Source organism: Tinamus guttatus, unplaced genomic scaffold (assembly GCF_059628265.1).
Source record: "Tinamus guttatus ecotype Peru unplaced genomic scaffold, ASM5962826v1 Tinamus_guttatus_pri_ptg000222l, whole genome shotgun sequence".
In the NCBI taxonomy this organism is placed as follows: Eukaryota; Metazoa; Chordata; class Aves; order Tinamiformes; family Tinamidae; genus Tinamus; species Tinamus guttatus.
Window position 1 is genome coordinate 13,816 of NW_028288756.1, and position 67,100 is coordinate 80,915.

Here is a 67,100-nt window from a genome sequence, read left to right on the forward strand (position 1 = left end):
TGCTCCCTTGGAAAAGAAATACGGATTGGGGCAGGAATCGTTGTCTGTGTCATTATTTCTTATGTGCCGTGAAGGGTCTGCTTGCAGCCTGGGGGTTGTTCAAACCTCTTGCTCAATGGCAAGGCCCTAAGGAGCAGAGAGGACACCCTGTTCTTCCCCAGAAGGCCTGAGTGTCCACACGGAAGAGGCCTGAGGCTCACGGTGTGCCTTTATGCACCTTGTGCTCCCTCTGAGCCCCTTGCAGGACAAGGGAGTTGAAGAAAAGCCAAGGGGCTCTGGAACTCCAGAGCTCTGCTTTTCTCCTCCATATGGGCCTGAGCTGCAATCCAGAGCCCAAAGATTTGTCCTGGGCTCAGAGGCTTGTGGCTGGCTCAGGTCCCGTCCTCTCCAGGCTGCCTACCTCAGGGTGCTGGCCAAGCACCACACTGCCCGCCAAACAGCCCAGGAAATATTGTCAAGGGAACACCAGCCTCCTGGTGAGGATGGCATGAATGAGGAGGCAGCGGGCACATGCTCTTCCCATTTGTCCTGAAGAATGGCAGAATGGCAGTAGTTTTCCACTCTGCAGGATATGACGTGATTCAGGGAGGATTTGGGCCGTGACATGCCCGTGCTGTGATCTTCCCTAGCTGGGAAGAATGCTACGTTGCGGAAGGTAGCGGCAAGCAGTGCCGCTGTGCCCAGGTCACCTCCAGAACATGTGTCTTGGAGACCTTTCCAATGCAGTCACTACATGCACGGCCCAAAGCAAAGGAGTTCATGGATAGCAGCTAGACGCTCTCTCACGGGGCCCATTCCAGCCCCTCCGCTAGTGCCCTGTGTCCCTTGCAGTCTCAGTCCCACCAAGTACAGGCTCACACCAAGTCAGAGAGACCATTTATTTGCGCAGGAAGAGGCCGTTGGAGTTTTTCCTGATGGTCTTGCGCAGCTGGCGGTCCTGCAGCTCTTGGCTGCGGAGATTGCCCAGCACCAGCATCCTGTGGGGATCAGGAGAAAGATATTGAAGCACTTGGGAGGCACACGGGATAGTTAGGTGTTTTCCGGGAGTCCAACGGTGCATCCCGGCCCCCCACGCCATCTTGGTGGAAGGCTGTGTGAGCCCGAGGGCAAGCTGCAAAGCCACTTGAGTGCCCTGAGGCTGGGCTCTATTTACCGGCGAGCCTCTTCCTCCTCCTTCATCCTCTGGCGGTTCAGCTCCACCTTGTCCTTCCAGCCATCCCGGAGAACTTTGTAGGAGGCCGAGAGCTGCACGTTCTGCTTGGCTCTCGGCGACAGGTCCCTGCAAGGGGAGTGACCAAATCTCTCTGCCGCTCTGCTGGGAGCCTTGTGGCTTCTTCCCTCCCCAGGCGCTGTTCCCCCCCACAGCAGAGGAAACCCGGGGCTTTGGCATGCCGTGTGCGGAGCGGAGGCGTTTTGGGAGCCAAGATCTGCCAGCCGTCCTCGTCCAGCATGGCCATTGGCTTGGAGCCCGCACCCCCTGCACACTCACGGTTTGTGTGGCTGGCCTGGGGCTGGGAAGCAGCGCTGGTCCAGGTGGAGCTGCTTCTTCAGCATGTGCATCTGTTTGGCAAGGGCGAGAAGAGCAGAAGGTTTGAGGAGCCCTGACACCCTCGCAGGGGAGGCGCCAGGTCCTCCCAGGCAGCATCTGCCTGGGCCCTGGCTGCCTGCGAGGCCCTGCCCCCCTGCGGGTGGGACATGGCCCTTTCTCCCAGGGCTGTCCAACGCATCCCGTACCTTTTTGTGCAGCCGGGCACGCCTGTCCGCCCTTGCCTGCAGCTCCTCCTGGGCTTCGCGCTGCGCCTTAGCCTTCTCTTCAAAGAGGGAGAGGCGGGCGGCTCTCGCAGGGCGCTGCGTTGGAGGGCGGGCTGTTTCCTGGGAGAGCACACGAAGGGACACCATTAGGTTTCTCCATCTGGGGAGGGACCTCTTGGCAGGGGGCCTGCTTGATTTGCGCTCTTCAGCTTCTCTCCTGCCCCAGCTCTTGAGCCTCCCTGGCAGCTGGGCCCCTGTCAGCGTGGTGGAAAGCTGCTCTTTTATGCCCTGAGTGAGCAGCATCCAGCAAAGCAGCCCCACATCTCCTAGCCCCTCCAAGACACCCAGGCCCCCGTCTTGTGAAGGGCAAAACCCCACAAGAGTCTCTGCAGGCATTTGGTGAGAAGCCGCCGGCAGAGCTGCCGTGCAAAAGCAGAGCCGTGCTTGCAGTCTCTGGGGAGGATTCCCAATGAGGCTGCTAAACGTCCTAGTGACCACATGCTGCAGGCCGGTGGCAGAGGCAGTCTCACCAAAGTGAGCTTGGCCACTGGTGGGAGAGATGCAAGCGTCACCTGGGGCCCCATCACGTACCTGCACTACAGCTCTGGGAGCAGCAACGGCAGGGCCAGTGCGAGGTGCAGTGGGTGGATGGGGCATGTGCTGCACCTTGGCCTCCTTCTCCCGGGAGGGCACAATGAGGCGGCCCGACCTGTCCGCGGAGGTCCTGAGAAGACACGGTGGGTTGCATAAGGAGGAGGGCAGGAGGCGTTTGCTCCCACAAGCCTCACCATGGGCTTCCCTGAAAGCTCCCGGGACTCGTTGCTGGGAAAGAAGCTCTGCCCTGAGCACTGTCATTCAGCTCCCGCAAAGCTCCCCCTGACGCTGGAGGAACAGGGAGGAGATGGGAGGCTCCTGGGCAAAGCGGTGCAAGCTGGTGGTCCAGCGAGTCAGTGGCCGTGGCTGAGAGCCCTGTGTCAGGAGGTGGTGGGAGGCCCTGGGACCAGCATGTCGCAAGGGGCCCTCTCTGTGGAACAGCTCCAAGGGTGGCCCTCAGCCCTCCCGCCCAGGCTCTCTCTCACCTGGCAGGAGGCAGCTTCTCTGCACTTTGCTCCCTGCCGCGTGTCCCCCAGCTTGGCAGCAAGGGGAGGCAAACCTGCCTGCCGTGCTGCAGGAGCTTGCCAGGACGCTGCTCTGTAAGCAAGAGACGCCGGAGCTCTTGAGTGCGCCTGCCGAGCAGCACCCTTGAACCTGGCTGGCGTCAGGCAGCGCGGCGGCAGAGGGCCCCAAAGTGGTGAGGAGGCAGCTTTGCTCTTACCCTTGGTGGACGCGATGCGCCCAAGCTCTTCCCCCTTTTTCTTGCCGCTGGGGAAGCCAGCGGGGGCAGCCCTGGCTTCTGGGCTGCCTTTGACCCTGACCTGAACCCTGAAAAGCAGAGAGAAGGCAGGTTGCAGGAGAAGACCCCCTCTGCCCCTGGCAGCTTGTGCACGCTACTGTTCCTGGCTGCCCACGGAGACCTCCTCGCTGGTCATGGCTTGGTGTCCCCGCCGCTTCCTTGGGGAGTTTTGGCAGCCTCCGTGCAAGGGCCCCACACCTGGCTTGGGTGGTGCTGATTTCTTGCCAGCTCTGTGCTGAGCACAGAGCCCCAGCAGTGCGTGCTCCCGAGCAGGAATGGGGAGGCCGTGCTCTGGGCGCACACTCACCTCGGGAAGACATAGAAGCGGCGCGACGGGATCACTGGGCACGTGGTGTCGGGAGTGGGGACCACCAGCTCCTTGAGCCACGGCGTCTGCAATGTGAACAGACAGGGTGGGAGAGGGGCAAGGCAGCTTGGTGCCTGCTGCCCAAGGCAGCAGCCCCTGCTCCTACTGCAAGGGGGGACTGCAGCTCCAGGCCTTTCTTGCCAGCCTTCTGCTGTGCTCCTTAGCCCCTGGTTGTGCTGTGCACAGGCTGCCCAGGAAGGATGGCAGAGCGCGCAATAGTTGTGCCAGGCGTGCTGCATGTAGAGAGAGGGCTCAGGGAGTTTGGGGCATCTCTCTTCCTGAGTGGAGAATGTGGCGGGGCCAAGCTCCGTGGCAGGTGCTGGATTAGCTCGCCAGCCTCTGGAGGGCGTGCTGAGAGAGGTAAGGTGGCCCCTTTCTTGACACGATCTGCACGGAAAGGGCGGTGTGCCTGGCAAGGTGAGCGGCTTACACTGCGCAGGGCCGCAATGAGGCTCGCCGTGGTCTCCAGCTGCTCGATGCAGCTGCCAAAAAACTGCATTTGCAGAACGCCTTCCTGGCGACCCAGCACCCCGACGTCCTTAAAAAGGAAGCAGATGTTCTCCATGTCCCGCAGGTGGGATGAGAACAGGACAACGCTCTCATCCACGCAATCTTCCACCACAGGGCGTGGCAGTGAGGTGGCCCGGGTCAAGTGCCCAAAGTTCAAGGGCTCGATCTTGATGTTCTCTGCAAGCAAGAGGAACGGTGTGAGTGCTGCAGCTGGCCAAGGTCCCGTCACGGGACCTTCAGGTAAAATGGGTGGCCGGAGGCAGATGTTAGGGCAGCTCCGGGAAGAGAGCCCGCCTCCCTGCCGACTTTGCAACCCCATCCCGCAGAGGAGCAACACCCACGCGCCACCCCCCATAGGTGTCAAGGGGAAGCGGAGGGTGGTCGCTGCCATCTCACCGGGGAGAGTCACTTTGGGGTGTTTGAGCCACTGTTGGCAGGCTGTGTTCATGGCCAGCTTGAAGACTGGTCTTCGGACCATGAGCACCTCTTCTGCCCCAAGGCGCAGTGGCTCTTGCACCACCGCAAAGATGCCCAGCCCCCTGATCAGCACACCCTGCAGAGGGAAAAGACAAGAAGGAGGAGGCGTAAGCCTACTGCACATGGCCCAAGTGAGGAGCGTCAGTGTGTGGGGCTGTGACTCTGCGCCCTCTCTCCTGTGGCTGCGGCCGCGGCTGCGGCTGCTGCTGAGGTACCATGGGGCAAGAGGGATCCCTTGGGAGAGCTGTGGAGAAGGGCCCCTCTCTAGTGATGTTGCCCTGTCCCTAGGCTTTCTCAACACCCCAGAGCGAGAGAACGTGTGAGGGCTTGCTGAGGGCACAGAAGCAGGGAAATGCCTCCATCTCCCTGCTTGTTCTCCTCCCTGTTCTCTCCTTTGGGCAAAGAGCAGGATCCCCAGGTCCCCAGCACTTTCCCCGAGGAGAGCTGCGCACGGCCTCTCCGCCAGCCTGCCGAGGAGCTGCTCTGCAGCCTGCGCCTGGTGGCAGGGTGCTGCTGTGGCGTGGCGGGGCAGGATTGCTCCCTGGGTGCCCAGACCCAGACCAACTGAGAGCGCTGGAAGGGGAGGGGAGCAGGACAGCAGCCCACCTTGTCCAGCATCATCTGCTGCAGGATGTAATGGGAGACGGCATCCCAAATGGTCACAATCTCTGCAGAGCGAGGGAAAGAGGCATCAATGAGGTCCTGGGCGAAGCCGCGCATGGCCAATCCGCAAGCTGCTCAGCCCAGGGGGACACAGGCAGGCGTACGCAAACCCTCCGAGGAGCCCCAGTGTCAGCTCTGCAGCGGACCCTAGCCCCCGTGTGAGGCTGCCAGGACTCCACTGAGCCCAGGCCTGGTGTGGAGCTGGAAGAGGGACAGGGGGAGGAGTAGGGACAAGGGCTGTGGGCGCCTGCCCACTGCGGAAGCAGCTCCCCAAGGCCTCACCCTCCATGGAGAGCTTGAGGAGAGTAGGATAGAGGAGCCTCAGCTCCGGCCTGAGGGTCTCAGTCCAGGAGCCCTGCATCTTGCTTGGCCCCTCGCTCTCGCCTCTCCTCTCCAGCAGGGCACACAGGTCGCTCTTGCGGCCTCTTGGCCCCACACTCCTCCGCACTGTGCTCGCGTCGCCTCCCGTTCACGCTCCTCGCCGCACAGAGGCCGCGCAGGGTCGCAGTGGGGAGCACCACGAGCAGTGACCAGCAACAGCCAGGTCTCGCAGAGAAGTGCCGTTGCTGCAGCACTGACGGCGACACCCCCTTGGACGCCTCCTTGTGATGCGTCAGGGCCCACTGTGAGTCCAGCGCGTGTCATGGGGCTCATGTGTCCCAACGGCACTGTGAGGCAGCGGCTTGGGCCAGGAAGGACAACGTGGGGCAGCTTTCCCCTTACCCAACAGATGGTCCTGTGTTCCCTACCCATGAGAAAGAAACGGTGCCTGTCTGTTAGAGCAGAGAGCGTCCCTGTGCTCGGCCATAGGTGCTCAACACGGAAGACATCCCTGCTCTCACTGTGTTGAGATCCTGTTGCAAGAACCATTCCTCCTTTGCCCAGCTAAAGAACCGGCTGTAGTTTTGCGTGGCTCGCAACTGATTTTGCAGCAGCTCTCTGGGCAGCTTCCCGATGCAACCCACTCGCCTTGACATCAGATGAGAGATTTGTGCCTCGAGAGACCTGGGGAAAGGAATGTCCCTGTTGCCTAGAGCCAGATGAAGGCCTTCATTGGAGGTTGTTTGCTGCTGAACCTGCGCTGCCAGCATCGTGGCGTAGCAGCGCGGTGAAAGGTCTTTAGGCCTTGTCTTCATTTCAGCCTTATGGGAAAGGCAGAGAAAGTCTCCTCCTGAAAGTGGCTGTGGTGCCCTGGCCCTGCCTGGAAGCAGGACCCGCAGCCTGAGGGAGAGACCTTCTCCTTGGCCATCAACCCCCGGGTGCCTTGGGTGGCCTTCTCCCCAAAGATCTGTGCCAGGAGCATTTAGCAGCGCACGCACCGCACAGGCTGCTGTAAGGTGGTTGTGGCTGGCCTGGAAGCCAGCTGTCCCCCAAGAAAACTCTCATGTCCCAGGACACGGCTATCCCCTCGCACACAGAGCATGCACAGCCTCTCAGCCCTGCATGCACGCGTCCACACGTGGACTGGACCGCTGCCAGAGACAGCCCAGGCAGCAGTCCCCTTCTGCCTGCCAAGTGGCAAGATGTGGTTAAGATGCTTGTCCTCATGCCATTTGGGAGCCTGTTAATCCTCTAGGGTTTTTAGGGTTTTTTCCTAACACTGAGAGCAATGGTCCATCTGCGAGTGAGTCTGTATCAGGCGTGGCGCTCCCTTGGAAAAGAAATACGGATTGGGGCAGGAATCGTTGTCTGTGTCATTATTTCTTATGTGCCGTGAAGGGTCTGCTTGCAGCCTGGGGGTTGTTCAAACCTCTTGCTCAATGGCAAGGCCCTAAGGAGCAGAGAGGACACCCTGTTCTTCCCCAGAAGGCCTGAGTGTCCACACGGAAGAGGCCTGAGGCTCACGGTGTGCCTTTATGCACCTTGTGCTCCCTCTGAGCCCCTTGCAGGACAAGGGAGTTGAAGAAAAGCCAAGGGGCTCTGGAACTCCAGAGCTCTGCTTTTCTCCTCCATATGGGCCTGAGCTGCAATCCAGAGCCCAAAGATTTGTCCTGGGCTCAGAGGCTTGTGGCTGGCTCAGGTCCCGTCCTCTCCAGGCTGCCTACCTCAGGGTGCTGGCCAAGCACCACACTGCCCGCCAAACAGCCCAGGAAATATTGTCAAGGGAACACCAGCCTCCTGGTGAGGATGGCATGAATGAGGAGGCAGCGGGCACATGCTCTTCCCATTTGTCCTGAAGAATGGCAGAATGGCAGTAGTTTTCCACTCTGCAGGATATGACGTGATTCAGGGAGGATTTGGGCCGTGACATGCCCGTGCTGTGATCTTCCCTAGCTGGGAAGAATGCTACGTTGCGGAAGGTAGCGGCAAGCAGTGCCGCTGTGCCCAGGTCACCTCCAGAACATGTGTCTTGGAGACCTTTCCAATGCAGTCACTACATGCACGGCCCAAAGCAAAGGAGTTCATGGATAGCAGCTAGACGCTCTCTCACGGGGCCCATTCCAGCCCCTCCGCTAGTGCCCTGTGTCCCTTGCAGTCTCAGTCCCACCAAGTACAGGCTCACACCAAGTCAGAGAGACCATTTATTTGCGCAGGAAGAGGCCGTTGGAGTTTTTCCTGATGGTCCTGCGCAGCTGGCGGTCCTGCAGCTCTTGGCTGCGGAGATTGCCCAGCACCAGCATCCTGTGGGGATCAGGAGAAAGATATTGAAGCACTTGGGAGGCACACGGGATAGTTAGGTGTTTTCCGGGAGTCCAACGGTGCATCCCGGCCCCCCACGCCATCTTGGTGGAAGGCTGTGTGAGCCCGAGGGCAAGCTGCAAAGCCACTTGAGTGCCCTGAGGCTGGGCTCTATTTACCGGCGAGCCTCTTCCTCCTCCTTCATCCTCTGGCGGTTCAGCTCCACCTTGTCCTTCCAGCCATCCCGGAGAACTTTGTAGGAGGCCGAGAGCTGCACGTTCTGCTTGGCTCTCGGCGACAGGTCCCTGCAAGGGGAGTGACCAAATCTCTCTGCCGCTCTGCTGGGAGCCTTGTGGCTTCTTCCCTCCCCAGGCGCTGTCCTCTCACAGCAGAGGAAACCCGGGGCTTTGGCATGCCGTGTGCGGAGCGGAGGCGTTTTGGGAGCCAAGATCTGCCAGCCGTCCTCGTCCAGCATGGCCATTGGCTTGGAGCCCGCACCCCCTGCACACTCACGGTTTGTGTGGCTGGCCTGGGGCTGGGAAGCAGCGCTGGTCCAGGTGGAGCTGCTTCTTCAGCATGTGCATCTGTTTGGCAAGGGCGAGAAGAGCAGAAGGTTTGAGGAGCCCTGACACCCTCGCAGGGGAGGCGCCAGGTCCTCCCAGGCAGCATCTGCCTGGGCCCTGGCTGCCTGCGAGGCCCTGCCCCCCTGCGGGTGGGACATGGCCCTTTCTCCCAGGGCTGTCCAACGCATCCCGTACCTTTTTGTGCAGCCGGGCACGCCTGTCCGCCCTTGCCTGCAGCTCCTCCTGGGCTTCGCGCTGCGCCTTAGCCTTCTCTTCAAAGAGGGAGAGGCGGGCGGCTCTCGCAGGGCGCTGCGTTGGAGGGCGGGCTGTTTCCTGGGGGAGCACACGAAGGGACACCATTAGGTTTCTCCATCTGGGGAGGGACCTCTTGGCAGGGGGCCTGCTTGATTTGCGCTCTTCAGCTTCTCTCCTGCCCCAGCTCTTGAGCCTCCCTGGCAGCTGGGCCCCTGTCAGCGTGGTGGAAAGCTGCTCTTTTATGCCCTGAGTGAGCAGCATCCAGCAAAGCAGCCCCACATCTCCTAGCCCCTCCAAGACACCCAGGCCCCCGTCTTGTGAAGGGCAAAACCCCACAAGAGTCTCTGCAGGCATTTGGTGAGAAGCCGCCGGCAGAGCTGCCGTGCAAAAGCAGAGCCGTGCTTGCAGTCTCTGGGGAGGATTCCCAATGAGGCTGCTAAACGTCCTAGTGACCACATGCTGCAGGCCGGTGGCAGAGGCAGTCTCACCAAAGCGAGCTTGGCCACTGGTGGGAGAGATGCAAGCGTCACCTGGGGCCCCATCACGTACCTGCACTACAGCTCTGGGAGCAGCAACGGCAGGGCCAGTGCGAGGTGCAGTGGGTGGATGGGGCATGTGCTGCACCTTGGCCTCCTTCTCCCGGGAGGGCACAATGAGGCGGCCCGACCTGTCCGCGGAGGTCCTGAGAAGACACGGTGGGTTGCATAAGGAGGAGGGCAGGAGGCGTTTGCTCCCACAAGCCTCACCATGGGCTTCCCTGAAAGCTCCCGGGACTCGTTGCTGGGAAAGAAGCTCTGCCCTGAGCACTGTCATTCAGCTCCCGCAAAGCTCCCCCTGACGCTGGAGGAACAGGGAGGAGATGGGAGGCTCCTGGGCAAAGCGGTGCAAGCTGGTGGTCCAGCGAGTCAGTGGCCGTGGCTGAGAGCCCTGTGTCAGGAGGTGGTGGGAGGCCCTGGGACCAGCATGTCGCAAGGGGCCCTCTCTGTGGAACAGCTCCAAGGGTGGCCCTCAGCCCTCCCGCCCAGGCTCTCTCTCACCTGGCAGGAGGCAGCTTCTCTGCACTTTGCTCCCTGCCGCGTGTCCCCCAGCTTGGCAGCAAGGGGAGGCAAACCTGCCTGCCGTGCTGCAGGAGCTTGCCAGGACGCTGCTCTGTAAGCAAGAGACGCCGGAGCTCTTGAGTGCGCCTGCCGAGCAGCACCCTTGAACCTGGCTGGCGTCAGGCAGCGCGGCGGCAGAGGGCCCCAAAGTGGTGAGGAGGCAGCTTTGCTCTTACCCTTGGTGGACGCGATGCGCCCAAGCTCTTCCCCCTTTTTCTTGCCGCTGGGGAAGCCAGCGGGGGCAGCCCTGGCTTCTGGGCTGCCTTTGACCCTGACCTGAACCCTGAAAAGCAGAGAGAAGGCAGGTTGCAGGAGAAGACCCCCTCTGCCCCTGGCAGCTTGTGCACGCTACTGTTCCTGGCTGCCCACGGAGACCTCCTCGCTGGTCATGGCTTGGTGTCCCCGCCGCTTCCTTGGGGAGTTTTGGCAGCCTCCGTGCAAGGGCCCCACACCTGGCTTGGGTGGTGCTGATTTCTTGCCAGCTCCGTGCTGAGCACAGAGCCCCAGCAGTGCGTGCTCCCGAGCAGGAATGGGGAGGCCATGCTCTGGGCGCACACTCACCTCGGGAAGACATAGAAGCGGCGCGACGGGATCACTGGGCACGTGGTGTCGGGAGTGGGGACCACCAGCTCCTTGAGCCACGGCGTCTGCAATGTGAACAGACAGGGTGGGAGAGGGGCAAGGCAGCTTGGTGCCTGCTGCCCAAGGCAGCAGCCCCTGCTCCTACTGCAAGGGGGGACTGCAGCTCCAGGCCTTTCTTGCCAGCCTTCTGCTGTGCTCCTTAGCCCCTGGTTGTGCTGTGCACAGGCTGCCCAGGAAGGATGGCAGAGCGCGCAATAGTTGTGCCAGGCGTGCTGCATGTAGAGAGAGGGCTCAGGGAGTTTGGGGCATCTCTCTTCCTGAGTGGAGAATGTGGCGGGGCCAAGCTCCGTGGCAGGTGCTGGATTAGCTCGCCAGCCTCTGGAGGGCGTGCTGAGAGAGGTAAGGTGGCCCCTTTCTTGACACGATCTGCACGGAAAGGGCGGTGTGCCTGGCAAGGCGAGCGGCTTACACTGCGCAGGGCCGCAATGAGGCTCGCCGTGGTCTCCAGCTGCTCGATGCAGCTGCCAAAAAACTGCATTTGCAGAACGCCTTCCTGGCGACCCAGCACCCCGACGTCCTTAAAAAGGAAGCAGATGTTCTCCATGTCCCGCAGGTGGGATGAGAACAGGACAACGCTCTCATCCACGCAATCTTCCACCACAGGGCGTGGCAGTGAGGTGGCCCGGGTCAAGTGCCCAAAGTTCAAGGGCTCGATCTTGATGTTCTCTGCAAGCAAGAGGAACGGCGTGAGTGCTGCAGCTGGCCAAGGTCCCGTCACGGGACCTTCAGGTAAAATGGGTGGCCGGAGGCAGATGTTAGGGCAGCTCCGGGAAGAGAGCCCGCCTCCCTGCCGACTTTGCAACCCCATCCCGCAGAGGAGCAACACCCACGCGCCACCCCCCATAGGTGTCAAGGGGAAGCGGAGGGTGGTCGCTGCCATCTCACCGGGGAGAGTCACTTTGGGGTGTTTGAGCCACTGTTGGCAGGCTGTGTTCATGGCCAGCTTGAAGACTGGTCTTCGGACCATGAGCACCTCTTCTGCCCCAAGGCGCAGTGGCTCTTGCACCACCGCAAAGATGCCCAGCCCCCTGATCAGCACACCCTGCAGAGGGAAAAGACAAGAAGGAGGAGGCGTAAGCCTACTGCACATGGCCCAAGTGAGGAGCGTCAGTGTGTGGGGCTGTGACTCTGCGCCCTCTCTCCTGTGGCTGCGGCCGCGGCTGCAGCTGCTGCTGAGGTACCATGGGGCAAGAGGGATCCCTTGGGAGAGCTGTGGAGAAGGGCCCCTCTCTAGTGATGTTGCCCTGTCCCTAGGCTTTCTCAACACCCCAGAGCGAGAGAACGTGTGAGGGCTTGCTGAGGGCACAGAAGCAGGGAAATGCCTCCATCTCCCTGCTTGTTCTCCTCCCTGTTCTCTCCTTTGGGCAAAGAGCAGGATCCCCAGGTCCCCAGCACTTTCCCCGAGGAGAGCTGCGCACGGCCTCTCCGCCAGCCTGCCGAGGAGCTGCTCTGCAGCCTGCGCCTGGTGGCAGGGTGCTGCTGTGGCGTGGCGGGGCAGGATTGCTCCCTGGGTGCCCAGACCCAGACCAACTGAGAGCGCTGGAAGGGGAGGGGAGCAGGACAGCAGCCCACCTTGTCCAGCATCATCTGCTGCAGGATGTAATGGGAGACGGCATCCCAAATGGTCACAATCTCTGCAGAGCGAGGGAAAGAGGCATCAATGAGGTCCTGGGCGAAGCCGCACATGGCCAATCCGCAAGCTGCTCAGCCCAGGGGGACACAGGCAGGCGTACGCAAACCCTCCGAGGAGCCCCAGTGTCAGCTCTGCAGCGGACCCTAGCCCCCGTGTGAGGCTGCCAGGACTCCACTGAGCCCAGGCCTGGTGTGAAGCTGGAAGAGGGACAGGGGGAGGAGTAGGGACAAGGGCTGTGGGCGCCTGCCCACTGCGGAAGCAGCTCCCCAAGGCCTCACCCTCCATGGAGAGCTTGAGGAGAGTAGGATAGAGGAGCCTCAGCTCCGGCCTGAGGGTCTCAGTCCAGGAGCCCTGCATCTTGCTTGGCCCCTCGCTCTCGCCTCTCCTCTCCAGCAGGGCACACAGGTCGCTCTTGCGGCCTCTTGGCCCCACACTCCTCCGCACTGTGCTCGCGTCGCCTCCCGTTCACGCTCCTCGCCGCACAGAGGCCGCGCAGGGTCGCAGTGGGGAGCACCACGAGCAGTGACCAGCAACAGCCAGGTCTCGCAGAGAAGTGCCGTTGCTGCAGCACTGACGGCGACACCCCCTTGGACGCCTCCTTGTGATGCGTCAGGGCCCACTGTGAGTCCAGCGCGTGTCATGGGGCTCATGTGTCCCAACGGCACTGTGAGGCAGCGGCTTGGGCCAGGAAGGACAACGTGGGGCAGCTTTCCCCTTACCCAACAGATGGTCCTGTGTTCCCTACCCATGAGAAAGAAACGGTGCCTGTCTGTTAGAGCAGAGAGCGTCCCTGTGCTCGGCCATAGGTGCTCAACACGGAAGACATCCCTGCTCTCACTGTGTTGAGATCCTGTTGCAAGAACCATTCCTCCTTTGCCCAGCTAAAGAACCGGCTGTAGTTTTGCGTGGCTCGCAACTGATTTTGCAGCAGCTCTCTGGGCAGCTTCCCGATGCAACCCACTCGCCTTGACATCAGATGAGAGATTTGTGCCTCGAGAGACCTGGGGAAAGGAATGTCCCTGTTGCCTAGAGCCAGATGAAGGCCTTCATTGGAGGTTGTTTGCTGCTGAACCTGCGCTGCCAGCATCGTGGCGTAGCAGCGCGGTGAAAGGTCTTTAGGCCTTGTCTTCATTTCAGCCTTATGGGAAAGGCAGAGAAAGTCTCCTCCTGAAAGTGGCTGTGGTGCCCTGGCCCTGCCTGGAAGCAGGACCCGCAGCCTGAGGGAGAGACCTTCTCCTTGGCCATCAACCCCCGGGTGCCTTGGGTGGCCTTCTCCCCAAAGATCTGTGCCAGGAGCATTTAGCAGCGCACGCACCGCACAGGCTGCTGTAAGGTGGTTGTGGCTGGCCTGGAAGCCAGCTGTCCCCCAAGAAAACTCTCATGTCCCAGGACACGGCTATCCCCTCGCACACAGAGCATGCACAGCCTCTCAGCCCTGCATGCACGCGTCCACACGTGGACTGGACCGCTGCCAGAGACAGCCCAGGCAGCAGTCCCCTTCTGCCTGCCAAGTGGCAAGATGTGGTTAAGATGCTTGTCCTCATGCCATTTGGGAGCCTGTTAATCCTCTAGGGTTTTTAGGGTTTTTTCCTAACACTGAGAGCAATGGTCCATCTGCGAGTGAGTCTGTATCAGGCGTGGCGCTCCCTTGGAAAAGAAATACGGATTGGGGCAGGAATCGTTGTCTGTGTCATTATTTCTTATGTGCCGTGAAGGGTCTGCTTGCAGCCTGGGGGTTGTTCAAACCTCTTGCTCAATGGCAAGGCCCTAAGGAGCAGAGAGGACACCCTGTTCTTCCCCAGAAGGCCTGAGTGTCCACACGGAAGAGGCCTGAGGCTCACGGTGTGCCTTTATGCACCTTGTGCTCCCTCTGAGCCCCTTGCAGGACAAGGGAGTTGAAGAAAAGCCAAGGGGCTCTGGAACTCCAGAGCTCTGCTTTTCTCCTCCATATGGGCCTGAGCTGCAATCCAGAGCCCAAAGATTTGTCCTGGGCTCAGAGGCTTGTGGCTGGCTCAGGTCCCGTCCTCTCCAGGCTGCCTACCTCAGGGTGCTGGCCAAGCACCACACTGCCCGCCAAACAGCCCAGGAAATATTGTCAAGGGAACACCAGCCTCCTGGTGAGGATGGCATGAATGAGGAGGCAGCGGGCACATGCTCTTCCCATTTGTCCTGAAGAATGGCAGAATGGCAGTAGTTTTCCACTCTGCAGGATATGACGTGATTCAGGGAGGATTTGGGCCGTGACATGCCCGTGCTGTGATCTTCCCTAGCTGGGAAGAATGCTACGTTGCGGAAGGTAGCGGCAAGCAGTGCCGCTGTGCCCAGGTCACCTCCAGAACATGTGTCTTGGAGACCTTTCCAATGCAGTCACTACATGCACGGCCCAAAGCAAAGGAGTTCATGGATAGCAGCTAGACGCTCTCTCACGGGGCCCATTCCAGCCCCTCCGCTAGTGCCCTGTGTCCCTTGCAGTCTCAGTCCCACCAAGTACAGGCTCACACCAAGTCAGAGAGACCATTTATTTGCGCAGGAAGAGGCCGTTGGAGTTTTTCCTGATGGTCCTGCGCAGCTGGCGGTCCTGCAGCTCTTGGCTGCGGAGATTGCCCAGCACCAGCATCCTGTGGGGATCAGGAGAAAGATATTGAAGCACTTGGGAGGCACACGGGATAGTTAGGTGTTTTCCGGGAGTCCAACGGTGCATCCCGGCCCCCCACGCCATCTTGGTGGAAGGCTGTGTGAGCCCGAGGGCAAGCTGCAAAGCCACTTGAGTGCCCTGAGGCTGGGCTCTATTTACCGGCGAGCCTCTTCCTCCTCCTTCATCCTCTGGCGGTTCAGCTCCACCTTGTCCTTCCAGCCATCCCGGAGAACTTTGTAGGAGGCCGAGAGCTGCACGTTCTGCTTGGCTCTCGGCGACAGGTCCCTGCAAGGGGAGTGACCAAATCTCTCTGCCGCTCTGCTGGGAGCCTTGTGGCTTCTTCCCTCCCCAGGCGCTGTCCCCTCACAGCAGAGGAAACCCGGGGCTTTGGCATGCCGTGTGCGGAGCGGAGGCGTTTTGGGAGCCAAGATCTGCCAGCCGTCCTCGTCCAGCATGGCCATTGGCTTGGAGCCCGCACCCCCTGCACACTCACGGTTTGTGTGGCTGGCCTGGGGCTGGGAAGCAGCGCTGGTCCAGGTGGAGCTGCTTCTTCAGCATGTGCATCTGTTTGGCAAGGGCGAGAAGAGCAGAAGGTTTGAGGAGCCCTGACACCCTCGCAGGGGAGGCGCCAGGTCCTCCCAGGCAGCATCTGCCTGGGCCCTGGCTGCCTGCGAGGCCCTGCCCCCCTGCGGGTGGGACATGGCCCTTTCTCCCAGGGCTGTCCAACGCATCCCGTACCTTTTTGTGCAGCCGGGCACGCCTGTCCGCCCTTGCCTGCAGCTCCTCCTGGGCTTCGCGCTGCGCCTTAGCCTTCTCTTCAAAGAGGGAGAGGCGGGCGGCTCTCGCAGGGCGCTGCGTTGGAGGGCGGGCTGTTTCCTGGGGGAGCACACGAAGGGACACCATTAGGTTTCTCCATCTGGGGAGGGACCTCTTGGCAGGGGGCCTGCTTGATTTGCGCTCTTCAGCTTCTCTCCTGCCCCAGCTCTTGAGCCTCCCTGGCAGCTGGGCCCCTGTCAGCGTGGTGGAAAGCTGCTCTTTTATGCCCTGAGTGAGCAGCATCCAGCAAAGCAGCCCCACATCTCCTAGCCCCTCCAAGACACCCAGGCCCCCGTCTTGTGAAGGGCAAAACCCCACAAGAGTCTCTGCAGGCATTTGGTGAGAAGCCGCCAGCAGAGCTGCCGTGCAAAAGCAGAGCCGTGCTTGCAGTCTCTGGGGAGGATTCCCAATGAGGCTGCTAAACGTCCTAGTGACCACATGCTGCAGGCCGGTGGCAGAGGCAGTCTCACCAAAGCGAGCTTGGCCACTGGTGGGAGAGATGCAAGCGTCACCTGGGGCCCCATCACGTACCTGCACTACAGCTCTGGGAGCAGCAACGGCAGGGCCAGTGCGAGGTGCAGTGGGTGGATGGGGCATGTGCTGCACCTTGGCCTCCTTCTCCCGGGAGGGCACAATGAGGCGGCCCGACCTGTCCGCGGAGGTCCTGAGAAGACACGGTGGGTTGCATAAGGAGGAGGGCAGGAGGCGTTTGCTCCCACAAGCCTCACCATGGGCTTCCCTGAAAGCTCCCGGGACTCGTTGCTGGGAAAGAAGCTCTGCCCTGAGCACTGTCATTCAGCTCCCGCAAAGCTCCCCCTGACGCTGGAGGAACAGGGAGGAGATGGGAGGCTCCTGGGCAAAGCGGTGCAAGCTGGTGGTCCAGCGAGTCAGTGGCCGTGGCTGAGAGCCCTGTGTCAGGAGGTGGTGGAAGGCCCTGGGACCAGCATGTCGCAAGGGGCCCTCTCTGTGGAACAGCTCCAAGGGTGGCCCTCAGCCCTCCCGCCCAGGCTCTCTCTCACCTGGCAGGAGGCAGCTTCTCTGCACTTTGCTCCCTGCCGCGTGTCCCCCAGCTTGGCAGCAAGGGGAGGCAAACCTGCCTGCCGTGCTGCAGGAGCTTGCCAGGACGCTGCTCTGTAAGCAAGAGACGCCGGAGCTCTTGAGTGCGCCTGCCGAGCAGCACCCTTGAACCTGGCTGGCGTCAGGCAGCGCGGCGGCAGAGGGCCCCAAAGTGGTGAGGAGGCAGCTTTGCTCTTACCCTTGGTGGACGCGATGCGCCCAAGCTCTTCCCCCTTTTTCTTGCCGCTGGGGAAGCCAGCGGGGGCAGCCCTGGCTTCTGGGCTGCCTTTGACCCTGACCTGAACCCTGAAAAGCAGAGAGAAGGCAGGTTGCAGGAGAAGACCCCCTCTGCCCCTGGCAGCTTGTGCACGCTACTGTTCCTGGCTGCCCACGGAGACCTCCTCGCTGGTCATGGCTTGGTGTCCCCGCCGCTTCCTTGGGGAGTTTTGGCAGCCTCCGTGCAAGGGCCCCACACCTGGCTTGGGTGGTGCTGATTTCTTGCCAGCTCCGTGCTGAGCACAGAGCCCCAGCAGTGCGTGCTCCCGAGCAGGAATGGGGAGGCCGTGCTCTGGGCGCACACTCACCTCGGGAAGACATAGAAGCGGCGCGACGGGATCACTGGGCACGTGGTGTCGGGAGTGGGGACCACCAGCTCCTTGAGCCACGGCGTCTGCAATGTGAACAGACAGGGTGGGAGAGGGGCAAGGCAGCTTGGTGCCTGCTGCCCAAGGCAGCAGCCCCTGCTCCTACTGCAAGGGGGGACTGCAGCTCCAGGCCTTTCTTGCCAGCCTTCTGCTGTGCTCCTTAGCCCCTGGTTGTGCTGTGCACAGGCTGCCCAGGAAGGATGGCAGAGCGCGCAATAGTTGTGCCAGGCGTGCTGCATGTAGAGAGAGGGCTCAGGGAGTTTGGGGCATCTCTCTTCCTGAGTGGAGAATGTGGCGGGGCCAAGCTCCGTGGCAGGTGCTGGATTAGCTCGCCAGCCTCTGGAGGGCGTGCTGAGAGAGGTAAGGTGGCCCCTCTCTTGACACGATCTGCACGGAAAGGGCGGTGTGCCTGGCAAGGTGAGCGGCTTACACTGCGCAGGGCCGCAATGAGGCTCGCCGTGGTCTCCAGCTGCTCGATGCAGCTGCCAAAAAACTGCATTTGCAGAACGCCTTCCTGGCGACCCAGCACCCCGACGTCCTTAAAAAGGAAGCAGATGTTCTCCATGTCCCGCAGGTGGGATGAGAACAGGACAACGCTCTCATCCACGCAATCTTCCACCACAGGGCGTGGCAGTGAGGTGGCCCGGGTCAAGTGCCCAAAGTTCAAGGGCTCGATCTTGATGTTCTCTGCAAGCAAGAGGAACGGCGTGAGTGCTGCAGCTGGCCAAGGTCCCGTCACGGGACCTTCAGGTAAAATGGGTGGCCGGAGGCAGATGTTAGGGCAGCTCCGGGAAGAGAGCCCGCCTCCCTGCCGACTTTGCAACCCCATCCCGCAGAGGAGCAACACCCACGCGCCACCCCCCATAGGTGTCAAGGGGAAGCGGAGGGTGGTCGCTGCCATCTCACCGGGGAGAGTCACTTTGGGGTGTTTGAGCCACTGTTGGCAGGCTGTGTTCATGGCCAGCTTGAAGACTGGTCTTCGGACCATGAGCACCTCTTCTGCCCCAAGGCGCAGTGGCTCTTGCACCACCGCAAAGATGCCCAGCCCCCTGATCAGCACACCCTGCAGAGGGAAAAGACAAGAAGGAGGAGGCGTAAGCCTACTGCACATGGCCCAAGTGAGGAGCGTCAGTGTGTGGGGCTGTGACTCTGCGCCCTCTCTCCTGTGGCTGCGGCCGCGGCTGCGGCTGCTGCTGAGGTACCATGGGGCAAGAGGGATCCCTTGGGAGAGCTGTGGAGAAGGGCCCCTCTCTAGTGATGTTGCCCTGTCCCTAGGCTTTCTCAACACCCCAGAGCGAGAGAACGTGTGAGGGCTTGCTGAGGGCACAGAAGCAGGGAAATGCCTCCATCTCCCTGCTTGTTCTCCTCCCTGTTCTCTCCTTTGGGCAAAGAGCAGGATCCCCAGGTCCCCAGCACTTTCCCCGAGGAGAGCTGCGCACGGCCTCTCCGCCAGCCTGCCGAGGAGCTGCTCTGCAGCCTGCGCCTGGTGGCAGGGTGCTGCTGTGGCGTGGCGGGGCAGGATTGCTCCCTGGGTGCCCAGACCCAGACCAACTGAGAGCGCTGGAAGGGGAGGGGAGCAGGACAGCAGCCCACCTTGTCCAGCATCATCTGCTGCAGGATGTAATGGGAGACGGCATCCCAAATGGTCACAATCTCTGCAGAGCGAGGGAAAGAGGCATCAATGAGGTCCTGGGCGAAGCCGCACATGGCCAATCCGCAAGCTGCTCAGCCCAGGGGGACACAGGCAGGCGTACGCAAACCCTCCGAGGAGCCCCAGTGTCAGCTCTGCAGCGGACCCTAGCCCCCGTGTGAGGCTGCCAGGACTCCACTGAGCCCAGGCCTGGTGTGAAGCTGGAAGAGGGACAGGGGGAGGAGTAGGGACAAGGGCTGTGGGCGCCTGCCCACTGCGGAAGCAGCTCCCCAAGGCCTCACCCTCCATGGAGAGCTTGAGGAGAGTAGGATAGAGGAGCCTCAGCTCCGGCCTGAGGGTCTCAGTCCAGGAGCCCTGCATCTTGCTTGGCCCCTCGCTCTCGCCTCTCCTCTCCAGCAGGGCACACAGGTCGCTCTTGCGGCCTCTTGGCCCCACACTCCTCCGCACTGTGCTCGCGTCGCCTCCCGTTCACGCTCCTCGCCGCACAGAGGCCGCGCAGGGTCGCAGTGGGGAGCACCACGAGCAGTGACCAGCAACAGCCAGGTCTCGCAGAGAAGTGCCGTTGCTGCAGCACTGACGGCGACACCCCCTTGGACGCCTCCTTGTGATGCGTCAGGGCCCACTGTGAGTCCAGCGCGTGTCATGGGGCTCATGTGTCCCAACGGCACTGTGAGGCAGCGGCTTGGGCCAGGAAGGACAACGTGGGGCAGCTTTCCCCTTACCCAACAGATGGTCCTGTGTTCCCTACCCATGAGAAAGAAACGGTGCCTGTCTGTTAGAGCAGAGAGCGTCCCTGTGCTCGGCCATAGGTGCTCAACACGGAAGACATCCCTGCTCTCACTGTGTTGAGATCCTGTTGCAAGAACCATTCCTCCTTTGCCCAGCTAAAGAACCGGCTGTAGTTTTGCGTGGCTCGCAACTGATTTTGCAGCAGCTCTCTGGGCAGCTTCCCGATGCAACCCACTCGCCTTGACATCAGATGAGAGATTTGTGCCTCGAGAGACCTGGGGAAAGGAATGTCCCTGTTGCCTAGAGCCAGATGAAGGCCTTCATTGGAGGTTGTTTGCTGCTGAACCTGCGCTGCCAGCATCGTGGCGTAGCAGCGCGGTGAAAGGTCTTTAGGCCTTGTCTTCATTTCAGCCTTATGGGAAAGGCAGAGAAAGTCTCCTCCTGAAAGTGGCTGTGGTGCCCTGGCCCTGCCTGGAAGCAGGACCCGCAGCCTGAGGGAGAGACCTTCTCCTTGGCCATCAACCCCCGGGTGCCTTGGGTGGCCTTCTCCCCAAAGATCTGTGCCAGGAGCATTTAGCAGCGCACGCACCGCACAGGCTGCTGTAAGGTGGTTGTGGCTGGCCTGGAAGCCAGCTGTCCCCCAAGAAAACTCTCATGTCCCAGGACACGGCTATCCCCTCGCACACAGAGCATGCACAGCCTCTCAGCCCTGCATGCACGCGTCCACACGTGGACTGGACCGCTGCCAGAGACAGCCCAGGCAGCAGTCCCCTTCTGCCTGCCAAGTGGCAAGATGTGGTTAAGATGCTTGTCCTCATGCCATTTGGGAGCCTGTTAATCCTCTAGGGTTTTTAGGGTTTTTTCCTAACACTGAGAGCAATGGTCCATCTGCGAGTGAGTCTGTATCAGGCGTGGCGCTCCCTTGGAAAAGAAATACGGATTGGGGCAGGAATCGTTGTCTGTGTCATTATTTCTTATGTGCCGTGAAGGGTCTGCTTGCAGCCTGGGGGTTGTTCAAACCTCTTGCTCAATGGCAAGGCCCTAAGGAGCAGAGAGGACACCCTGTTCTTCCCCAGAAGGCCTGAGTGTCCACACGGAAGAGGCCTGAGGCTCACGGTGTGCCTTTATGCACCTTGTGCTCCCTCTGAGCCCCTTGCAGGACAAGGGAGTTGAAGAAAAGCCAAGGGGCTCTGGAACTCCAGAGCTCTGCTTTTCTCCTCCATATGGGCCTGAGCTGCAATCCAGAGCCCAAAGATTTGTCCTGGGCTCAGAGGCTTGTGGCTGGCTCAGGTCCCGTCCTCTCCAGGCTGCCTACCTCAGGGTGCTGGCCAAGCACCACACTGCCCGCCAAACAGCCCAGGAAATATTGTCAAGGGAACACCAGCCTCCTGGTGAGGATGGCATGAATGAGGAGGCAGCGGGCACATGCTCTTCCCATTTGTCCTGAAGAATGGCAGAATGGCAGTAGTTTTCCACTCTGCAGGATATGACGTGATTCAGGGAGGATTTGGGCCGTGACATGCCCGTGCTGTGATCTTCCCTAGCTGGGAAGAATGCTACGTTGCGGAAGGTAGCGGCAAGCAGTGCCGCTGTGCCCAGGTCACCTCCAGAACATGTGTCTTGGAGACCTTTCCAATGCAGTCACTACATGCACGGCCCAAAGCAAAGGAGTTCATGGATAGCAGCTAGACGCTCTCTCACGGGGCCCATTCCAGCCCCTCCGCTAGTGCCCTGTGTCCCTTGCAGTCTCAGTCCCACCAAGTACAGGCTCACACCAAGTCAGAGAGACCATTTATTTGCGCAGGAAGAGGCCGTTGGAGTTTTTCCTGATGGTCCTGCGCAGCTGGCGGTCCTGCAGCTCTTGGCTGCGGAGATTGCCCAGCACCAGCATCCTGTGGGGATCAGGAGAAAGATATTGAAGCACTTGGGAGGCACACGGGATAGTTAGGTGTTTTCCGGGAGTCCAACGGTGCATCCCGGCCCCCCACGCCATCTTGGTGGAAGGCTGTGTGAGCCCGAGGGCAAGCTGCAAAGCCACTTGAGTGCCCTGAGGCTGGGCTCTATTTACCGGCGAGCCTCTTCCTCCTCCTTCATCCTCTGGCGGTTCAGCTCCACCTTGTCCTTCCAGCCATCCCGGAGAACTTTGTAGGAGGCCGAGAGCTGCACGTTCTGCTTGGCTCTCGGCGACAGGTCCCTGCAAGGGGAGTGACCAAATCTCTCTGCCGCTCTGCTGGGAGCCTTGTGGCTTCTTCCCTCCCCAGGCGCTGTCCTCTCACAGCAGAGGAAACCCAGGGCTTTGGCATGCCGTGTGCGGAGCGGAGGCGTTTTGGGAGCCAAGATCTGCCAGCCGTCCTCGTCCAGCATGGCCATTGGCTTGGAGCCCGCACCCCCTGCACACTCACGGTTTGTGTGGCTGGCCTGGGGCTGGGAAGCAGCGCTGGTCCAGGTGGAGCTGCTTCTTCAGCATGTGCATCTGTTTGGCAAGGGCGAGAAGAGCAGAAGGTTTGAGGAGCCCTGACACCCTTGCAGGGGAGGCGCCAGGTCCTCCCAGGTAGCATCTGCCTGGGCCCTGGCTGCCTGCGAGGCCCTGCCCCCCTGCGGGTGGGACATGGCCCTTTCTCCCAGGGCTGTCCAACGCATCCCGTACCTTTTTGTGCAGCCGGGCACGCCTGTCCGCCCTTGCCTGCAGCTCCTCCTGGGCTTCGCGCTGCGCCTTAGCCTTCTCTTCAAAGAGGGAGAGGCGGGCGGCTCTCGCAGGGCGCTGCGTTGGAGGGCGGGCTGTTTCCTGGGGGAGCACACGAAGGGACACCATTAGGTTTCTCCATCTGGGGAGGGACCTCTTGGCAGGGGGCCTGCTTGATTTGCGCTCTTCAGCTTCTCTCCTGCCCCAGCTCTTGAGCCTCCCTGGCAGCTGGGCCCCTGTCAGCGTGGTGGAAAGCTGCTCTTTTATGCCCTGAGTGAGCAGCATCCAGCAAAGCAGCCCCACATCTCCTAGCCCCTCCAAGACACCCAGGCCCCCGTCTTGTGAAGGGCAAAACCCCACAAGAGTCTCTGCAGGCATTTGGTGAGAAGCCGCCAGCAGAGCTGCTGTGCAAAAGCAGAGCCGTGCTTGCAGTCTCTGGGGAGGATTCCCAATGAGGCTGCTAAACGTCCTAGTGACCACATGCTGCAGGCCGGTGGCAGAGGCAGTCTCACCAAAGCGAGCTTGGCCACTGGTGGGAGAGATGCAAGCGTCACCTGGGGCCCCATCACGTACCTGCACTACAGCTCTGGGAGCAGCAACGGCAGGGCCAGTGCGAGGTGCAGTGGGTGGATGGGGCATGTGCTGCACCTTGGCCTCCTTCTCCCGGGAGGGCACAATGAGGCGGCCCGACCTGTCCGCGGAGGTCCTGAGAAGACACGGTGGGTTGCATAAGGAGGAGGGCAGGAGGCGTTTGCTCCCACAAGCCTCACCATGGGCTTCCCTGAAAGCTCCCGGGACTCGTTGCTGGGAAAGAAGCTCTGCCCTGAGCACTGTCATTCAGCTCCCGCAAAGCTCCCCCTGACGCTGGAGGAACAGGGAGGAGATGGGAGGCTCCTGGGCAAAGCGGTGCAAGCTGGTGGTCCAGCGAGTCAGTGGCCGTGGCTGAGAGCCCTGTGTCAGGAGGTGGTGGGAGGCCCTGGGACCAGCATGTCGCAAGGGGCCCTCTCTGTGGAACAGCTCCAAGGGTGGCCCTCAGCCCTCCCGCCCAGGCTCTCTCTCACCTGGCAGGAGGCAGCTTCTCTGCACTTTGCTCCCTGCCGCGTGTCCCCCAGCTTGGCAGCAAGGGGAGGCAAACCTGCCTGCCGTGCTGCAGGAGCTTGCCAGGACGCTGCTCTGTAAGCAAGAGACGCCGGAGCTCTTGAGTGCGCCTGCCGAGCAGCACCCTTGAACCTGGCTGGCGTCAGGCAGCGCGGCGGCAGAGGGCCCCAAAGTGGTGAGGAGGCAGCTTTGCTCTTACCCTTGGTGGACGCGATGCGCCCAAGCTCTTCCCCCTTTTTCTTGCCGCTGGGGAAGCCAGCGGGGGCAGCCCTGGCTTCTGGGCTGCCTTTGACCCTGACCTGAACCCTGAAAAGCAGAGAGAAGGCAGGTTGCAGGAGAAGACCCCCTCTGCCCCTGGCAGCTTGTGCACGCTACTGTTCCTGGCTGCCCACGGAGACCTCCTCGCTGGTCATGGCTTGGTGTCCCCGCCGCTTCCTTGGGGAGTTTTGGCAGCCTCCGTGCAAGGGCCCCACACCTGGCTTGGGTGGTGCTGATTTCTTGCCAGCTCCGTGCTGAGCACAGAGCCCCAGCAGTGCGTGCTCCCGAGCAGGAATGGGGAGGCCATGCTCTGGGCGCACACTCACCTCGGGAAGACATAGAAGCGGCGCGACGGGATCACTGGGCACGTGGTGTCGGGAGTGGGGACCACCAGCTCCTTGAGCCACGGCGTCTGCAATGTGAACAGACAGGGTGGGAGAGGGGCAAGGCAGCTTGGTGCCTGCTGCCCAAGGCAGCAGCCCCTGCTCCTACTGCAAGGGGGGACTGCAGCTCCAGGCCTTTCTTGCCAGCCTTCTGCTGTGCTCCTTAGCCCCTGGTTGTGCTGTGCACAGGCTGCCCAGGAAGGATGGCAGAGCGCGCAATAGTTGTGCCAGGCGTGCTGCATGTAGAGAGAGGGCTCAGGGAGTTTGGGGCATCTCTCTTCCTGAGTGGAGAATGTGGCGGGGCCAAGCTCCGTGGCAGGTGCTGGATTAGCTCGCCAGCCTCTGGAGGGCGTGCTGAGAGAGGTAAGGTGGCCCCTTTCTTGACACGATCTGCACGGAAAGGGCGGTGTGCCTGGCAAGGCGAGCGGCTTACACTGCGCAGGGCCGCAATGAGGCTCGCCGTGGTCTCCAGCTGCTCGATGCAGCTGCCAAAAAACTGCATTTGCAGAACGCCTTCCTGGCGACCCAGCACCCCGACGTCCTTAAAAAGGAAGCAGATGTTCTCCATGTCCCGCAGGTGGGATGAGAACAGGACAACGCTCTCATCCACGCAATCTTCCACCACAGGGCGTGGCAGTGAGGTGGCCCGGGTCAAGTGCCCAAAGTTCAAGGGCTCGATCTTGATGTTCTCTGCAAGCAAGAGGAACGGCGTGAGTGCTGCAGCTGGCCAAGGTCCCGTCACGGGACCTTCAGGTAAAATGGGTGGCCGGAGGCAGATGTTAGGGCAGCTCCGGGAAGAGAGCCCGCCTCCCTGCCGACTTTGCAACCCCATCCCGCAGAGGAGCAACACCCACGCGCCACCCCCCATAGGTGTCAAGGGGAAGCGGAGGGTGGTCGCTGCCATCTCACCGGGGAGAGTCACTTTGGGGTGTTTGAGCCACTGTTGGCAGGCTGTGTTCATGGCCAGCTTGAAGACTGGTCTTCGGACCATGAGCACCTCTTCTGCCCCAAGGCGCAGTGGCTCTTGCACCACCGCAAAGATGCCCAGCCCCCTGATCAGCACACCCTGCAGAGGGAAAAGACAAGAAGGAGGAGGCGTAAGCCTACTGCACATGGCCCAAGTGAGGAGCGTCAGTGTGTGGGGCTGTGACTCTGCGCCCTCTCTCCTGTGGCTGCGGCCGCGGCTGCGGCTGCTGCTGAGGTACCATGGGGCAAGAGGGATCCCTTGGGAGAGCTGTGGAGAAGGGCCCCTCTCTAGTGATGTTGCCCTGTCCCTAGGCTTTCTCAACACCCCAGAGCGAGAGAACGTGTGAGGGCTTGCTGAGGGCACAGAAGCAGGGAAATGCCTCCATCTCCCTGCTTGTTCTCCTCCCTGTTCTCTCCTTTGGGCAAAGAGCAGGATCCCCAGGTCCCCAGCACTTTCCCCGAGGAGAGCTGCGCACGGCCTCTCCGCCAGCCTGCCGAGGAGCTGCTCTGCAGCCTGCGCCTGGTGGCAGGGTGCTGCTGTGGCGTGGCGGGGCAGGATTGCTCCCTGGGTGCCCAGACCCAGACCAACTGAGAGCGCTGGAAGGGGAGGGGAGCAGGACAGCAGCCCACCTTGTCCAGCATCATCTGCTGCAGGATGTAATGGGAGACGGCATCCCAAATGGTCACAATCTCTGCAGAGCGAGGGAAAGAGGCATCAATGAGGTCCTGGGCGAAGCCGCACATGGCCAATCCGCAAGCTGCTCAGCCCAGGGGGACACAGGCAGGCGTACGCAAACCCTCCGAGGAGCCCCAGTGTCAGCTCTGCAGCGGACCCTAGCCCCCGTGTGAGGCTGCCAGGACTCCACTGAGCCCAGGCCTGGTGTGAAGCTGGAAGAGGGACAGGGGGAGGAGTAGGGACAAGGGCTGTGGGCGCCTGCCCACTGCGGAAGCAGCTCCCCAAGGCCTCACCCTCCATGGAGAGCTTGAGGAGAGTAGGATAGAGGAGCCTCAGCTCCGGCCTGAGGGTCTCAGTCCAGGAGCCCTGCATCTTGCTTGGCCCCTCGCTCTCGCCTCTCCTCTCCAGCAGGGCACACAGGTCGCTCTTGCGGCCTCTTGGCCCCACACTCCTCCGCACTGTGCTCGCGTCGCCTCCCGTTCACGCTCCTCGCCGCACAGAGGCCGCGCAGGGTCGCAGTGGGGAGCACCACGAGCAGTGACCAGCAACAGCCAGGTCTCGCAGAGAAGTGCCGTTGCTGCAGCACTGACGGCGACACCCCCTTGGACGCCTCCTTGTGATGCGTCAGGGCCCACTGTGAGTCCAGCGCGTGTCATGGGGCTCATGTGTCCCAACGGCACTGTGAGGCAGCGGCTTGGGCCAGGAAGGACAACGTGGGGCAGCTTTCCCCTTACCCAACAGATGGTCCTGTGTTCCCTACCCATGAGAAAGAAACGGTGCCTGTCTGTTAGAGCAGAGAGCGTCCCTGTGCTCGGCCATAGGTGCTCAACACGGAAGACATCCCTGCTCTCACTGTGTTGAGATCCTGTTGCAAGAACCATTCCTCCTTTGCCCAGCTAAAGAACCGGCTGTAGTTTTGCGTGGCTCGCAACTGATTTTGCAGCAGCTCTCTGGGCAGCTTCCCGATGCAACCCACTCGCCTTGACATCAGATGAGAGATTTGTGCCTCGAGAGACCTGGGGAAAGGAATGTCCCTGTTGCCTAGAGCCAGATGAAGGCCTTCATTGGAGGTTGTTTGCTGCTGAACCTGCGCTGCCAGCATCGTGGCGTAGCAGCGCGGTGAAAGGTCTTTAGGCCTTGTCTTCATTTCAGCCTTATGGGAAAGGCAGAGAAAGTCTCCTCCTGAAAGTGGCTGTGGTGCCCTGGCCCTGCCTGGAAGCAGGACCCGCAGCCTGAGGGAGAGACCTTCTCCTTGGCCATCAACCCCCGGGTGCCTTGGGTGGCCTTCTCCCCAAAGATCTGTGCCAGGAGCATTTAGCAGCGCACGCACCGCACAGGCTGCTGTAAGGTGGTTGTGGCTGGCCTGGAAGCCAGCTGTCCCCCAAGAAAACTCTCATGTCCCAGGACACGGCTATCCCCTCGCACACAGAGCATGCACAGCCTCTCAGCCCTGCATGCACGCGTCCACACGTGGACTGGACCGCTGCCAGAGACAGCCCAGGCAGCAGTCCCCTTCTGCCTGCCAAGTGGCAAGATGTGGTTAAGATGCTTGTCCTCATGCCATTTGGGAGCCTGTTAATCCTCTAGGGTTTTTAGGGTTTTTTCCTAACACTGAGAGCAATGGTCCATCTGCGAGTGAGTCTGTATCAGGCGTGGCGCTCCCTTGGAAAAGAAATACGGATTGGGGCAGGAATCGTTGTCTGTGTCATTATTTCTTATGTGCCGTGAAGGGTCTGCTTGCAGCCTGGGGGTTGTTCAAACCTCTTGCTCAATGGCAAGGCCCTAAGGAGCAGAGAGGACACCCTGTTCTTCCCCAGAAGGCCTGAGTGTCCACACGGAAGAGGCCTGAGGCTCACGGTGTGCCTTTATGCACCTTGTGCTCCCTCTGAGCCCCTTGCAGGACAAGGGAGTTGAAGAAAAGCCAAGGGGCTCTGGAACTCCAGAGCTCTGCTTTTCTCCTCCATATGGGCCTGAGCTGCAATCCAGAGCCCAAAGATTTGTCCTGGGCTCAGAGGCTTGTGGCTGGCTCAGGTCCCGTCCTCTCCAGGCTGCCTACCTCAGGGTGCTGGCCAAGCACCACACTGCCCGCCAAACAGCCCAGGAAATATTGTCAAGGGAACACCAGCCTCCTGGTGAGGATGGCATGAATGAGGAGGCAGCGGGCACATGCTCTTCCCATTTGTCCTGAAGAATGGCAGAATGGCAGTAGTTTTCCACTCTGCAGGATATGACGTGATTCAGGGAGGATTTGGGCCGTGACATGCCCGTGCTGTGATCTTCCCTAGCTGGGAAGAATGCTACGTTGCGGAAGGTAGCGGCAAGCAGTGCCGCTGTGCCCAGGTCACCTCCAGAACATGTGTCTTGGAGACCTTTCCAATGCAGTCACTACATGCACGGCCCAAAGCAAAGGAGTTCATGGATAGCAGCTAGACGCTCTCTCACGGGGCCCATTCCAGCCCCTCCGCTAGTGCCCTGTGTCCCTTGCAGTCTCAGTCCCACCAAGTACAGGCTCACACCAAGTCAGAGAGACCATTTATTTGCGCAGGAAGAGGCCGTTGGAGTTTTTCCTGATGGTCCTGCGCAGCTGGCGGTCCTGCAGCTCTTGGCTGCGGAGATTGCCCAGCACCAGCATCCTGTGGGGATCAGGAGAAAGATATTGAAGCACTTGGGAGGCACACGGGATAGTTAGGTGTTTTCCGGGAGTCCAACGGTGCATCCCGGCCCCCCACGCCATCTTGGTGGAAGGCTGTGTGAGCCCGAGGGCAAGCTGCAAAGCCACTTGAGTGCCCTGAGGCTGGGCTCTATTTACCGGCGAGCCTCTTCCTCCTCCTTCATCCTCTGGCGGTTCAGCTCCACCTTGTCCTTCCAGCCATCCCGGAGAACTTTGTAGGAGGCCGAGAGCTGCACGTTCTGCTTGGCTCTCGGCGACAGGTCCCTGCAAGGGGAGTGACCAAATCTCTCTGCCGCTCTGCTGGGAGCCTTGTGGCTTCTTCCCTCCCCAGGCGCTGTCCCCTCACAGCAGAGGAAACCCGGGGCTTTGGCATGCCGTGTGCGGAGCGGAGGCGTTTTGGGAGCCAAGATCTGCCAGCCGTCCTCGTCCAGCATGGCCATTGGCTTGGAGCCCGCACCCCCTGCACACTCACGGTTTGTGTGGCTGGCCTGGGGCTGGGAAGCAGCGCTGGTCCAGGTGGAGCTGCTTCTTCAGCATGTGCATCTGTTTGGCAAGGGCGAGAAGAGCAGAAGGTTTGAGGAGCCCTGACACCCTCGCAGGGGAGGCGCCAGGTCCTCCCAGGCAGCATCTGCCTGGGCCCTGGCTGCCTGCGAGGCCCTGCCCCCCTGCGGGTGGGACATGGCCCTTTCTCCCAGGGCTGTCCAACGCATCCCGTACCTTTTTGTGCAGCCGGGCACGCCTGTCCGCCCTTGCCTGCAGCTCCTCCTGGGCTTCGCGCTGCGCCTTAGCCTTCTCTTCAAAGAGGGAGAGGCGGGCGGCTCTCGCAGGGCGCTGCGTTGGAGGGCGGGCTGTTTCCTGGGGGAGCACACGAAGGGACACCATTAGGTTTCTCCATCTGGGGAGGGACCTCTTGGCAGGGGGCCTGCTTGATTTGCGCTCTTCAGCTTCTCTCCTGCCCCAGCTCTTGAGCCTCCCTGGCAGCTGGGCCCCTGTCAGCGTGGTGGAAAGCTGCTCTTTTATGCCCTGAGTGAGCAGCATCCAGCAAAGCAGCCCCACATCTCCTAGCCCCTCCAAGACACCCAGGCCCCCGTCTTGTGAAGGGCAAAACCCCACAAGAGTCTCTGCAGGCATTTGGTGAGAAGCCGCCAGCAGAGCTGCCGTGCAAAAGCAGAGCCGTGCTTGCAGTCTCTGGGGAGGATTCCCAATGAGGCTGCTAAACGTCCTAGTGACCACATGCTGCAGGCCGGTGGCAGAGGCAGTCTCACCAAAGCGAGCTTGGCCACTGGTGGGAGAGATGCAAGCGTCACCTGGGGCCCCATCACGTACCTGCACTACAGCTCTGGGAGCAGCAACGGCAGGGCCAGTGCGAGGTGCAGTGGGTGGATGGGGCATGTGCTGCACCTTGGCCTCCTTCTCCCGGGAGGGCACAATGAGGCGGCCCGACCTGTCCGCGGAGGTCCTGAGAAGACACGGTGGGTTGCATAAGGAGGAGGGCAGGAGGCGTTTGCTCCCACAAGCCTCACCATGGGCTTCCCTGAAAGCTCCCGGGACTCGTTGCTGGGAAAGAAGCTCTGCCCTGAGCACTGTCATTCAGCTCCCGCAAAGCTCCCCCTGACGCTGGAGGAACAGGGAGGAGATGGGAGGCTCCTGGGCAAAGCGGTGCAAGCTGGTGGTCCAGCGAGTCAGTGGCCGTGGCTGAGAGCCCTGTGTCAGGAGGTGGTGGGAGGCCCTGGGACCAGCATGTCGCAAGGGGCCCTCTCTGTGGAACAGCTCCAAGGGTGGCCCTCAGCCCTCCCGCCCAGGCTCTCTCTCACCTGGCAGGAGGCAGCTTCTCTGCACTTTGCTCCCTGCCGCGTGTCCCCCAGCTTGGCAGCAAGGGGAGGCAAACCTGCCTGCCGTGCTGCAGGAGCTTGCCAGGACGCTGCTCTGTAAGCAAGAGACGCCGGAGCTCTTGAGTGCGCCTGCCGAGCAGCACCCTTGAACCTGGCTGGCGTCAGGCAGCGCGGCGGCAGAGGGCCCCAAAGTGGTGAGGAGGCAGCTTTGCTCTTACCCTTGGTGGACGCGATGCGCCCAAGCTCTTCCCCCTTTTTCTTGCCGCTGGGGAAGCCAGCGGGGGCAGCCCTGGCTTCTGGGCTGCCTTTGACCCTGACCTGAACCCTGAAAAGCAGAGAGAAGGCAGGTTGCAGGAGAAGACCCCCTCTGCCCCTGGCAGCTTGTGCACGCTACTGTTCCTGGCTGCCCACGGAGACCTCCTCGCTGGTCATGGCTTGGTGTCCCCGCCGCTTCCTTGGGGAGTTTTGGCAGCCTCCGTGCAAGGGCCCCACACCTGGCTTGGGTGGTGCTGATTTCTTGCCAGCTCCGTGCTGAGCACAGAGCCCCAGCAGTGCGTGCTCCCGAGCAGGAATGGGGAGGCCGTGCTCTGGGCGCACACTCACCTCGGGAAGACATAGAAGCGGCGCGACGGGATCACTGGGCACGTGGTGTCGGGAGTGGGGACCACCAGCTCCTTGAGCCACGGCGTCTGCAATGTGAACAGACAGGGTGGGAGAGGGGCAAGGCAGCTTGGTGCCTGCTGCCCAAGGCAGCAGCCCCTGCTCCTACTGCAAGGGGGGACTGCAGCTCCAGGCCTTTCTTGCCAGCCTTCTGCTGTGCTCCTTAGCCCCTGGTTGTGCTGTGCACAGGCTGCCCAGGAAGGATGGCAGAGCGCGCAATAGTTGTGCCAGGCGTGCTGCATGTAGAGAGAGGGCTCAGGGAGTTTGGGGCATCTCTCTTCCTGAGTGGAGAATGTGGCGGGGCCAAGCTCCGTGGCAGGTGCTGGATTAGCTCGCCAGCCTCTGGAGGGCGTGCTGAGAGAGGTAAGGTGGCCCCTCTCTTGACACGATCTGCACGGAAAGGGCGGTGTGCCTGGCAAGGTGAGCGGCTTACACTGCGCAGGGCCGCAATGAGGCTCGCCGTGGTCTCCAGCTGCTCGATGCAGCTGCCAAAAAACTGCATTTGCAGAACGCCTTCCTGGCGACCCAGCACCCCGACGTCCTTAAAAAGGAAGCAGATGTTCTCCATGTCCCGCAGGTGGGATGAGAACAGGACAACGCTCTCATCCACGCAATCTTCCACCACAGGGCGTGGCAGTGAGGTGGCCCGGGTCAAGTGCCCAAAGTTCAAGGGCTCGATCTTGATGTTCTCTGCAAGCAAGAGGAACGGTGTGAGTGCTGCAGCTGGCCAAGGTCCCGTCACGGGACCTTCAGGTAAAATGGGTGGCCGGAGGCAGATGTTAGGGCAGCTCCGGGAAGAGAGCCCGCCTCCCTGCCGACTTTGCAACCCCATCCCGCAGAGGAGCAACACCCACGCGCCACCCCCCATAGGTGTCAAGGGGAAGCGGAGGGTGGTCGCTGCCATCTCACCGGGGAGAGTCACTTTGGGGTGTTTGAGCCACTGTTGGCAGGCTGTGTTCATGGCCAGCTTGAAGACTGGTCTTCGGACCATGAGCACCTCTTCTGCCCCAAGGCGCAGTGGCTCTTGCACCACCGCAAAGATGCCCAGCCCCCTGATCAGCACACCCTGCAGAGGGAAAAGACAAGAAGGAGGAGGCGTAAGCCTACTGCACATGGCCCAAGTGAGGAGCGTCAGTGTGTGGGGCTGTGACTCTGCGCCCTCTCTCCTGTGGCTGCGGCCGCGGCTGCGGCTGCTGCTGAGGTACCATGGGGCAAGAGGGATCCCTTGGGAGAGCTGTGGAGAAGGGCCCCTCTCTAGTGATGTTGCCCTGTCCCTAGGCTTTCTCAACACCCCAGAGCGAGAGAACGTGTGAGGGCTTGCTGAGGGCACAGAAGCAGGGAAATGCCTCCATCTCCCTGCTTGTTCTCCTCCCTGTTCTCTCCTTTGGGCAAAGAGCAGGATCCCCAGGTCCCCAGCACTTTCCCCGAGGAGAGCTGCGCACGGCCTCTCCGCCAGCCTGCCGAGGAGCTGCTCTGCAGCCTGCGCCTGGTGGCAGGGTGCTGCTGTGGCGTGGCGGGGCAGGATTGCTCCCTGGGTGCCCAGACCCAGACCAACTGAGAGCGCTGGAAGGGGAGGGGAGCAGGACAGCAGCCCACCTTGTCCAGCATCATCTGCTGCAGGATGTAATGGGAGACGGCATCCCAAATGGTCACAATCTCTGCAGAGCGAGGGAAAGAGGCATCAATGAGGTCCTGGGCGAAGCCGCACATGGCCAATCCGCAAGCTGCTCAGCCCAGGGGGACACAGGCAGGCGTACGCAAACCCTCCGAGGAGCCCCAGTGTCAGCTCTGCAGCGGACCCTAGCCCCCGTGTGAGGCTGCCAGGACTCCACTGAGCCCAGGCCTGGTGTGAAGCTGGAAGAGGGACAGGGGGAGGAGTAGGGACAAGGGCTGTGGGCGCCTGCCCACTGCGGAAGCAGCTCCCCAAGGCCTCACCCTCCATGGAGAGCTTGAGGAGAGTAGGATAGAGGAGCCTCAGCTCCGGCCTGAGGGTCTCAGTCCAGGAGCCCTGCATCTTGCTTGGCCCCTCGCTCTCGCCTCTCCTCTCCAGCAGGGCACACAGGTCGCTCTTGCGGCCTCTTGGCCCCACACTCCTCCGCACTGTGCTCGCGTCGCCTCCCGTTCACGCTCCTCGCCGCACAGAGGCCGCGCAGGGTCGCAGTGGGGAGCACCACGAGCAGTGACCAGCAACAGCCAGGTCTCGCAGAGAAGTGCCGTTGCTGCAGCACTGACGGCGACACCCCCTTGGACGCCTCCTTGTGATGCGTCAGGGCCCACTGTGAGTCCAGCGCGTGTCATGGGGCTCATGTGTCCCAACGGCACTGTGAGGCAGCGGCTTGGGCCAGGAAGGACAACGTGGGGCAGCTTTCCCCTTACCCAACAGATGGTCCTGTGTTCCCTACCCATGAGAAAGAAACGGTGCCTGTCTGTTAGAGCAGAGAGCGTCCCTGTGCTCGGCCATAGGTGCTCAACACGGAAGACATCCCTGCTCTCACTGTGTTGAGATCCTGTTGCAAGAACCATTCCTCCTTTGCCCAGCTAAAGAACCGGCTGTAGTTTTGCGTGGCTCGCAACTGATTTTGCAGCAGCTCTCTGGGCAGCTTCCCGATGCAACCCACTCGCCTTGACATCAGATGAGAGATTTGTGCCTCGAGAGACCTGGGGAAAGGAATGTCCCTGTTGCCTAGAGCCAGATGAAGGCCTTCATTGGAGGTTGTTTGCTGCTGAACCTGCGCTGCCAGCATCGTGGCGTAGCAGCGCGGTGAAAGGTCTTTAGGCCTTGTCTTCATTTCAGCCTTATGGGAAAGGCAGAGAAAGTCTCCTCCTGAAAGTGGCTGTGGTGCCCTGGCCCTGCCTGGAAGCAGGACCCGCAGCCTGAGGGAGAGACCTTCTCCTTGGCCATCAACCCCCGGGTGCCTTGGGTGGCCTTCTCCCCAAAGATCTGTGCCAGGAGCATTTAGCAGCGCACGCACCGCACAGGCTGCTGTAAGGTGGTTGTGGCTGGCCTGGAAGCCAGCTGTCCCCCAAGAAAACTCTCATGTCCCAGGACACGGCTATCCCCTCGCACACAGAGCATGCACAGCCTCTCAGCCCTGCATGCACGCGTCCACACGTGGACTGGACCGCTGCCAGAGACAGCCCAGGCAGCAGTCCCCTTCTGCCTGCCAAGTGGCAAGATGTGGTTAAGATGCTTGTCCTCATGCCATTTGGGAGCCTGTTAATCCTCTAGGGTTTTTAGGGTTTTTTCCTAACACTGAGAGCAATGGTCCATCTGCGAGTGAGTCTGTATCAGGCGTGGCGCTCCCTTGGAAAAGAAATACGGATTGGGGCAGGAATCGTTGTCTGTGTCATTATTTCTTATGTGCCGTGAAGGGTCTGCTTGCAGCCTGGGGGTTGTTCAAACCTCTTGCTCAATGGCAAGGCCCTAAGGAGCAGAGAGGACACCCTGTTCTTCCCCAGAAGGCCTGAGTGTCCACACGGAAGAGGCCTGAGGCTCACGGTGTGCCTTTATGCACCTTGTGCTCCCTCTGAGCCCCTTGCAGGACAAGGGAGTTGAAGAAAAGCCAAGGGGCTCTGGAACTCCAGAGCTCTGCTTTTCTCCTCCATATGGGCCTGAGCTGCAATCCAGAGCCCAAAGATTTGTCCTGGGCTCAGAGGCTTGTGGCTGGCTCAGGTCCCGTCCTCTCCAGGCTGCCTACCTCAGGGTGCTGGCCAAGCACCACACTGCCCGCCAAACAGCCCAGGAAATATTGTCAAGGGAACACCAGCCTCCTGGTGAGGATGGCATGAATGAGGAGGCAGCGGGCACATGCTCTTCCCATTTGTCCTGAAGAATGGCAGAATGGCAGTAGTTTTCCACTCTGCAGGATATGACGTGATTCAGGGAGGATTTGGGCCGTGACATGCCCGTGCTGTGATCTTCCCTAGCTGGGAAGAATGCTACGTTGCGGAAGGTAGCGGCAAGCAGTGCCGCTGTGCCCAGGTCACCTCCAGAACATGTGTCTTGGAGACCTTTCCAATGCAGTCACTACATGCACGGCCCAAAGCAAAGGAGTTCATGGATAGCAGCTAGACGCTCTCTCACGGGGCCCATTCCAGCCCCTCCGCTAGTGCCCTGTGTCCCTTGCAGTCTCAGTCCCACCAAGTACAGGCTCACACCAAGTCAGAGAGACCATTTATTTGCGCAGGAAGAGGCCGTTGGAGTTTTTCCTGATGGTCCTGCGCAGCTGGCGGTCCTGCAGCTCTTGGCTGCGGAGATTGCCCAGCACCAGCATCCTGTGGGGATCAGGAGAAAGATATTGAAGCACTTGGGAGGCACACGGGATAGTTAGGTGTTTTCCGGGAGTCCAACGGTGCATCCCGGCCCCCCACGCCATCTTGGTGGAAGGCTGTGTGAGCCCGAGGGCAAGCTGCAAAGCCACTTGAGTGCCCTGAGGCTGGGCTCTATTTACCGGCGAGCCTCTTCCTCCTCCTTCATCCTCTGGCGGTTCAGCTCCACCTTGTCCTTCCAGCCATCCCGGAGAACTTTGTAGGAGGCCGAGAGCTGCACGTTCTGCTTGGCTCTCGGCGACAGGTCCCTGCAAGGGGAGTGACCAAATCTCTCTGCCGCTCTGCTGGGAGCCTTGTGGCTTCTTCCCTCCCCAGGCGCTGTCCCCTCACAGCAGAGGAAACCCGGGGCTTTGGCATGCCGTGTGCGGAGCGGAGGCGTTTTGGGAGCCAAGATCTGCCAGCCGTCCTCGTCCAGCATGGCCATTGGCTTGGAGCCCGCACCCCCTGCACACTCACGGTTTGTGTGGCTGGCCTGGGGCTGGGAAGCAGCGCTGGTCCAGGTGGAGCTGCTTCTTCAGCATGTGCATCTGTTTGGCAAGGGCGAGAAGAGCAGAAGGTTTGAGGAGCCCTGACACCCTCGCAGGGGAGGCGCCAGGTCCTCCCAGGCAGCATCTGCCTGGGCCCTGGCTGCCTGCGAGGCCCTGCCCCCCTGCGGGTGGGACATGGCCCTTTCTCCCAGGGCTGTCCAACGCATCCCGTACCTTTTTGTGCAGCCGGGCACGCCTGTCCGCCCTTGCCTGCAGCTCCTCCTGGGCTTCGCGCTGCGCCTTAGCCTTCTCTTCAAAGAGGGAGAGGCGGGCGGCTCTCGCAGGGCGCTGCGTTGGAGGGCGGGCTGTTTCCTGGGGGAGCACACGAAGGGACACCATTAGGTTTCTCCATCTGGGGAGGGACCTCTTGGCAGGGGGCCTGCTTGATTTGCGCTCTTCAGCTTCTCTCCTGCCCCAGCTCTTGAGCCTCCCTGGCAGCTGGGCCCCTGTCAGCGTGGTGGAAAGCTGCTCTTTTATGCCCTGAGTGAGCAGCATCCAGCAAAGCAGCCCCACATCTCCTAGCCCCTCCAAGACACCCAGGCCCCCGTCTTGTGAAGGGCAAAACCCCACAAGAGTCTCTGCAGGCATTTGGTGAGAAGCCGCCAGCAGAGCTGCCGTGCAAAAGCAGAGCCGTGCTTGCAGTCTCTGGGGAGGATTCCCAATGAGGCTGCTAAACGTCCTAGTGACCACATGCTGCAGGCCGGTGGCAGAGGCAGTCTCACCAAAGCGAGCTTGGCCACTGGTGGGAGAGATGCAAGCGTCACCTGGGGCCCCATCACGTACCTGCACTACAGCTCTGGGAGCAGCAACGGCAGGGCCAGTGCGAGGTGCAGTGGGTGGATGGGGCATGTGCTGCACCTTGGCCTCCTTCTCCCGGGAGGGCACAATGAGGCGGCCCGACCTGTCCGCGGAGGTCCTGAGAAGACACGGTGGGTTGCATAAGGAGGAGGGCAGGAGGCGTTTGCTCCCACAAGCCTCACCATGGGCTTCCCTGAAAGCTCCCGGGACTCGTTGCTGGGAAAGAAGCTCTGCCCTGAGCACTGTCATTCAGCTCCCGCAAAGCTCCCCCTGACGCTGGAGGAACAGGGAGGAGATGGGAGGCTCCTGGGCAAAGCGGTGCAAGCTGGTGGTCCAGCGAGTCAGTGGCCGTGGCTGAGAGCCCTGTGTCAGGAGGTGGTGGGAGGCCCTGGGACCAGCATGTCGCAAGGGGCCCTCTCTGTGGAACAGCTCCAAGGGTGGCCCTCAGCCCTCCCGCCCAGGCTCTCTCTCACCTGGCAGGAGGCAGCTTCTCTGCACTTTGCTCCCTGCCGCGTGTCCCCCAGCTTGGCAGCAAGGGGAGGCAAACCTGCCTGCCGTGCTGCAGGAGCTTGCCAGGACGCTGCTCTGTAAGCAAGAGACGCCGGAGCTCTTGAGTGCGCCTGCCGAGCAGCACCCTTGAACCTGGCTGGCGTCAGGCAGCGCGGCGGCAGAGGGCCCCAAAGTGGTGAGGAGGCAGCTTTGCTCTTACCCTTGGTGGACGCGATGCGCCCAAGCTCTTCCCCCTTTTTCTTGCCGCTGGGGAAGCCAGCGGGGGCAGCCCTGGCTTCTGGGCTGCCTTTGACCCTGACCTGAACCCTGAAAAGCAGAGAGAAGGCAGGTTGCAGGAGAAGACCCCCTCTGCCCCTGGCAGCTTGTGCACGCTACTGTTCCTGGCTGCCCACGGAGACCTCCTCGCTGGTCATGGCTTGGTGTCCCCGCCGCTTCCTTGGGGAGTTTTGGCAGCCTCCGTGCAAGGGCCCCACACCTGGCTTGGGTGGTGCTGATTTCTTGCCAGCTCCGTGCTGAGCACAGAGCCCCAGCAGTGCGTGCTCCCGAGCAGGAATGGGGAGGCCGTGCTCTGGGCGCACACTCACCTCGGGAAGACATAGAAGCGGCGCGACGGGATCACTGGGCACGTGGTGTCGGGAGTGGGGACCACCAGCTCCTTGAGCCACGGCGTCTGCAATGTGAACAGACAGGGTGGGAGAGGGGCAAGGCAGCTTGGTGCCTGCTGCCCAAGGCAGCAGCCCCTGCTCCTACTGCAAGGGGGGACTGCAGCTCCAGGCCTTTCTTGCCAGCCTTCTGCTGTGCTCCTTAGCCCCTGGTTGTGCTGTGCACAGGCTGCCCAGGAAGGATGGCAGAGCGCGCAATAGTTGTGCCAGGCGTGCTGCATGTAGAGAGAGGGCTCAGGGAGTTTGGGGCATCTCTCTTCCTGAGTGGAGAATGTGGCGGGGCCAAGCTCCGTGGCAGGTGCTGGATTAGCTCGCCAGCCTCTGGAGGGCGTGCTGAGAGAGGTAAGGTGGCCCCTTTCTTGACACGATCTGCACGGAAAGGGCGGTGTGCCTGGCAAGGTGAGCGGCTTACACTGCGCAGGGCCGCAATGAGGCTCGCCGTGGTCTCCAGCTGCTCGATGCAGCTGCCAAAAAACTGCATTTGCAGAACGCCTTCCTGGCGACCCAGCACCCCGACGTCCTTAAAAAGGAAGCAGATGTTCTCCATGTCCCGCAGGTGGGATGAGAACAGGACAACGCTCTCATCCACGCAATCTTCCACCACAGGGCGTGGCAGTGAGGTGGCCCGGGTCAAGTGCCCAAAGTTCAAGGGCTCGATCTTGATGTTCTCTGCAAGCAAGAGGAACGGTGTGAGTGCTGCAGCTGGCCAAGGTCCCGTCACGGGACCTTCAGGTAAAATGGGTGGCCGGAGGCAGATGTTAGGGCAGCTCCGGGAAGAGAGCCCGCCTCCCTGCCGACTTTGCAACCCCATCCCGCAGAGGAGCAACACCCACGCGCCACCCCCCATAGGTGTCAAGGGGAAGCGGAGGGTGGTCGCTGCCATCTCACCGGGGAGAGTCACTTTGGGGTGTTTGAGCCACTGTTGGCAGGCTGTGTTCATGGCCAGCTTGAAGACTGGTCTTCGGACCATGAGCACCTCTTCTGCCCCAAGGCGCAGTGGCTCTTGCACCACCGCAAAGATGCCCAGCCCCCTGATCAGCACACCCTGCAGAGGGAAAAGACAAGAAGGAGGAGGCGTAAGCCTACTGCACATGGCCCAAGTGAGGAGCGTCAGTGTGTGGGGCTGTGACTCTGCGCCCTCTCTCCTGTGGCTGCGGCCGCGGCTGCGGCTGCTGCTGAGGTACCATGGGGCAAGAGGGATCCCTTGGGAGAGCTGTGGAGAAGGGCCCCTCTCTAGTGATGTTGCCCTGTCCCTAGGCTTTCTCAACACCCCAGAGTGAGAGAACGTGTGAGGGCTTGCTGAGGGCACAGAAGCAGGGAAATGCCTCCATCTCCCTGCTTGTTCTCCTCCCTGTTCTCTCCTTTGGGCAAAGAGCAGGATCCCCAGGTCCCCAGCACTTTCCCCGAGGAGAGCTGCGCACGGCCTCTCCGCCAGCCTGCCGAGGAGCTGCTCTGCAGCCTGCGCCTGGTGGCAGGGTGCTGCTGTGGCGTGGCGGGGCAGGATTGCTCCCTGGGTGCCCAGACCCAGACCAACTGAGAGCGCTGGAAGGGGAGGGGAGCAGGACAGCAGCCCACCTTGTCCAGCATCATCTGCTGCAGGATGTAATGGGAGACGGCATCCCAAATGGTCACAATCTCTGCAGAGCGAGGGAAAGAGGCATCAATGAGGTCCTGGGCGAAGCCGCACATGGCCAATCCGCAAGCTGCTCAGCCCAGGGGGACACAGGCAGGCGTACGCAAACCCTCTGAGGAGCCCCAGTGTCAGCTCTGCAGCGGACCCTAGCCCCCGTGTGAGGCTGCCAGGACTCCACTGAGCCCAGGCCTGGTGTGAAGCTGGAAGAGGGACAGGGGGAGGAGTAGGGACAAGGGCTGTGGGCGCCTGCCCACTGCGGAAGCAGCTCCCCAAGGCCTCACCCTCCATGGAGAGCTTGAGGAGAGTAGGATAGAGGAGCCTCAGCTCTGGCCTGAGGGTCTCAGTCCAGGAGCCCTGCATCTTGCTTGGCCCCTCGCTCTCGCCTCTCCTCTCCAGCAGGGCACACAGGTCGCTCTTGCGGCCTCTTGGCCCCACACTCCTCCGCACTGTGCTCGCGTCGCCTCCCGTTCACGCTCCTCGCCGCACAGAGGCCGCGCAGGGTCGCAGTGGGGAGCACCACGAGCAGTGACCAGCAACAGCCAGGTCTCGCAGAGAAGTGCCGTTGCTGCAGCACTGACGGCGACACCCCCTTGGACGCCTCCTTGTGATGCGTCAGGGCCCACTGTGAGTCCAGCGCGTGTCATGGGGCTCATGTGTCCCAACGGCACTGTGAGGCAGTGGCTTGGGCCAGGAAGGACAACGTGGGGCAGCTTTCCCCTTTCCCCAGCAGATGATCTCATATTGTTGCACCTCAGAGCTAGAATCATCCAAAGCACTCTAGTCAATCTGATTATAATTAATTCAGTTACAAGTTGTCCTCTTGCAGTATTCGAACATATAAATTTGTAATCGTAACTTCGGAATATATCTTTTTGGCTGACAACTCAAATGCCAATGATGACAGAAATAAAAGACAGTGTCACTGCCCGCTTTAATACTTACAGCATGTAAAAATGACATCACCAGTCCTTTACCATGTATCAGGAATTGACACCTCAGAAGTCACCCTTGCGTTTTGAGGCGTTGAGAAGTGGGATCAAATTTGTTAAGAGATGAATCCGCTTGAATTCCAGCTGATCCTCAAATGTTAGACGGACTGGGTCAGCTGGGCTCATCTGTTAATAGGGATTCCACATACTGTGTTAGCCATACACCCAACTCTGGCTGTACCAGATTCCCAAACATTCTGTCGACTATCGATCCGATCGTTTTCAAAACAGCATATCGAGTTCACAAATAGTATGATTAGCTATATGCCCGACTCTGGCAGTATTAAATTCACAAACATTCTGTTGACTGTTTGGTTTGATTGCCTTCAAAATAAGTAGTCAAGTTCACAAATAGTATCATTTTTTTTGAATGCAGCGTTTACAAAGCAGGTTTGAGATGTCAGTACAGGAAATTCTCTACTACAATGTGGGGTTCTTAGCTAGTGCCTAGTGTACAAATGCACAATCATCACTCATCCCAGAAGATGCGAGAGGGCTGTCAGCTTTTGAGGAGTCTCCTCAGGTGGCGTCCTGACCCGAGGGGAGTAAAGGGGTTCAGCCAGTCGACTGATCCAGAAGTTACAATGCAATTTTCACTCTCTCTCTCCTCTTCCTTCTTCTCTCTTTTCTCTTCCTTCTTCCTCCTTCCTTCTTCCTAGTTCACCTTTTATATATTTTCTTTTAAATTTAGGTGGAGCTTGATTGACTTTAGTCATACTTACTTTTGTTATTGATTGGTTTAAAAAAAGTCTTGGGTTAATCTAGAGAGCATGCTGGTCATTGCTTGGAAGCGGGTAACTTTTGGGATAGGGTTGTGTATTGGTATCTTAATGAGATTAGAATGAGGAGAAGTTTGAGCAAAGTCCATCTGCTAGCATTGTTGGCCCAGCACCAGACATCTTGTACTATGCAGCTTATGAGCTGCATGGTACAACCAGGTCTCCACCTCTGCAGGGAGTACAACAGAGTTTGGCCACAGTGTCTTCACTCTGCTCTACCCTCCATTCACTCATCAGCTGCTCGGCACCATCGGGTTACCACTTCTGCAGGGAATCCAACAAAGTTTGGCCCTGGTGTCTCCATTCTGCTCCACACTTTATTTACTCTTACTATTGCGTGCTAAGAGGGCAGACTGTGTTGCCTAGGGAATCGTGAAGTAGATTCCGTACATGCCAACCATCCTGCAAATGGCAACTATCTCTCACCTGAAGCAAACTTCTGTAATGCCATAAATTGTGTTAGACCCTAGTTTTTCTCTAATTTCCCCCTTCTTGAGCAATTCTCCCACAGTCACCGTAGAGGGAAAGTGTACCCCAGTCAAGAGGGAGAAAACCCAAGGCAGCTTTAGGATGTCTAGGGTAACACAAGAAGACAATCACACAAGAAGGAGCAGCAATGTACAGGGAGAAGCACAGGAGTAGTAGGTGAGTTTCGCAGATCCCTGCAGAGAGATGCCAGCCCCAGGGCAACCCCACAGTAATATCTGGACCAGCTGCTCTCTTCAGGGAGCAGCGCTTCCTTTGGTAGCAGCTAGGAATATTTTTCCTCACGAAGACACCCACACCTTTGCACTGTATTCTGCCTGCTGCAGAGATTAGTGTAAGACATATACATGCTACATGACTCACCTCCTAAGCAGCATTGTATGTGGATATTAGGTGTTTTCCTGCAGACAAGCAGCTTATGAGAATGGCTATTGTTGTCTTATATTTTGGCATAACACTGGCCATGCTGGATCAATATTCAGTTATGCTGCTCCCTGCAGCAGCCATTCAAGGCCTCAGAAAGCCACCTTGTAGCCAATCATCTCTTGACCTCGTAGGTCATCTGCAGCTTGATGGACGTGATCTGATGATGGTGCAGCCTGTTTCTGGTCTCTCCTTCAGTCACGTCTTTGGCCAAATCATCATTTAGCACTGTCCTTAAGTATGTTGTGCTTAAGGGAGTGGTAGTCAGGATGATCTTCTCTGTCCATCTCTTTAGCTCCACAGAATTTACCTTCTTGATCCTTACCCTTTCCGCTTTCTTTATTTGTTTCCAGCAATCATTCTGCTTTCCGTCAGTCTGTCTTTATGCCCCTCCTTTTGATTTGAGGTGATGGGAAATGGAATTTTATTTCGTTAAGAATGCCTCTTTCTATCTGGAAAACAAACAGAAACAATAAACTGTCCAGGAAGACCGCAAGTGTACTGTTCCATAATACTTCTCCAGCCTCACAGTTCAGAGACTTCCTGAACTGGATGTAGGTGCATGTCATCAGCAGCACTCAACAGATTTCTTCTCCATCATCACAAGCTGTTTTCACTTCAATCCATTTACTCTTTCAGCATCCACAGCTTCCTTTGACAATAAATTTCACAGTCTACAAACAGCTTCCATCATTTTTTTCTGAATCTTGCTTCTATAAAGTTCATACAATATCTTCCATTACTTGTATCAGGGGAGTGAATCATTGCTCCCTGTCCATCCTTTGTTTGAGATGCATCTTTTAATGGACTTCACCCTAATTTTTAGGGATGGGGTTAGTTCACTAGCCACTGTATTTGAAATATCAAAAAAGCAGAACTCATGTCCAGATCTGAAGTACTTACTTACTGAAGTAGTAAGACAGAACAAACATATCACTGCTCTGTGACATCTTAGAATCTCTTTCTCTCTGGGAAACTAATTGTTCTTCAGAAATCAGCAGTCAGTTCATTAAAGCTAAAAGAATAGTTCTACAGACTGCCTCAGAAAGCCTTTTTCTAATGACATTTCACTTAATAAGACAGCATCATATTCACTTCACTGATTTTATTCCTACAGAAAAATCAAGAAATTACGGAGATAAATGAGTGCATAGTCCTACAAGTGTCTATGGTCTTGTTTTTCTGTATCTGTTTACAATCAATGTATATGTTTTAAAGCATCTTGACTTTCAGTCCTACGCAGTCAATCACGAATCACAAATTACTTCAATCTTGGAATTGCTGAGATGGAAGAAATCTTCACAAAGCCTGAGAGGGTATCAAATGGAGTCCTATTTACAATCCTGTACCTGGCAACTAAATCACTGTATGTGACAGCGGTGACTGTGATTTCATAAAGTCACCAGTGATTCTTACTATCAGGCTATTTGGATGCCAAAAAGATCTTCATCTTGTGTCATTTAGAGCCACAGATATCAACTTTCCCCCAGCTGGCATCCGAATTAGGTGAAACTTATCTAGAATTTGGCCAGTAATATACCTGTGCAGTGTGCATATGGTGTGTAAACTTCCATATTTTGCCCTTCATTGCCATGCAGACATCTTTTTATTGACTAAACTTACAGAAACAGTGTCTTTGCCATTATAAGTATATATCTGAAAGGACTAGAAGGACTGTGAGGGCATTAAACTATTCCTAGCAAATGTCATGAATATCAGCAACAGCGTTGTACAGACTTTACCTCTCAGTTTTCTCCAGTGGCCCATTCTTCTAAGGCAGCCAAATGCTATCTGCTGCTTTCAACCTGGGTTATCTGCAGATGGTCTTCAAAGAGTAGTGAGAAATGGATGATTACCTGAAGGAATGAGAGAAGCAACACACATGTGGATCCTACATGAGACCAGAACCAAGCCGACAATATGAATCCAGATTTAGTCTCTCGTAGCACCTACCTGTTTGGTGTTACACTTCTGAAAAGCAATGAAGATGGGTTGTCTCTTCCTTCGGGTGACCTGCCACTGACTTGCTCTCTGTCTTCAGCAGATGGTAGCAACAGGTCATTAATAATCACAAAATGAAACATGCTCATTTACACTTGTACATAGTATTCATATAAGATAAATTTCTACTGCTTGTACCTTTAATAAGGCATGTAAAGAATACATACATCCTATCTGGCCTGGAGACAATCCTTACTGAGAGACAACATCTTTGTCTTAGAGAGGAAAATAAGGCTGTTGTTTGTGTTAGTTACGAGCATTGCATTTTCATGTGTGAAGTTGAAGATAATAACCATAGGGCAGCAATGACATCCAGCTCATCTGCCTGATAATAATTTCAGAATAATGAGGAAAGATTTATTTCTACCAAACATGCATTATCTTCTTTTTTTTATGTTCATGCAGAGCTAGGCTTCTTTCCAATTTTACTGTAGCTGCATATCTATCCAGATAATTAGAAACAACAGTGATCATGTGAATGTTAGACACTGTAGAAATGACTGTCAATGCTTTAATGCAAAAACCCGCTAGTCAGTTGGAACTTGGCAGTTTTATGAGCAGTTAAATTTATAGGCAGATAATTGCACAATTTGTGCTTTCCAGAAAGCTTCCAGACTTCCTTAGCCCGGCCAAAATTGTGAAAGCGTGGAAACCAATTTCCTCAATACTAGCAATTTAGTTTTGGTGGGGAGTTTTTGCTGTTCCTTTTTTTTTTTTTTTTTCTCCAGACCCCTTTTTTGTTTCCCCTGTTTTTAAGATATCAGTCTTCAGGCTGTACTGAATCCAACAACTTTAGAAAGCCAGCAATTTTTTATGGTGTCCTTGAGGTGTATATGTTGAACTCTGAATGACCTGGGTTAGAATAAGAAAGTTCAGGAGAATTGCACAGAGATGTTATCTCAGAAAGCAGATATTGTTATAGCAAATATCTCTAGTGTATTTTAATTTCTCTGAACTTCAGAATGATTGTTGCACATAGTTGCATAAATACAGTATTTTGGTCATGTTCTATTTACACTGATTTGAAGAGTATTTGGACTTCTGTTTGTTAACCACTTTTTTACAAAGAAAAAGGCTGTAATTATTTGTAAAATTTTGGTTTCAGAAAGAGTTAAGTATGGCATTTTGCACAGCTGTATGAATTTTACATTTTCTTTTTGCCACGTGCAAACCTACATAAACTAGTTTTCATTGATGCCTTGTTGATTGATATTGATATAGCACAACATATTAAGATCGAGGTTACAATAGTTCTTCACTTTTATACTGTCAAGCAGCCTTAAGTCTGACCTCTAGGTCCAAGAGAGCAGTTTCAAGATGAATGTACCAATTCTTGATGGTAAAAGCCTGGTTGCAATGTCAATAGAAAGGACAATATGAAAATCACTTAGGAAAACTGGATCATTATGGAGACTGAAATAATACAAATAGGACAGAATTCAACTCTATGGAGTTAATTAATTTGGAGGCTAACAACAGGATCTGAAGCTCTAAATTGAGGACTGTTTAACATGAAACAGCCCAAGAAGAGAGTAGTTTGGATTCATCATAGAAAAAAAAAATGTGAGCAATCTGTAAGCTGTGGCCATGAAAGAGGTAAATATTTTGGGTAAAGAGTTTTTTTACAGAACAGAAGTAAACCAGCAGTGTACAGAGGAGTGGTAAGATTTCACCTGAAACATTACTTACAGTATCATTTCCTACCATGTAAGGGATGAGTAGAATAGCTCAGAGTGATGGTGGTCTAGTAATATAAATGTATATCAAACATGGAGAACAATTAAAAAGAAATGAGCAATGTTTGCAAGAAGACAAGTAGATAAAAGCACAGCCTACTAATACATTTACATTACAAATTGGAAGGTGATGTTTCTTTAATAATCACAATTGAAAATTTCTCTTAATATGAATAGAGTTGGAAAATTAGAACTCAAAACAAAAAACAAACTTGGCTGATTTATAAGCAGGTTTATGAATCTGTGAGTTTCTTTAGTAGCAAAGACCAGTCGTGCCACATTGTGAAGTCTCTTTTTTTTCTTCATAAGCAAAATCCAATAAAGTGCTTCTAGATGAGCAGTTTAATGCAAAGAGAAATGTTTGATTGATTGGGTTATGATTGAAGGCATCAGAATATTAATTTAAATTGTGAAGTCATTTCTGCACCAACACTGAAGATTTCATTGCTTAAGGTTCATTTTCTGACAGTCCACTTTCAATGGGGCTGCATTTAATACAGCATGTTATAAAGGACATCAGGAACTAAGTTCTGTTGCAAAATTTCAGCTTGAGGATGAAGAATGATCTCATGATCTCTGAAACAAATGTCTTATAAAATAGAAGGGGTTTTAACAACAATAAAGTAATTTTAGAGTTACATAAAAATGTTCTACACTACACAGCTATTAAAGGCGTGACTGAAGGCATTACTGTTGCTGCACATCTAATAACACAAGAGTTTCTCAGTGCATGTCTCCTTGCTTTCAGATCATGGCATGGTGCACTTTTAAAGGGAATCTTGGAACACCATTCAAAATCCACTATCTTGAGACCAACTAGAGCCTGCTAAGTACTTTCTGGAGTTCTTTGCTTTATTCAACAGCTACTTCAAAGCTAAAGAAATGCATCTCCTAAAGATAGGCATTTGCCTTGGTACTCCAAGTTCTGTGTATTACTTTACAGACATTTATTGGGAAAGGCCAGAGAACACAACCGTCAGTTCCCAGCTTCATAGAAGGCTGCCTTGCATTCAGCTGGTCAGATCTATTAGTCCCTGTTCACCAACAGAACTGAGAACATAAATCTTTGCACCTGTGAAATGTAGGCAAAACCATTTCCTTGCTCAGAGGTATTTGTCACGGTTCTATAGAATGACTAAAATGCCAAGTGCTAAAGTGATTACGGTCCTGGATGTTTAAAACAAGGAAGCTCATTTTTCTCCGAACATTTGCAAATTGAAAAACAAAGCTCCAGCAAATTGAGTGTGCAAAATAAACCTCTCCTCTCCTGACTTTCCAGCAAGCTTGATAAACTTATTAATCTTTTATAACACTGATTTCTGTGACTTGCAGCTGGAAGGCTGCCAGAGCTATAGGCAAATAGCAACTGATTTGGCTATTTAGAAGCTCGGTATCTGCTTCAGAGTATGTGGGAATATAAAAAATATATATTTATCTAGGAGTTTTGCCAGCAATTTCAATAAATTACATTCTGTCTAAAAAAATCTTATTTAATTAAAAGAAGTACATAAAAATATGAACATACATTTAGCTTTGTAAAATAAAGATGAAAGAGCTGCTAAGCAGGCTGACAATTCATCATTCTAAAGAATAAGTTGTTTCATAAATTAGGTTTCTAAATGAGATTTAGTACTTAATAGCATCAAGGCTCTCTGCATTAATCTTAATCCTAATAAGAATAAAAGAGATTCACTCCATTTTTGGAAATTTTAAGAAAATCACTAATGAAAATCTCCACACCAGTATGGGAAAAAAAACAATAATTAAAAAAAACCCCTATCCTTCTAGACTTTGATAGCTTTAATCAATTTACAGAACTAAATCCTATTCAAAATGTAGAAGTAGTTAAGTTGGATATCTTGTCTTCATACAGCCAAAGGAGAAAAAGAGGATTTTTAATGAATAATCAAAACACCTAAGGTAGTGTCTTGCTCTTACATTGTTTTCCAGAGGAGTCTCTCGCCAGACCAAAAGGGAATCTCCGGAGCCCAATGTCATAACTTACAGTCCTAAATAAGCTGCATAAAGTGAAGCAGAACAAATATTGTGAGATTAGTTTCTCGTGCAAACTGTCAGCAGAATTTCTGTGCATTATTTGCAGAGCAGTTTTGCGTAGCTAGCATGAAGTCTTGTGGGAGAGGGGAAAGCTTTTCATAAAATCAAAGAGAATTCTAGGAGATTATCAGAGAGACTATTAATTCTAATTCATTCACTCCCCACCACCACCATCCTTCTTTAGCATCTTTTATTTCCTATCCAGAGAAACAGGCAAGGCTGTGTTATTGAAAAGTTTGTTTTCTGTAAGAGAAAATAAAGAATGCTAATGCAGTAGATACACTTCAGTGTTTTCCACATTTCAACCACGAGATGCCATGATATCATTAAAGCTAAAGGCAAGTAACAGGTTTTTTACAACTGCTGCAGTAGGGTGGCACAAGTGCAAGAGTAGGGTGCAAGAGACCCGAGTTCTCTGCTGCTGGTCTGCCAAGAAGCCTTGATGTACAAAGTCAAATGACTTGCTGCGTCACCCCATGAGTGAGATGAAGTGCAATATACTGAGATCCACTCTAAGTCCTTTTTGTTCTTTCACAGAGGGGCCCAAGCACTGAAATTTCATGTATCAGCATTTCACTGTAAGTTTAACTTTAACAAGGGAAGAAACAGCTTGAGGTAACAAGTAGTTTTCGGGAAAATGATTAGAAGCACTAATTAGAAGCACTGATTTCAAGCACTTTTAAAGATGCTGAAATCAGGGACCTGATGTCTCTGTTGTAGTCTGGGGAGGGACATCATGGAACTGAGAACACATGAGTTAGATGCCTGAAAAGATGGCCTCAAGCAGAGCCAATGCAGCAGGCTTGGGGCCAGTGCGGGTCCAGGCAGTGGTTCAGAGCCACAGGATCCAGCACCTGCTCTCCATGGTGCTCCTGTCCCAGGAGCTTGGGCATGCTGCAGCATGGTTAAAGGTGGCCAAGCTGAGCCAGCTGCTCTGCAAGGACTCAGGCAATGGATCTGCTGTATGATAACATACAATATCCTTTCTTCTGCAGTACAAAGTCCTTATTTCTCAGGGCACCTCAGAACAAGAAAGGAGTGTCCAAGCTGAAGTTTCCTCTTCATCCTGCAGATAAATTTCTAGGTGAAGTTTTACACTGGTGCTGGCACTGTTAGCACTGACACTGTACCTGCTTCAGAAGTGAATGAAGGGTGCCAACGTTCCTTGGTGTCAATGTAGTAAATAAGTCCAAGGCTAGCTGATGCTCTAGGAAACAGTTTTGAAAAAGGCACTCTCAGACATACAGCAGTCACCATCTTGAGAAAAAAAAATAAATCCAGACATTCAATTGTCAGGATTACAAGTGTTTGAAAAATCATGTTACAGTAGGCTGTAACAAAGAACCAAATTGTTGCTTTTGTAGTAGAAGGGAAAAAAAAAGTTCAAAATGAATGAACATAACTCTTCAGTCCTGGTAACCTTTATGAAAAATCTGCCTTCTAGGCAGATTTTAGTTCTTAGGGCACTTCTAATCCACTAATATAGAAGCATATGTTCTATTTTAAGTTAAATAGAGATTAATAGATAGCTATAATTATATAAACAGAAAAAAAAAACAGTATCAGCCAATATGTACAGTAAGTCAGGCAAGTTATTTATTTTTTCAGCAGTTGGAATACACAGCTGCTCATGTTTGTTAGCATTTCACATTCATCATTACATTTATTAGCTTACTTACAAACTGGTGTGAAGTGCTGCTTCTCTTCTCTTCCCAGACAAATAAACTACAAGCTGTAGATATCACAAATACTATACAGAAATACGAATTACACATGGCTCACGGATGGGAAGGAGGGAAAAGAGAGAGTCATTCACTGTTAAGGATATAGCCCATGTTCTGCCGAGGATCTGGAGGCTTGGAAACCTGTTGCTGCATGGTGTGTGCACAGTATCATATCCACCTCAGTTTAGTATTTGCCAGGCAAATCACAAAGCCCTCTCAGGCTACAGCAGCATATAATCTCCTTGAATGTTTTCCTGAGCTCCTGACTCCGGAATGCGTAGATAAGGGGATCGATGATGGAATTACACATGATGAGGATGAGGTACAAGTTAAAGTGAGACATGAAGCACACACAGTAAGGGTTGTAGGGGCAGGAGATGTAGAAAATCAGGTGCAGGAAAAATGGGGCCCAGCACACAACAAAAACTCCAATCAGGATGGTGAGAGTGATGGCCCCTTTCATGTTGGCTCCTTGGCGAATAGGGCCAGTTCCCGGAAGAACTGCAATTTTTTTGATATGCATCCGGGCCATCATGAACATGTGGACGTACAGGGAGGCCATTAGAATGAGCATGGTGAAGAACATGCTGATAAGGCAGATGATGACGACACTGCTGTCAGAGTAAATGATGAACAAAATGCCTGACACCGTGCAAGCAGCCCAGATGCATGTAATGATGACCCCTACACGCTTCACTGTCATGATGTTATGGTACTGTAGGGCATAAAATATAGTAAAATACCTGTCCACTGCTATTGAGAGAAGACTGCAAATTGATGCAAGCAGGGAACTGCAAATCACTGAGTCAATGACATTGTCAATGTTTATGGTAAAGCTCTGTGCATCTGTGTCTGTGTTGTTTAGCAGCGTGATGACGATAGTTTCTGATCCGTTGGATACGCTCACTAGCATGTCAGCTACTGCCAAGCTACAGATGAAGAAGTACATGGGCGAATGGAGGTTCTTGTTCTTGGCTATCGCCACAATGACCAAGACGTTCTCCAGCAAGCTGATGATGCCCAGAGTCACAAACACTTCGGGGGAAACGAAGAGTTGCTCGTAGCAGCCTCCCGAGGAGTGGCCCTTGGTGTTGGGCTCGCCGGCGCCTCCGTGCGCTCCGTAGCTGTGGTTCCAGAAGTGGAGAGGCTGGAGCGTCCCCCGCTGCTGGGTGAAATTCATCTTAGGGAAAGAGCACTTTTCAGCCTTCTGCTTCTAAATCTGTCCTTTTTGCATCCTTTAGAAATCCTCCTTTGGCTTTTCAGGGGGAGAAGAGAAGGAAAAAAATCCAGCACCAAAGCAAGAATCGAGTTCAAAATACTTTAGCTGCTACTGCAAAAGAAGGTTTTCAAACTCAGAAATGCTGTTTTACTCTCACAAATGCAGTTTCTGACCATCACCACATTTACCCCAGTTACCTATGTCACCAAGCCCCAACAACCAGCTGCAAGTTTGCATCAGATTTTCCCTGACGTTCGGTTCCCATTTAGTTCACAGTTGCAGAGGTTTTTTTCCCTTTCCCTTCCATTAAGAGAGGTGAACAGAAAATGCCCAAGTGGCTGCTGCCGATCAGGAACTAATTTCAAACCGCAAGCACCTTTCTCGCTGTCAGACAGCGCACACTGGCTGCCTGCTTTATGGTGTGTGGAGGAGAGAAATATTCAGGGGCACTCTCCGCCTCTGCCTTGCCTCCCAGCCAATGGGGCTCGGCAGCTGCCGAAAGTCGCGGGGCTGCTGCTTCCGAGCTGCTCCCAAACACGGCACGGCGCAGCGCAGTCGGGTGCAGCACCGGCTCCTGGCAGCCGCAGGAAATCAGAGAGGCTCTTGTAGATGTGCTTCACTTCTTTAACTTCGCAGAACAGTGTTTTAATGCCTGTTTTGTGGATTTGGGGTATCATCAATTTCATTCCTTACTGCCGCAATTGCACTAGCAAGACTACAAAATTCCCACAGCTGCACTGATGGCATCTATTTTTAGACTGAGATTTATTCTTCCCTTCTGTGACATAAAGTTGTTCCATATCGTAGATGTGGTAAAACAGAAAACAAGAAAGCAAGAGAATACTCATTTCATCCTAGCTTTGTCTTCCAAACTACCTATGCATTAACTTTGCTATGCCTTAATTATCCATTTGCAAGATGTGGTGTTGAAAGGCTGCAAACTTTCCATGCTTGTTTTTTTGGGTGTTTTTTTGTTTTGTTTTGTTTTGTTTTGAAGAAATAGAGGCCATCTAATGGGCTATTTGCAGAGCAGGGCTACTCTGACTACTCTGACTTCTACAGAGTCACAAACAGCTAACAAATGCCCTAAATGACACATCCTAATGTCCTAAAGAGCATAGTTTTGCTCAGGTGATATCCTTCTTTGTTGTCTTATTTCCAAGAAGGAAAAGATGATAGAATTAATTATAGCTGGCTTTCCATCATCAGAAATTAGGATGCTCGACAGAAAAAGAACAGTTAGAGTAGATGAAGGAAAATATTGGGAGACAAGGTTGCAACTTGTGAGAAACACGGCTCATACACTGGTAACTACTCCAAAACATTAATAAATCTCATAATAGTTTATCGCAAGGCTGTCTCTGTGCTTGCCTGACACAAGCTGAAAGTCAGCTTCTGTGCACTCTGACAAGAAAAGCCCTCAAGACACAAGAGGAAAAATGCCAAACGTCTACAAAGAGAAAGAGACAAAAGCTATTTTGCTCTTTTCTCTCACAAGCCCTGCAACTAAGAATTAAAACCACAAATTCCTGGTAAGTACTAAAGCACAGCTGGATTTTAAATCTCTGGAAGCTGTAGAACAGCCATTACACCTTGCAAAGGCTTGCCAAGAAGTTGTTTGAATGCTTGAGTGCAGGGCGCTAGAATGTCACCTACCAGGAAGGCTGTAGGGTAGATCATATCTGAGGCAGGAGCCAGTGAACAATTTTTTTTTGCCCTCTCATTTTTTTTTCACACCTGCTTTCTGATTTATCAAATCAACAGCTAACCAGACAGACAGGAATATAGTGTGCCTGTGGAAGTGTAGCATCATGGTGAAGCAGGATTTTACCATCACATTTGAATTTGTGGGCCTTCCCCAGACAGATGGTTTCACAAAGCAGAAACATAAATACCAAAGAAAAACGAAATATCCTGAGTCACAGGAAACCCCATATTTATCATGGAGGAGATCATCATTCACCAGCAGGCTCCCTGAAGTGAAAGAATAGCTTGCTGCTGAAGGCAAGATTTACTTTCCTATCAAGACACGAGGCATGCCAGGATTCAGAAAGATCTGTTATCTTGTTATTCAGCCCTTGACCAGCACCACTGTCTCCTGCTGCAGACAGGACTTGCCTACCTAATGCTTAAGGGCATGTCTATAAAGAGTGCAGGAAGGAAATTTCCAGGAAGACCCATGTGGGAGAGAAGCATCCCTTCAGACAAGGCTTTTTTCCTGCCTCTACAGCCAGAAATGTGCCATCAGCAAGTTATCCAAAGGAGGAGGCAGCCCAGCACACCTTCCTTCACCAGCTCCATCCATGCTGGCAGCACCTACGGTGCATGGAGCTCTGCCTTTCATGTCCCTTGGTGGAGCCAGAGCTCAGCAGAGCTGGAATAGAAGCTGTCTCCCGAGGATACTAGAGCTGCCTCCAGGAGGCAGCTTGCTCCAGCCGTCGGTCTGTCCATCCTTTTTCTCCTCGGGGTCTGGAACATACCTTGCCTCATCTGCCTCCATGGCTCAGGTCTGTGCTACTTTAGGGACTACTGCACTATCATTCACCTCAGCTTTTTGTCCCATGCCCTGCAAATAATTCTTGAGGCAAAGTTACAGTTGTTTTGGTGTGCCAGCTGTTCATATTTGTAGGATAAGGGTACATGACTGAAAGCAATAGACTTACGGTAGCTTAGCAACTCAGTTGAAGTACTGTAGCAGAGGATGCACCATTAGCCTGCTCTAACTACAAGGTAAAACTTGTTATTTGAGCCTTTTTTTAAATGAAGGAATATATATGTGTGTTTAAATATTTCTACAGTAGATGGATGTGTGTGTTTTGCTCTCTCTTAGCAAAATACAAACCATTTAATTTTTAAAAAGTTCAGAGGAACCTAGCTCTCACATACCTGAAAAAAAAAAAGAAAAACATATTATTTGAGTTTTTTACTGATGGAAAACAAGAGTAATATGCAAGCTGAGCCAATATTTCTTTCAAAAATCAAGCAGATTCACAGAATGGGTAAGATTGGAAGGAACCTCTGGAGAACATTTAGCCCAACACCACTAGGGCACATTGCTCAGGACCCTGTTTGAAGCCTCAGAACAGCTTTTGAATCTCTCCAAGGATGGAGACTCCACAGCCTCTGTGGGCAACGTGTTCCAGTGCTCTGTTATCTTCACGGTAAGAAAGCTTTTCCTTATGTTCAAGTGGGCTTCCTATGTTTCAGTTTTTGCCTGTTGCCTCTCATTCTATCTCTGGGCACCACTGAGCAGTCAGGCACTGTTCTCATTACTTCCTCTTCTATTAGGGAGCCCAGAACTGGTCCTAGACTCCAGGTTAAGTAGAGCAGAGGGGAAGGATCACCTCCCTCCACCTGCTGGCAGTGCCCTGCCTAATGCACCCAAGGAGACCATGAGCCACCTTCGCTCCCAGGGCACAGTGTTGGCTTATGGTCAGCTTGTCCACCAGGACTCCCAGCTCCTTATCCACAGAGCTGCTCTCCAGCAGGTCAGCCCCCATCTGTCCTGATACTGGGGGTTATTCCTCCCTGGATGTAGGACTCTGCCTTTGCTGAACTTCACGAGGTTCCCTTCTGCCCATGTCTCCAGCCTGTTTTGGTTCCTCTAAATGGCAGCACATCCCTGTGGTGTATCAACAGCTTCTCCCAGTTTTGTACCATCAGCAAACTTGCTGAGGGTGACCTCTGTCCCTTTATCCAGTTTGTTAATGAGTCAGCTGAACAGTACTGTCCCATTTTGCAATGACAGTGCATTTTGTAAAAGAGCTTTTCACTTCTCCCTGTTCTTCATGAGTTGTTCAAGGTTAACCCTGGCCCAATCCTCACGTTTCTCAATGTTCCTCTAGACCAAAGCTTTGGTCTTTGGTAAGTTCACTACTTCCCCTCACTTACTGTTGTCTGACAACTTGCTGAGGATGCATTCTGTGTTAATATCCATGTTAACAGTGGAAAAAAAAAAAAAAAAAAGATCCTGGTATCAGTCCCAGGGTACTATGTTTGTTATTTACCAACAGGTGGATTGCTGTCCAATATTCAAAACACTGTTCACAGAACCACACAGAATCACAGAATGGTTAAGGTTGGAGGGGACCTCTAGAGATCATCTAGTCCAACTGCCCTGCTCCAGCAGGGACACCCAGAGCACGTGGCACAGGGTGGCATCCAGGCGAGTTTTGAAGATCTCCAAAGAAGGAGACTCCACAACCTCTCAGGAGGTTGTTACCACAACAGGGCAGCCTGTTCCAAGGTTCTGTCACCCTCACAGTAAAGAAGTTCTTCCTCATGTGGAGATCACTAGCTTCTGAGCCAGTAGTTTGGCCAGTTTTCAACCTAACAGAGACTGTTCAACTGGTGCAGACCTCTCCAGCTTCCAAATGACAATGCTGTGGAAGTTGGTATCAAAAACCCTACTGAAGTCAAGGTATATGCAGTATATTCCATATGCACACACTGCTATCAGCCAGTCAGACACAGAGTCAAGTATTTCACCATAGAAAGCTTTCAGGTTGGACAAGCATGATTAAAGCTTGGTACATCCACTTTGGTCCTCATCACCTTATTATCCTGGGGTTAAATTGTTTTGAATTATACAAACTTCAACAAAACAGGTCCCAGCTTAACGCCGCATGCCTAAGAGGGCTCATGAGTCTTTTGCTGCCTCAGAACACTAACTGTACCTCTGGCGTGTATATGGGAACACTGATCAGAGGAAGACTAGTCTTAATGCATTTCCATCCAGCCTTCCATTCTGGAGTGTTTATACTCTCTTAATCTGCATATTTTATTTTTTAACATTTCTCACTTGAGTTGACAGTGGCATTTAAGCCAACCCTCTTCAGTTGTGAGAGCATGAGCCTCTTTCCCTCATACCAATTAGTTAGAAAAGTAGGAGAGCACAGAAAATGCTGCCACCAAAAGCACAGAAGCATATTTCTTGGCAAATTACACATTTACATCTACTTGAAGATGCTGTAAATGTGCATAAGTATTTCCTTCTTTGTTTTCTCTTATTATTATTATTGATTAAAATGACATGAGGAGAGCAGGACCTTTGAGCACTTAAACAACCGTTTAATACTGATCTCCTTTCCATTCTAGGTAAACAAAGTTGTGAAGCTCAGTGTATCTCTCAGAGATCATTTGCTTGTAGTCAGTGCAGCAACAATTACACCTGTGTATGTTTTTTACTCCCTCTCTCACCTCTCCAAAATAATCATTTTTCTTTTGCTTGCTTGTAGATTTAGATGCTTGTCTTCTCCTATCCGTCTGAAACACTTCATCTAAATGATTCCAGAATCTCTTTAATGTTGGTACCTCTCTCCAAATTCTTCTTGAAAAAGTATTCATCAGCATGCAGAATTGCTCAGAAAACCAAAAAGCAATAGTCCTGAATTTGTGATTGCCTCACAATCACAAATTTGTTTTATGACAGAAAAAAAACTGTTAATTCAGCCTTTTCCTTTGTTCATGACCTTCATATACAAATACAATAGTGAGAAAACAGTTTCAGCAATTGCACACTCCACTTCCCATACACTTTCAAACAGCTTTCAGTGCTGCTGTCTTACTTTAGTTCAAGACGCAACTTTATATTATGAATTTTAGAATGACTTTCACTTTTCTAGTTTATCATCTTCAGTTCTGTTATAAAGATATTCCACATTCTTCTGTGTGAGAAATGCAGTTGCATTTTATTCTATCAGAAGAAGATCTAGTCAGTCTAACTGTCTAACCATGAAAACTTGAAAAATAATGTGTCTTATTATAATTGAATGAGAAACTCAGAACCAAGCAGGAAAAAAAATGATAGATCATTATTTAGTGATAGCCCAGTGTTGCTATGTCAGTGTTTTGTGCCTGACAATGTCACAAAAAGCTGGTGTTTCAGATGACATCAGTTCAACCCAGCTTTTCAGAAAAGTCCACAGAGTGGGAGTATAATCTACAGTTAATGCGAAATTGAAAGTTATTAACTAGCTTGATGTTTTTATGCCATTTTGTTCACATCTAATGGTGACAGTGCCATTACTCCAATTGAGAAGTCACACAGCCGCTTCTTAGACATATGGTAAAGTGGCTCCTGAGACACATGTGAAAGGATTAACAAGCTTAAAATCCACTCATTAGGAATCTCTGTAAATCAGGGTATTTATGTATACACAGACAATTCTAAATTAAGGAATATAACAATGGTTATGGCCAGAGCAATGTCTCCACTGTCCAAGCCATCCGTTGGATGGCCATGTCCCAAAAACACCTCTGTGTGTGTCAGTTCTAAAAGGCTTTGGGGACCAAAAACTTTGTACTTGGGAAGATAAGAGAAGGGCCGTGATGTGGTCTGGAAATCATAGAATCATAGAATCATAGAATGCTTAGGGTTGGAAGGGACCTCTAGAGATCATCTAGTCCAACCCCCCTGCATACGCAGGGACACCTAAAGCACGTGGCACAGGACTGCATCCAAGCGGGTTTTGAAGATCTCCAGAGAAGGAGACTCCACAACCTCTCTGGGCAGCCTGTTCCAGTGCTCTGTCACCCTCACTGTTAAGAAATTTTTCCTTAAGTTCCTATGGAATTTTTGATGTTTCAGTTTCCGGCCATTTCCTCTAGTCCTATCAGTGGCCACCACTGAAAAGATACCATGACCGTCCTCTGCACTCCCTCCCTTGAGGTATTTATATACACTGATTAGATCCCCTCTCAGCCTTCTCTTCTCCAGGCTGAACAGGCCCAGCTCCCTCAGCCTCTCCTCATAGGGCAGATGTTCCAGGCCCCTGATCATCCTTGTGGCCCTGCGCTGGACTCTCTCCAGCAGCTCCACATCCCTCTTGTACTGTGGAGCCCAGAACTGGACACAGTACTCCAGATGCGGCCTCACCAGGGCTGAGTAGAGGGGCAGGATCACCTCCCTCGACCTGCTGGAGACGCTCTTCTTAATGCAGCCCAGGATCCCATTGGCCTTTTTGGCCACGAGGGCACACTGCTGCCTCATGGTCAACTTGTCGTCCACCATGACACCCAGGTCTTTCTCCGCAGAGCTGCTCTCCACAAGCTCAGTCCCCAGCCTGTACTGGTGTCTGGGGTTATTCCTCCCCAGGTGCAGGACCTTGCACTTGGCCTTGTTGAACTGCATGAGGTTTTTCACCGCCCAGTTGTCCAGTCTGTCCAGGTCCCTCTGGATGGCAGCACAGCCCTCTGGGGTATCGGCTACTCCTCCCAGTTTGGTATCATCAGCAAACTTGCTGAGGGAGCACTCTGTGCCTTCATCCAGGTCATTGATGAATAAATTGAACAGGACTGGACCAAGGACTGACCCCTGGGGGACCCCACTAGCCACAGGCCTCCAACTAGACTCTGCACCGCTGATCACCACTCTCTGGGCCCTGCCATCCAGCCAGTTCCTAATCCATCTCACTGTCCACTCATCTATCCCACACTTCCGGAGCTTGCCCAGGAGGATGTTGTGAGGGACGGTGTCAAAAGCCTTGGTGAAGTCGAGATAGACGACATCCACCGCTCTCCCCTCGTCTATCCAGCCGGTCATTTCATCATAGAAGGCTATCAGGTTAGTCAGGCAAGATTTTCCCTTGGTGAATCCATGCTGACTACTCTTGAGCACCTTCTTGTCCTCCATGTGCCTGGAGACAACGGCCAGTATGAGCCGTTCCATCACTTTTCCGGGGACGGAGGTGAGGCTGACTGGCCTGTAGTTGCCTGGGTCCTCCTTCTTGCCTTTTTTGAAGACTGGCGTGACATTGGCCTTCTTCCAGTCTTCCGGCACCTCCCCCGTTCTCCAGGATCTTTCAAAGATGATGGAGAGCGGCTTAGCTATGGCATCTGCCAGCTCCCGCAGCACTCTGGGGTGCATCCCATCAGGGCCCATGGATTTGTGGGTATCGAGGTTCCTTAGGTGCTCTCTGACCCAATCTTCCTCTACCCAGGGCAAGTCTTCCTCTCCACCCGCTTCTTCTCTTGCCTCTAGGGCCTGGGGCTCTAAAGGGCTGCCCTTGGTAAACACCGAAGCAAAGAAGGCATTGAGCAACTCTGCTTTTTCTGTGTTATTTGTAACCAAGGTGCCCATCCCGTCCTCCAGCGGACCCACGTTCTCCCTGATCTTCCTTTTGCTGTTAATGTATTTGAAGAATTTTTTTTTGTTATTTTTAACGTCCCTTGCCAGCTTGCCTTCCAGACGTGCCTTAGCTTTCCTTGTCGCATCTCTGCACTCCCTGACTACGTTCCTGTATTTCTCCCAGGGGGCCTGTCCTTTTTTCCACATTCTGTATACCGCTGCCTTCTGCTTGAGCATTGCCACAAGCTCCCGGCTCATCCACGCAGGTCGCCTGCCCCCTCTGCCTCCCTTCCTACACACAGGGATGCACTGCTGCTGGGCGTGGAGGAAGTGCCGCTTGAAAACTAACCAGCTCTCTTGGGCCCCCCTGCCTTCTAGAGCACTAGCCCATGGGATTCTACCGAGGAGGTCTCTGAAGAGGCTAAAGTTGGCCCTCCTGAAGTCCATCGTCGCAAGGCTACTTACAGCCCTGCCTCCTCCTCGTTGAATCCTGAACTCCACCAACTCATGGTCACTGCAGCCGAGGCTACCCCCCACCTTAACATCTCCTACTAGGCCCTCCCTATTTGATAGCACGAGGTCCAGTAGCCCACCTCTCCTCGTCGGCTCCTCCACAACCTGCGTCAAAAAGTTATCGTCGACGCTCTGCAGGAACCTCCAGGACTGCTTATGCCTGGCTGTGTTGTCCTCCCAGTTGATGTCGGGGTAGTTGAAGTCCCCCATGAGAACCAGGGCCTGTGACCGTGAGGCAACATCCAGCTGCCTATAGAAGGCCTCATCAACCTCTTCGTCCTGGTCAGGTGGCCGGTAGCAGACACCCACCACAGTGTCTCCCACATTAGCCTGCCCTCTAATCCTTACCCACAAGCTCTCAACTCGCTATCTGACAAGACAAGACAGAACATTACTTCTAAAGAAACTGCACGCTGTCAGCAGCTTGATATTGTAACTGGTATGTTCCATTCCCAGCCCAACCTGACTTTTCACACATAGTCCTATTCAGGTGTTAATCACCATGTTATCTGATCTTGGTGGTTGCCTCCCTGATTTCTTCCCCCCCCTCAGCCATTAACCATTAAGACCAGTCCTGATGGCTGCATCCCGATGGGGATATAAGACTAATTGTTAATACACCAGCCAACAGCCTTTCTGAAATGAAAGAATGACTGTAAGCCAATCATCTTATCCCATAAATATGGGGACAGCCCAAGAGCCCATTGAGCTCTCCTTGCATCGCAGCGGGCTGCACATCAGGATCTCCCCTTGAGCAGGGACGCCTCTCAAGGATACCCCTTTGGGTTAAGAGATCTTTGCCAGATCCTAACAGACTCGTGGTGACTATAGCATGCTCTCTTTTTGAACTTGTAAACTTTACTAACGTAACTGTGTAAAAAATCCCTTAGTCAATAAACTGTTGATGACATCTGGGACTAGGATTGGATCCAGCTGCATCCAGATTCCTCTCAGAAGGAGTTTGGAAGGCAAGGGGTCCAATATGAACCCCGTGACTCAACAGGAGGGTGTCCTTGACTATTCTGTGTGGATCTTGAACCCCATGCAGTAAATAGTAAGTGACCTTGCTATAAAAAATCTCATGAAACTATTGTCCATATCAATAAAACATATTACTATTTCTTTCACATGAGTGAAGTGCATTGTGTCACTCACCCCCACCACCTCTTGTTTTATGACAGATATGGAAGGAAGCTATGAAAGAAAATCCATCCAGTCACTCCAAAATAATCTCCAAACCACTGACCATTTAGAAACTGCCTTGTAAATTCACTTTCACTCCCAGATGTCTATGTTCTTTTTTGTTTGTTTTTTAGGCCTTTGGTTATAGGAATGCCAGCCCTTATTTCTATCCTTGTACTATTCCACTCGTAACATAATCCATAATCCACATAATCCACTGGCTACATACCTTGCATATATGACAAATTGAGATTACTAAAATACCACTTACTCAGTTTTAGTAACTCTGCAGAACACATAGCCTATGTGTATATAGACAGCCATCCACAACCACATTATTCAAACCGTTCCTTCAGGGCATGCAGGTATAAAATGCTTACTTGCAACTCAGCTCCATAGTTTGCAAATTCCCTTTTGCTCCCCCATGCAGAGGAGGTAGCAAATACTTACCAGGAAAGCCCAAAGTAATTTGAGCTCTGCTACCAAAGGTCAGTTCCAATTGTGTAAAGTATAATGGGCTTGCACAGCTTGTATCCATATTGATAGTTCTTTAGAGCATTCAGTTCTTGAGCAGAGATATAGAACAAAACCTAGACAGATCCTGTCCTGCATTCAACAGAGTGTGCCTAAGTAAATGCTCTATGAACTGTATTCCTCCAGGGGAATTAAATTTTTAAAGCCAGAATTGGGAAACTTAGAGCCGTAACCTGGCATAAGGTGTCAAGCAGATTGAGCAAGCCATGTGATAAATGAGTGTTCATCATCACTGGCGCCAGAGTGAAAATCCAGGTTAGAGGGCAGAAATGAGAGCACTGTCTTGAGATAAACTCGTCCTCACTGGCACTTAATCCTGAATTGCCACAATCTTCTCTCAGAATAGGTCTAAGAGAGGGCAAAGATCTCAGAATACTTAATGTAAAGCCTAATCTCTTTCTATAACTTGTCTCCAACTTGGACCTTAGTTTCTTGAAAATCTTTTTAAATCAGTCATCCACGTATAGTGACAAGAATACTCTATTTCTTCTAGTGGCAATTGCTACAACTTTTCTTACAAAGACTTCTGGTACTGTAAAAAGTCTGAATTTGGATTAGAAGACTGAATTGATAGTGATCCTGACCCACTGGAAAGCAGAAGCCTTTCTTTTGTGAAAGTCTCCATAGACAAAGGCTTCTTGAAAATTCAGGGACATTGATCAATTCCTTTTTCTGAATAGATGGGATGAACTGGGCTAGGTCACTGCTCTGAACTCACTAAAGGTTCAATTGCATTAAACTCAGGAGGTCATCTTCTTGCTTTTATCTTAAGGACGAGGAAGCATTCACTATGCATCCTTTCCCTCTATACTGCCCAAGTACAGATTTTTACAGCTGCCTGAGAGAGAGGATGATGATTTCCTGACATAGCAGATTTTCATGAAAAGAAAAGGGTGAATGGGTACAACAGAGCAGTGCTGTGAATTAAAGAGAGGGAGAAGGGGCTAGGGCAGCAGGAAGATTTCCAGGCCCATTGCTGGAGCCTGTATTTTCTATTTTACCTGTCACGGGAAATTAAAACACAAGTCAAGGGAAAATAAAGTACCAGGCGATCCTGACGTGTTGTGTGAAAGATACTTTGATGAGAAAGGGCATCTTTGCAGGTATCTAAATGAGGATGCCGAGCAGCTCATGGGTGGGCTCATTCAGTTAGACTGCTAGACCAAAGTGACTTTTACCATGGCACACTGTGCAAACAATGGAGGTGAGAGGGTTGAGGGAAAAAAAGACAATTCAAATGCCTGGTATTCTTCTTTTCGAGGCAGAAAAACATAAAACAACGCAAAATCCCTCTAGGAACTTTTAGGCTGAACTAAAACATAGCAATAAGCCAGAGTTTTTCCACCTGCAAATATTGTGCATTATAGCAAATAACTAAGGAAGTATTATAAGAAAAAAGTAGACTTGATAAATAGGTTAGGAAAAGAATATCTACAAATAAAATTGAAAAACACATTAAAAAGTAATTTCTCAAAAAATCATCACAATGGTAACCTTAAAAACCTTACCCAAAATTAGCATAGTAGATGACTACATCCTGATTTCCTTTACATCAAGATTTACTTTAAAAAAAGGCAACAACTATCAACAATTACTTTGCTAGCATTATATGTAACTTCCTTACCACAGGACCAACTGTTTAATTAAAGAGCTTTATGAGTACTTTTTCTGGTTATCTTCAAAATCAGGCAGGTATCACTACATAAGTAGGCTGAGGTCATACGTTCAGTACACCAAAAATTAAAATAAAATAAAAAATAAAGAAAGAAAGAAAAGCAGAAGCAGTTACAGCATTCTTTTTTTAATAAATGAAATCCAATGCTCTTTAAAAATAAAACCATCAGCAATTTCTCAACCTCTCAGGAGTCTTATTCATAATTTAAGAAAATGTTTATGAGAAGAAGATGAGAATATAAATACCTGGCTGCGGAAGAAGACTATCCTACTAAATCAGGATGTATTTACCACATGCTTAGTGTCAGACTAACACCCTTCAGCTACAAGTGTAACTACACGTGATGGCATAAAATACTGACAAGAAAAGGTCTGCAACTCAACCATAAAACAGGGTCATCATTTTCTTAGCACATTTCTTCGACAAAATGGATAACCTCTGCTTTCTTCAGATTGTAGAAAGACTTTCCTGTAGCTGACAGAGAAGGTAAGACACTCACACTCTTTGAGACACTGAGAAGTAAGGAAAATCCGACATCAAATGAAAGCAGCCCTAGTTTCAGCTGAGAAGCTGCTGACAGGAAGGAAAGATTTTGCAGGTGTAGTTATCTCTGCATGTTTCTCATGGGCTGGGGAGAGCAAGCACTACAACATCCCAGGAATCTTCTTTTATTTAAAAGCAGTCTTTATAAGCTCCTCCTTGTATTGGTAACTAACAGCATGAATAGGCTTTTCAGATATGAAGCTCTTTTTGAATGTTATCAGCCTCTTTTCCTCCTCACCTAACACAAAGCTCACACAAATAACAGTAAGGCAACTCATCAAAATTAAATGAAGTGATTTTCTGCATTAAAGTAATTCAAATCACTCTGGGGAAGAAGAGGGTAGTTCTAGGTGTCAGGGACGTGGAAAACATGTAATTTCACTCCTACTAACAGAATGGAGGAACAAGGATAAATTATTATAGATTTGTTTCAGTAGTTAGATTTGAGGATGCACTCCTATTGTTTTTCATATGAAGATATCTAATACTTTGTATTGAGCAAGAAAAAAATGCACACTCTAGTGACGTTTTAGTTCAGTTCAGTAATAGAACTCCTTCTCTTGCGGCAGACAGTTGAGAAAAGACACGACTTCAGGTGCATTTGCCTTATCTCCCAAGAGACTATTTTCTATACATAATGGCACAAAATTAATAAAATTAGCAAACTGAATCCTTTCTAATGCTTTTGGATTGGCAGTGGTAGGAAGAAATTTTTTTTGCCTTTTTTCCCTTTTTTTTTTTAAGGTCTGTGATTTCCATACAACGTATTGTTATTTGCAGAAGCTTCTGCAGTGTTAGTGCTCTTTTATTTTTATTCACTAGAATTAATACCAAGTATTAATATCAAGTATTTGTTATATTAATGCGAAGGAATCAAATGAGCCTAGAATCCAGTCTTGGACATTGCATTGAATGTAGTCTGTCACTACCTCAGAGAAGATTTGGCATCTAAAAGTGGAATGATTTCAGTCAAGAAAGCTATCCTTTGCTGACCTCTAAAATCTCTACCTATATCATAGATCTATTCTTGGGCTAGTTTCACAAAATACTTAGTATAGGTGTAGTTCTGGTTATTCCTATTACCTCAATGCTTTTCCCAGGACCAGAGGTCAACCTGAATCAACTTGCAAAACCTGGTATCAGTTAAAAGGTAAATTTCGTAGGAGATTGTATTGTCTGTTTTCAGCTCCATCATGTTGCATTTTCTATTTAAAACAGGGTTTTCACTGTTACTCACTGCACTTTGGAGATTATTAATTGCAGATGCAATACAGTTTGGAGCAACAAATTACTTAATAAAAACTACATGAGCTCTTGAAAAGCCTAAAAGGTCTCTCGAATATTCTAGTCTAACTTGGGACTTTTACTGATTTCTTTTTATGCTCCATACCTTTGGGTATCTTCCCTTTTCCCCTGTTATTTGATAATTTTATTGGGTTCAGTGATTCAGCAACAGCTACTGTACAGACCTGTTTGTTTGTTTGTTCTTTTGTTTGTTTGTTTATTTCCTTTTAATTCAGAAAATAAATATACTTTAACTTTCTCACATCTGAATTACACCCATTTGCTATTTTAAAAGAAAATCTAGATTGAGCTATCAGAATTTCTTGCTGTTTCACTGCTTCATTCATGCAAGGATTGTACATTCTCCTCCTAAATTATTTCATATGCAGTAGGGATCATAATGTTGCCAGAAACTCTCTAGATTTCACACACAGATAGCAAAGGTTCCTGGAACCTCTTAGAATTTTACTTGTAAACCTTCATGTGAGTCATCTCATTTTCCAAAATATCAATTCAATGCCAGAAGTTCTTCCTGAGCAGAACTTGACACTGAAAGCTGGGCAAGCTTTTTTTCCAAGAATTTTAAAGAAAAGAGAATATAAAAGTTTCTTTTTTCATATGTAGTCACCAATAATATGCTGAAACTCTGACAGTGCATTTTTTAGAAATGCAGCGTCTTCAGAGCATATTGCTAAAATCTGCCTGATACATGGTGAATGCATTGTATAAATGTTCAGTCATACTTCAGCCATAAGAGCACTCTTGAAATCAGTGGGAAAATTCCTAGTAATTCATTAGAAGCCTATCTTTAGAAATCAATTTTAAATACAAATCAACTATACAAGGTCTGCTTTTGACTGAAGCCTTTCATTTAGGCTAAGAAATACCAAAAGGAAGGGAAGAAAAAAAAAAAATGGAATAAACTCTAAAGCATGTTTTCATTCAATTTTCCAAATAGTTGAGAAACCAGTAATTGATCCATAGTGAAAAAGACAATCAATATCCCCTTTCTCATAATCTCATAAAAGCATGAACTCACAGTGAACATAAGAGCTTTTGCTAGATGTATTGTTGCACTCTTCAGAGTAATACAGTAGAAACAGACTGAAACAATGTGTCCCCAGAAACTGTTCAAGACTGAGACAGCCTAATTTTACATAAATACTGTGTGACAGATGGATTGGAACTAACACATAAAACTTATTTCATACGTAACTTATTCCCTTCAAATCCGAATTTCAGAGCAGCACACATAACAGGTAATAACCTGGCACAGAACTGGAATTATGCACAAAATAAAAAGAGTTCTTTTGCTTCACTTGTATTATTTGGACAAATCATAATTCTTTCTTCTGCCCTGACGATTTCATTTCATTCAGCCAAAATCTGTCCAAAAATCCACATTAATGTGTACTATCTTGACTATTATTTGTTGTGAGTTGATCAGAAAAAGAGAAGAATTGTAGCACAATACGCCTTCACATTGTAATTGCCTTAGAGAGCCTGAGCAACGTCTTAGAAATTTTCTTTTGAGGAAAGAAACTACACGCGCAAATTACATTTCTAGAAAAACAAGATAAAAGAAACCAGTCAATACTATCATGCTACCAGATGAGATCTTGACATGGACCATCAAAAAGGGAAAGAACTCTTAAATTGTGGCCGTTTCCAGTACTGAACCTGATGGCAAAAGGAGGTGTCCAGATCACATAGTAGGAGAGATGTTTTGCCAGATTGCTTTTCAAGAAGGCACTAATAAAAAGTGGCAAGATTCAAGAATCTGTGTCTTGAACTTACTTAAGATTCTTAAGTCCAGGAGGACATCTGTCCTGCTCATCTGAACCACCGTAGAAGAAAATCACCTAGAATAGATAAAACCTTGCAAGAGTTATGGCTTACTGGAAAACGGGCATCTATAGGTTATTAGAAAAAATGAGTCTTTTGACACACTCTCACCATGACCAGTTGTATTGTTACACTTTTCTCTCCATATTATTTATAATCAGTTTATCATGTTCATGTTTTATGTGATCCATGTTCAGTACCAAGTTCGTATTTTAAGTGATTAGATCCCAGTGTTTCTATTTTTGCTCTTTCCCCATGTTAGTTACATGCCTTATTGCTAAAATCACAAAAGGAAGGAGTGACTATTCTCAGAGTAATCTCTTAAAAACAGTAAGTCTACTGCAAAACGCACTCGTGGATCAGAAGCCATCGTGTTACCTACCCCTAGCACAGTGGCTGGTGCTAAAAGTCATGAAACACTCCTCTTCATGGACTACCTCGAACTCTTGCTTGTGTTCCTCAAATGCAGCTCCAAAGAGCAGCACTGGCTGGTACTTTCCTGTTCCCACAGGATCTATGAAGGCCTGGGAAACAAGCAGGGTCCTGGAGGGGGGCTGAGCTTGCATGTAAGAATATGTTGCTTCAACAACAACAACAAAAAGACTAAAGAAGATCCTTTCTCTCACAGATGCCAGAGATTACAGTGAATATTTAATTATTCGCTGTTCACCAAATTATTCCTCTGGGATATGAGGCTTGTGGTAAGGTAGTTTTCCTGCCTTACTCTGAACACGGAATTGAACTTGCATCTTTTACTTGATGTGGTACACAATAACTGGGCATGAAGCCAGTTCAGTGACTACAGAAGATATGAGGCACATCCAAGGAGAAACACTTAAAAGACCCAGAAGAAATA

At 53.2% G+C, this 67,100-nt stretch overlaps 6 protein-coding genes across 6 annotated transcripts; all 6 read right to left on the reverse strand.

The window, feature by feature from the left end:
• Positions 1–7,684: 7,684 nt before the first annotated feature.
• On the reverse strand, positions 7,685–12,328 carry LOC148594623 (uncharacterized). The gene is made up of 10 exons (XM_088525034.1): positions 12,250–12,328; positions 11,911–11,972; positions 11,224–11,380; positions 10,748–11,004; positions 10,258–10,343; positions 9,637–9,979; positions 8,540–8,677; positions 8,295–8,365; positions 7,961–8,086; positions 7,685–7,784 (listed from the first exon to the last, which is right to left on the reverse strand). Exons 1-10 carry the CDS (start codon positions 12,326–12,328, stop codon positions 7,685–7,687), a joined length of 1,419 nt encoding a protein of 472 aa, XP_088381160.1.
• A 2,161-nt stretch (positions 12,329–14,489) lies between these two features.
• LOC148594624 (uncharacterized) lies at positions 14,490–19,133 on the reverse strand. The gene is made up of 10 exons (XM_088525035.1): positions 19,055–19,133; positions 18,716–18,777; positions 18,029–18,185; positions 17,553–17,809; positions 17,063–17,148; positions 16,442–16,784; positions 15,345–15,482; positions 15,100–15,170; positions 14,766–14,891; positions 14,490–14,589 (listed from the first exon to the last, which is right to left on the reverse strand). The coding sequence occupies exons 1-10, from the start codon at positions 19,131–19,133 to the stop codon at positions 14,490–14,492; spliced, it is 1,419 nt and encodes a 472-aa protein (XP_088381161.1).
• A 2,161-nt stretch (positions 19,134–21,294) lies between these two features.
• Positions 21,295–25,938, reverse strand: LOC148594625 (uncharacterized). Its single transcript, XM_088525036.1, has 10 exons — positions 25,860–25,938; positions 25,521–25,582; positions 24,834–24,990; positions 24,358–24,614; positions 23,868–23,953; positions 23,247–23,589; positions 22,150–22,287; positions 21,905–21,975; positions 21,571–21,696; positions 21,295–21,394 (listed from the first exon to the last, which is right to left on the reverse strand). Exons 1-10 carry the CDS (start codon positions 25,936–25,938, stop codon positions 21,295–21,297), a joined length of 1,419 nt encoding a protein of 472 aa, XP_088381162.1.
• A 2,161-nt stretch (positions 25,939–28,099) lies between these two features.
• Positions 28,100–32,743, reverse strand: LOC148594626 (uncharacterized). Its single transcript, XM_088525038.1, has 10 exons — positions 32,665–32,743; positions 32,326–32,387; positions 31,639–31,795; positions 31,163–31,419; positions 30,673–30,758; positions 30,052–30,394; positions 28,955–29,092; positions 28,710–28,780; positions 28,376–28,501; positions 28,100–28,199 (listed from the first exon to the last, which is right to left on the reverse strand). The coding sequence occupies exons 1-10, from the start codon at positions 32,741–32,743 to the stop codon at positions 28,100–28,102; spliced, it is 1,419 nt and encodes a 472-aa protein (XP_088381164.1).
• A 2,161-nt stretch (positions 32,744–34,904) lies between these two features.
• LOC148594627 (uncharacterized) lies at positions 34,905–39,548 on the reverse strand. Its single transcript, XM_088525039.1, has 10 exons — positions 39,470–39,548; positions 39,131–39,192; positions 38,444–38,600; positions 37,968–38,224; positions 37,478–37,563; positions 36,857–37,199; positions 35,760–35,897; positions 35,515–35,585; positions 35,181–35,306; positions 34,905–35,004 (listed from the first exon to the last, which is right to left on the reverse strand). The coding sequence occupies exons 1-10, from the start codon at positions 39,546–39,548 to the stop codon at positions 34,905–34,907; spliced, it is 1,419 nt and encodes a 472-aa protein (XP_088381165.1).
• Positions 39,549–49,514: 9,966 nt separating this feature from the next.
• On the reverse strand, positions 49,515–50,843 carry MC4R (melanocortin 4 receptor). Its single transcript, XM_010227397.2, has one exon. The coding sequence runs from the start codon at positions 50,559–50,561 to the stop codon at positions 49,566–49,568; it is 996 nt and encodes a 331-aa protein (XP_010225699.2). The 5' UTR covers positions 50,562–50,843; the 3' UTR covers positions 49,515–49,565.
• Between the last annotated feature and the right edge of the window lie 16,257 nt (positions 50,844–67,100).

Coding starts and splice junctions, on each gene's coding strand:
- LOC148594625 (XM_088525036.1), bottom strand. CDS start 25,938: ATGCAGGGCTCCTGGACTGAGACCCTCAGGCCGGAGCTGAGGCTCCTC. Junction 25,583..25,859: donor CCTCAAGCTCTCCATGGAGG/GTGAGGCCTTGG, acceptor CTCGCTCTGCAG/AGATTGTGACCATTTGGGAT. Junction 21,697..21,904: donor CCAGGCCAGCCACACAAACC/GTGAGTGTGCAG, acceptor CTCCCCTTGCAG/GGACCTGTCGCCGAGAGCCA.
- LOC148594626 (XM_088525038.1), bottom strand. CDS start 32,743: ATGCAGGGCTCCTGGACTGAGACCCTCAGGCCGGAGCTGAGGCTCCTC. Junction 31,420..31,638: donor CCCCAAAGTGACTCTCCCCG/GTGAGATGGCAG, acceptor TCTTGCTTGCAG/AGAACATCAAGATCGAGCCC. Junction 30,395..30,672: donor CGCTTCTATGTCTTCCCGAG/GTGAGTGTGCGC, acceptor TCTGCTTTTCAG/GGTTCAGGTCAGGGTCAAAG.
- MC4R (XM_010227397.2), bottom strand. CDS start 50,561: ATGAATTTCACCCAGCAGCGGGGGACGCTCCAGCCTCTCCACTTCTGG.
- LOC148594623 (XM_088525034.1), bottom strand. CDS start 12,328: ATGCAGGGCTCCTGGACTGAGACCCTCAGGCCGGAGCTGAGGCTCCTC. Junction 8,087..8,294: donor CCAGGCCAGCCACACAAACC/GTGAGTGTGCAG, acceptor CTCCCCTTGCAG/GGACCTGTCGCCGAGAGCCA. Junction 7,785..7,960: donor GAGGAGGAAGAGGCTCGCCG/GTAAATAGAGCC, acceptor TGATCCCCACAG/GATGCTGGTGCTGGGCAATC.
- LOC148594624 (XM_088525035.1), bottom strand. CDS start 19,133: ATGCAGGGCTCCTGGACTGAGACCCTCAGGCCGGAGCTGAGGCTCCTC. Junction 17,149..17,552: donor TCATTGCGGCCCTGCGCAGT/GTAAGCCGCTCA, acceptor TTCACATTGCAG/ACGCCGTGGCTCAAGGAGCT. Junction 15,483..16,441: donor GAGAAGCTGCCTCCTGCCAG/GTGAGAGAGAGC, acceptor GTGCTCCCCCAG/GAAACAGCCCGCCCTCCAAC.
- LOC148594627 (XM_088525039.1), bottom strand. CDS start 39,548: ATGCAGGGCTCCTGGACTGAGACCCTCAGGCCAGAGCTGAGGCTCCTC. Junction 39,193..39,469: donor CCTCAAGCTCTCCATGGAGG/GTGAGGCCTTGG, acceptor CTCGCTCTGCAG/AGATTGTGACCATTTGGGAT. Junction 37,200..37,477: donor CGCTTCTATGTCTTCCCGAG/GTGAGTGTGCGC, acceptor TCTGCTTTTCAG/GGTTCAGGTCAGGGTCAAAG.